Source organism: Gobio gobio (assembly GCF_949357685.1).
Source record: "Gobio gobio genome assembly, chromosome: 22".
Classification (NCBI taxonomy): domain Eukaryota; kingdom Metazoa; phylum Chordata; class Actinopteri; order Cypriniformes; family Gobionidae; genus Gobio; species Gobio gobio.
In genome coordinates, this window is record NC_137118.1 from 4,101,134 (window position 1) to 4,166,469 (window position 65,336).

Here is a 65,336-nt window from a genome sequence, read left to right on the forward strand (position 1 = left end):
AACAAAACAAAAATCAAAAACTCAGATGCAACAGAATATGAACGGAACAAAACATAAGGTCAAAACAATTTTTATAAACAAAACATAACCTGACCTGTATGTGCAACTGCACTACATAAGCAGCACTTTCTCAGAGACTCTCTCACAGTCTCTCAGAGTCTCCAGTTGTAGACTCAGACTATCCATGGTCTGTCTAGACCTCTCCACACCTATCTCTGCACTATCCAACTAACTTTCTGAAGCCATTTTATAGGCCTGACTCCTCCTACTCTGGAACGTACCACATGAAAGGTAACACGTTTCACATACATCACAGGAATACATAATGAAAACAACAAAAACAATAAATACAAATAAACATACATGCAAGACATCATATCTGCAAGTATACATAACATACATATTCAAAGGAAATAAATAACTTGAGAAACCCTTCTCCCTTACAGCTATGCAAATGAACTCCGGTGACATCACCCACATGCACAAGATGGTGGACACAAAGACCTATAAATAGACAGACTGCTTAACAGAACAGATTTGGCAAATGCCTCTTCAAAATGTGGTAAGCATAATCTGTATCTCTTACACTGTATTCAATAAACTATGTAAATCAACTACTTGTGGTGGCGATTTATTTCTGTAAATGAGAAAAGACAATTCTATCATGTTATCATATGCACTCGTGTTATGGTTACTAGTTCTCATAACTCAGGTAACCCTACATACAGGACATCATACCAGTTTACAACAGTGACATTAAAGGTCCATGCATACATAAATATATGTCGGCTAACAGACCTACCTGACGCCGGTGTGTATGCGTAATGTGCATGTGTATGTGTGTGTATAGTCCATGCATAGTCACAGGCTTACCCTGTGACAATGACGCAGATCCGGCGTTCGGACACATGACCCAGAAGCGATTTGTTTACGAGCAGAGGAAGACACGCGTATCTCAGCTGTTGAATTCTACATTGATCGTGCTTTAGGTCTCGGCGTAGTTCTCAAAATGGGGTTAAAGTGTGCATTTCATGGATTCCCGAACCCCGGCGCTACGTCATATTCTTGCGCATGCGTCGTGGAGGCACACACAGAAGACAAGAAGAGGTTGAATAAAGTCGTTATTTAGATTTTTTTTGCGCACAAAAACTATTGTCGTCGCATCGTAAAATTATTGTAGAGTCACTGTGGTGAGATCGACTTTGTAACGACGTTTTAAGTGCCTTTTATGGGTCTTGGGAGTGTGAATGTACTGAATGCCAATGGAGGCCTATCTGAAGCCTTTCTCAGCATCAGCTTTACACTAAAATATCTTCATTTGTGTTCCGAATATGAACGGAGGTCTTACGGGTGTCAAACGACATGAGGGTGAGTAATTAATGACAGAATTTTCATTTTTGGGTGAACTAACCCTTTAAAAGCAGTTACATGAATAAGAGCATGATCATATAATGTAATGCTGGGCAAAAATTTATATAAAAACGGACGCTGCGTTAATTTCGTTAAATATTTTTAATGCGTTAAGCTGAAAAAATTAATCACCCGCGTTAACGCGTTAATTTGCCCAGCCCTAACATATAGATATTATTTGCAAATAGTTTACTTAATTACTACAATAGAACTGGAACTTTTACGGTTCTTATTTCTTTTTTTAAATTTCCTTAAATCCCTTTTAATCCTTTATTAATTTAAATCCTTTCAATAAACCAATACCAATTCCGCAAAACTTTGCCCCCACCCCAACATGACAACACAGGGCTCTAGAGTGCGACCAATTTGGTCGCACATGCGCCCAAAATTTGTAAGGGTGCGACTAAAATTTTCCCCAGGTCGCACCGGTGCACCTAACATCCTGGCTCTCCCTGCCTCTCCACGAACGAAGCGTTTGTTCTCCTTTGACGGAACTCTCCATAGATATATATACGTAGACGCCTCATTAGCGCCTATTTCTATGGGCCGCTATACGTGGAGCGGTCGAATGAGGCATCTATGTATATATTTCTATGGAACTCTCATGGTTGGATCATATCGTGGTCTGAACCACCAATCAGAGACAGAGATGGGACGGGTCTTTACCTCTGATTGGCTGTGGTCCAAATATTCCTGTCAGTTTACACTGCTTCGTCAAGCAAACCACAAAAATAACAGTCGTCGTGTGTAATCATTTGGCGTTCGCCGTTTGTAATCTTCCTTTGAAGAGACTGGCAGATCGTGCTGCCAGCAACATTTCCGTCAGATACAGTAAATGCTTAACCTAGTCAGCGTCACTACTGTGATCGTGCATTGTTATATTATATTCCAAAAATAATCTCTTTGAGAACGATATTTGCTGATATATCTACTGTCCTACCTGAAACGCTAACGTTAGTATCATTGTTAATTTGTTTTGTCTGCTGCAAAGTGACTTTCTGGCTCTTTGAAAAAAACGTTCAACCACTTTTAATCCTGCGGTGAGCTACCCGTAATAATTCATAATTTCATTATAGCATTTGTTTCAGCTGGCACAATTTTATAAAAAAATATAAACATCTATAGGCTACCGTAGCCTACAATAGCAGTAACGTTACCACATAATTATGACAATCATCAAAGCGTGAGATGTATAGCAGGCAGAGGAAATAAAAAATGATGTTGTATTGAAATTGTATTTCATTACAGTTAGGCGCACCAGTGCAAACAAGGCAAAAAGTTAGTCTGGAGCCCAGCAACATGAGTTATAACCATAATTCACCTATTGGTCACCATAATAGTCACCTATTATTAGGGTTGGGTATCGTTTTTTTTTTTTTTTCGATTCCGGTGCCAAACCGATACTTTTAAAACGGTACTGGTGCCTAAACAGTGCCTGAACCAATACTTTTTTTTTAAAAAGGCCACAAAACGAGGTGGATGACATTAAAGCTACACTGTGTAACTTTTTTAGTTTATTCTTAGCTAAAAACACTATGTTCTTTCAAAAATATATGTTCTCATTAATGTATATTTACTTCTCTCAAGTAATAAAGTATTCTCGTAAGTTTATAATATGCCATTGAAAATACATACGGGTGAGGGTTCGAATGCGGGTCGCCATGTTGCCCCTCCATCTTGAAAGTACATTAGCCAAAGAGGGACATACCCGTAAATTCAAGCTTCGCCTTTCGCGTTTTAACACTCGATGGCACCGTGTCGATTGTGGACGAGGTCGAACTGGAAGCCATGTTAATCTTGGACTAAATCGGCCACCGTAGGAGTTAAAACGAAATCGGAATTGAGAGGAACAGAAACAAAAATTCTCTGGATGGTCGTATACCTTTTCACCACTAGATGGGGGAAAATATCACAGTGTAGCTTTAAAGACTTTTTTTTTTATTTAAATTGAACCATTTATTAAAAGTTTAATGTATACTTAAATGTAAATACATAAACACAATTAACTTATTTACAAATTATTATTGACTTATTTACAAATTCACAGTAAAACCTAAGCCACCTAACCCAACTACAACAGGCCTAATATAACTCTAAATAACAGTTACAGTAATAACAGCGGTCGTCTGTATTCTCGGTATGCTACAAACCAGCCTCGAGCTTCAGCTTTATTTTGAAATATGATCATATTCTCTGGCTAAATATTTTAGAACGCATCGCCTTAATGTTTCCATGGCGACGCGTCATGTTTCTCACATGACAAACAGCAGCCGCAATAGCGCTGACAGCTCAGCTTTATCATGTTTATTTCGTTTTTTCTTTTTATTCAAAATATTCACAAAATTCTTAACTGTGTCACAAACTATCTGATGTTCAAATGTGTGAGTGAATGTGTGTTAGTTGATCTATAAAGCGCAATGGGCGGCGCCATGTTAGTTTGCGCCTCAGAATCGGATCTGTCGGATTTACAACACTTGAGTTCATTCTCGTCTCACAGAATACATGAAAGTAAGTGACCAGTGAACTGGAAGAAGAATAGAGTAAACTATATAGTTACTATATAATGTGCATGTATCTGATGTGAATAAAACACGTAACGTTAGTCAAATTATAACCGTCTGAAAGGATTGTCATTGCCGCTTTCATAGACATCAGTGTGTTTTTTGCTAGTAGCCTACTTATGAGCATTTAAATGTCTGAAACCTGAAATAAACATGATGTGGTTGAAACGGTCACCGAAATGAGGAACAGAAATCTGCATTCTGATTCAGTCCGGTACATACCGATTATATAAGTACCGGTGCCAGTTTCGGTACCCAACCCTACCTATTATGCAAAATGTTGGATATAAATGTGTGTTGACAGTGTGTGAACACAACAACCCTACAATGATACAAATCCACACACTCCTTATTTACACACTTAAGCTGTACTATGTAAAACATATTCTGTAAAATATCCAAAAACCATTAGGCCAGTGTTATATATTTTGTTCAGTTGAGTACTTACAAAATTAGATATGTGTGTAATATGATCAACAGAGCTGCGTTACCTCATACTCATGAGAGGAAGTGGCACCGGCGACTGTGGCATAATAAAAGTCCCGCTGCTCGCGAGGCGTGTGTTGCGTTCATCTTATTAACAATCGCTCCAGCGGTTCCTCAGCTCCACAACACTCGCTCCTGCTCTGCTTCACTACAGTAACGTTAATAATCACATCCATCAACATGATTTCTACCCGATTCTTTCCCACCGGCTGTGAGGTGAAGACCACATGTCCCAAGATTCTGCGCTCAAACTACGTCATCAAACTACGACCTCTAGCGGACCTCATGCCAATCAGAAGAGAGGCTCATGAATATTAATTAGACAGGCCAAAATCGACCTGTTCTTATCAGAGCTCTTGAGAAAGGAGCTGTAAAAATAAATTGCGATGGTTTTTGGTACTTATTCCGCAAATATATATTCTTAAGGACATCAACACATAACATAAAACTCAGAAAGGTGTACAATATGGGACCTTTAAGAAAATATGTAATAAGAAAGGTAATCCCGTAATTTATGCCTTTTGTAATTTAATAATTTCTAATGTAATTTAGGCCTTTTTGCCATCCGCCCGAAAAATACAACCAACAGAAATGAAAATAAGTTCAGCAACACAGATAAAACCCAACAGCTAGGCTACAGCATAATCTATCCATGGTGCATTGCATGCTGGGTACCTTCATGGTACAGTAGAAATACAGTATGATGTTGTTTGTTTACAGTAAACATAAAACATATACCAACACAAAACATTACTATGTCTTGAAAGCACTGATAGTGTTACCTATAGCCATTAGTCCATTTCCCGAGTTATACACATATTAATATCAGACACACTTATACACACACTCTCACCCATACTAAACATAGCAATACACACACTCAAACAGATTGCTATATAAACAAAACCCAGATTCGTTATGATTTTTTTCATATTCATACCTTTATGTACAATTATGGCTTCATATTACAGCTGCAAATTTAAAATCAATTCTTCATCGCTGTTTAATTACATTACAATATTATCAGGCACTTCCTCCATGTAGAACTATAGTCTAAAAAAAGCATGTGGTTCTGACAGGGACTGTACGATGAGTGTATGTTTCTAATGTACAATCTCCATTAGCTCACGGCAGACAACATTAGAATCAGCAAATACAAAAAAAACCTCAACACATTTGAGACAAATTCATCCAATAAGAAATTAGAGTCCAAACAAATGACATTTGTGATTATTAAATAAGACAAAGTCAGTGCTATTTACATGTAAAAAGATCCAACGACACACTGTCAGTGATACTTAAAGTCATATACAGATATGATCAGATAAAGACACACACAAAAGCAAACGTTCAATATTTAAAGACTAATAAAATTACTATAAAATGCAGATAGTTGTTTTATATCTGTTAAAAATATATGCATATGTTTAAAATATTCTTTATAATGTACAAACCTTCATGGTACACCTCACTGTTCGGATAGAAAAACGCATTAAATATTTTGTAGATGTGCAGTTACATCGAAAAGTCTTAAATTACATTAAATTATGATAGAATTTCTGTCAAATACATAATGATGGAGAAACATTTTAAGACGGCGACCTTCACTGAGGATTCTCGAATTTTAGATTTGTTCAATTTTGCCAAGTCAATGATAAATATACAAATAAATATCCAAGATGATGTAAGAAATGTCAATTTCAAAGATTTGTTTACAGTAAAAATATCAAAAGAGAGGGATTTTTTTTTTTTTCAAACACGCTAAAAATGTGAATTTCTCAAATCATGAATATCATGAAGTTTTCTTGGGGTTATACTTGAACTAACCTTAGAGTCAATGCTTTTTAAGACTCATCTCAGGGCCATTTTGTTTCATAATCAGAAATTGATGAAAAATCATCACATAACTGTCCCAAATGCTTGTTGGAGGGGAAGGCGCAAAGTACAAATTACTGAAAGAACTCCTCCAGCATTTTGAGAAAATCTATATTATATGTACAGCAACAAAGGCCACATTAAAGAATATTTTTTTAGACATTTAAAGGCTGGGAGGGGTCTTTAAAGAGCCAGTACGAAGCTTAAAAGTGTACAAATATAAACATTTCATTTACCATCCCGCTGGTACAACAAAAATATACATCTCTGTACAAAACACATTTATTCAGCACCCTGAAATGACAATGATAACAGTAATGTACACAACACCACACATTACACCGCACTCCAGTTGACATGACACACACTTCTGCCCTGAATTCATCTTAGTGACCTACATAGTCAAACAGAGAACAACTAGACAAAAATACACAAATAAAGCCATGTCTGAGAGTGTTTGACGTGACTATTGTTGATTAGCCAGCTTCAATATTTACACTCTGACTAACCAAAAGCACAAAGCAGATTATGATGATTCCCGACAATCATGGAGTCTACTGGAACAATGTACTGTAAATCAGTAAATAGTGACCATTCCCTGGCCTCTGCTGATTGGCTGAGGTAAACAGTTCATGAGGTGTACGCACACACTTTGGAGAGAGGATGGAGAAAATGGTGATAGTGACCAATAGTGATTTTATATGATATAAAGTTGCAATTCGGAGAAATAAAGTTCGAATTTTGGTCGCAATTATGAAAAACAAATGAAAGCAAGATATATAGTTGCAGTTATGAGAAATACATTCAGAAAGGGGAGAAATAAAGATGGAATTGTGAGATATATAGTCACTACGAGAAATTAGGTCGCATTTGTGAGAAATAAAAGGGCGTTTCACACTGCACTTAACCCTGGGTTATCGTCGTCCTAAACACCGGTTTTAACCCCGGGGTAAAGAAATGTTTCACACTTGTAATTTAGCTCCGCTTTTGCAGTGTTAACCCCGCATTTCGGTCGAGTTCCCGCCCAATTGGGTGGTTTTGAATTCGATTGTGCGGGTAAAAATGGGTTTGGGCGGGTGGACAAAATTTGGCCTGTTTTGGGGTCAGTTTGGCGGTTTTCAAAAATCTAAATTGTATAGTCTAATTCACCCTTCGCCGCAAGTTTGATTGACAGGCGATCTGACCAATCACATCGCCGAATCTGCCGTTTTGTTAGATAGTAGATGAAAAAACGGTGTGTACTGACGTCTTTCCGCGGTTGAAACAACATTTCTTTTAGTGTTCATGTTTATTTCATGCTTATCAATGAACTAGAAGGAATCGGTTCATGAGCAGCTTTAACTGAGCAATCACGGCACATTAAAGAGCCACAAAACGCTATTTATTGTTTAAATTTCTTTAAAAAAATTACCATTTCAAAGTTGAGACTTTCATATTACTTGCTCTGTCCTGTCTGTCGGCGTGTTGTCAGTGTCCTTTTGGTCCGCGATGTATTTTCTCTACGTGAGAACGTGTGGTGTGAGAGCGCCATGGCTTAGCAACAGTAACTAACAGGGGGCGGGTCTTTGCGAACGGTCAATTGCTTAATAAACAAAACTCAAGTGGGCACGTACTCCATAAAATCAGCCAGGTTTTTAGCGCGATAACTCGTAGCTGTATATTCAAGTGATTGCTATGCTAAAGTGGCATACATATACAGTAAAGAATAGGAGAGTGAACCAACTCTCAAACGTGGATTACACCTGTGACTCGAAGACTCTTTATAAATATAACCACGACTTCTGTCCATCGTCATACACACACTCGGGACATCTGCAACCCCGATATCTACTGAAAGAGGTTTAAATAAAAAATTAATCAGTTTTGACTAAGTGTGCGTTCTGTGTCCTTCACCAAAGACGTACTGTACAAAGCAAAGCGCAACACAAAGGTAAGTGCATTGTTATTTTTTTGTTGGCGTATTACTGTACAGTATCAATGAATGACACATTTTGGCAGTGATGTGTGCATTAAAGTGTGTGAAATGCCTGTTAATTATGTTGCTTTTTCCGATTTCTTAAGGCCTGTTCACACCGGGACAATTTTTGTGCGCGTTTATCGCGACATTTAACACCTCGTGACTAAACGACGGGCGCCAATGTGAGTGTGCGTTTTAAAAAAAAACGCCTCGGGTTTGTTTTTTTATTTTGACATGGCGCGTTAAAAACTGGCCGACCAATGAGATCGGCGCTTTTGTTGACGTGTCTGGAGCTGCTGAAGTTACAGTAAAACACGACTTGGTGGGGCTCAAGCCCAAAACGGTCTTGCCGAGCACACATTAATACGACAGAGGAAGTAAGTAGACAAAGAAGAAGATGAGCTGCTAATGCTACTTGCCAGTTAGCAAAAAGTGTGTGAATGGTTTTGGCAAGCATGTAAATACTCTCTCTTCTTCTTCTGTGTGACAAGCGAGTGTCAGAAGCGTAAAGTGCCGCAGCGCCACCTTGTGTACCGGGAGCGCCATCTACTGAATTTGCACGTTTACTCGGGGCATTGCCAGTGAAAATCGCATGGGTGTCAAGACGCGTCGAAAAGTGTCACGAAAAACGCTGACGATAAGAGCGCACGATATTCGTCCCGGTGTGTACAGGCACTTTTTGCACTTAAAATGGCTTATTTTTACTGTTGAGATTGAAAATGATGCATGTGTTTTTTCAGAGGGATCGCCGTTTTGAAAGTTTCCACCTGGACATTTTAGTCATATTTGATCCGTTTTCCTGGGAAATAGATTTTTTTTTCATCAACATTATGTTTTAAGGAGATAAAATGGTACTTATCAACCTTGATTGGTATGGCAATAAAATTATATCACATTATACTACGGAGCCGTTGAATGCAATTATTTTCTGGGAAACGCACAGCGAAAGTAGTTCCAGGCAGTTCTCTGGACCGCATTATAGTTCCATATCACTTTGCCAAATGATTTCAGTTATTTCAAATGTCTTTACAGCCTACAACAGCAAATAACCAAAACCCACAATGACACTGACCAATCAAATAAATATAGTAAATAAGATAAAAATGTTTTTTTCCACAAAATTACGTTTAATTATGTAAGAAACGCACATTACTCTCGTTCTCCCGCTCAAACGCGCACACACACAGTGCGGACACACTCGCACAGAAACGTGATGTCAGCGCTGATCTGACGATTTTATCAGTAAAATAGTTTAGCAACTTAAAAGCAATGAGACATTTCTCACTAGCGAAGTAACGTTAATAAAGGAGCTGTTCTTACAGTTCCATATTAGTTGACGCTGTTGAAAGAGACGCAGGCTCTCTCTCTCTCTCTCTCTAATAACTCGCTGCATTAATAACTGCATTAATCTGCTATCAGTGGCTCAAGCCTCCACAACTAGCTTTAAAATGACGTTTCGGAATGAGCAAAAGAGCCGTTGGATGAGACACGGAAGAAATAGTCCTACTCACAATAGCGATTTAAGTACAAAAAATGGACGAATCACTTTAAATATATCATCGGATCGAGTCTTGAGGTGTGGTAACTGTAGTATAAGCGGAATAATTGACTCCGCTTCGCGTCGTGACCGCATCACCACCTCGGTGTGCATTATTTTTCGAATAATTCAACGGCCCGTCGTCAATTATTCCTTACTTATTTTGGCAGTTAAAGTTTTGGAGTGGGTGGGTTTTGGTGAGCTTTTGGGCTGGAAATCGTCGACCCAATCTGGCAACACTGATCGCGGTGCCAAACTTGTAGTGTGAAACGATGCGGTGTTAGGAACCGTTCACACAGAACACGTTTTTCCATTTCAATGCGCTACTTTCCCATTGTTTTTCAATGTAAACACATGCAAGGTGGATGTGCGTGACCGTTGCGATCGCGTCTTTTGCAGTGTCTCGCGCATGACATGACGTTGTAAAAATGTGGTGCTCAAGTTTAAATCAGTTCAACTTTTTAAAAAAACGTGTCTCGAGACCATGTGTTTTTTCCCCATTCAACTGCCCGCTTGCCGTGGTTTTCAAAGCCGTGGTTTTGTGTCCACCAAAGCATTTTTTAACATATTTTTCCAAATGTTTTCAATGGGAGTCTATTACCGGCCGCTGAGAGTTAAAGAATGTTCAACTTTGAGTAAAACGCAGCACTCATCACTGTCACTTTTCACCCAGCCGACCAATCACAGTGGAGGAGAGGCGGGACAAATACAACACCGACCGACCTGTTTCATTGTAGGGGGCGTGACTTGAGGTAGGAGGCGTAATTAGTAGGGGCTGGTTTGAAGTACAGCGGGACGCAGTCGGACACACTTGTGAAACATCAGTTTATGAATACTCAGGATTAATTGTTAACACCGGGTAAATTATGAGCAGTGTGAAACCTGAAGCAAGATAACCCAGGATTAGAATGACACAGGGTTAACGATCTCAAGAGTGAAAAGCCCTTTTAAAGTTACAATAGCAAGATAATTGTGGGACAAAAGTCGCAATTGCGAATTATCTCGCACTTCTGACTTTTTTTCTCCCAATTGTGAGTTTATATAACACACAATTACATGATATAAAGTTGCACTTGTGAGATATAAACTCGCAATTCTGAGAAAATGTCAGTCTTTTTCCCCCCTCAGAATTGAAATTTAAATCTCGCAATTATGAGAAAAAAAAAGATTTGAACTCACAATTGTGAGATAAAAAGTCGCAATTATCTTTTCAAATGTTTTATTCTGTGGCGGAAACAAGCTTCCATAGGTTTATGCTTAAAAAAAACGGCCAAATTTTTACTTTCATTTTATTTTCACTTTCAATTATTGAGGAAATGAAAAGTTGAAATGAAATCTCTCTTGCATGTGTAGCCTTTTGGTATGACCGACAGCATGTCCAACTGCCAATTGAGCAACTGTACTGTATGTATATATATATATATCTAAGACATATTTACATATATATTCACACACATTTGCTAGGATTAATTGATATCATAAATCAAAAACAGCCTGCCTCGCCAATGTGTATGTGTTTGACACGTTTATCCAGATACCCAGCTATGCGTGTTGGTCTTGACCCCATGCGGGAAACTCTGTTGACTGCTCATGGGGTCGAAGTTGAAGTCCAGAGCATCGCCGTCCATGAGTGTGTCATGAAGGACGGTTTCTACGTCACACTCCAGCTGCTCGATCGACATGTCGTCCAAGTCACTGGGCAGCCGCTCTGGGTGGCTGTGATGGTGGTGAGGAACCGGTCCATGCCTGTGAAAACCGTTGCCGTTGGTGTAACTCTGCATCCCAGGCTCAGCTCCGCCTCTTCCAAGCTGAGCGTGATGAGGCAGATGTAGTTGTGGCTTCATGTTACCGAGGCGAATGGGATGCCCGTGGGGCAACAGGGCACAGCCGTTCATGCCCAATGTTGGCGAGGGCATCTGATGTAGCGCCCGTGGGTGTGCATGCAGGTGAGGATGTGCAATCATTTTGCCGCCCTGTCCCATTTGTCCCTGACTAGCATAGCCGGGTAGCAACCTTCGCCCTTCCCCAGACCCCACTGACTGCATCAGGTCCCCTCTGGGATCGGCATCTGCGGTCAGCAGCTCTTTGAGCATCCCTGCAGCACAGCTGTACTGACTAACAAACGGTCCATAGCCTCCTGGTTTACTGTCCGATAAAGTCGGTATGGCGATGGGACTCAGTCCGCCCACCCCACCCTGTCCGTACAGGCACTTCCGGTAGTCCTGCTGGACCTGGGGTTGAGGACCCATATTGGGAGAGTTGTAGGACGGATACCCGGGGCTACCCTGCATCATGGGCGAGGACAGCGCAGTCTGGCCATCTTGGCTGCCCTGGGTGTTATTTTTGGGCGAGATGAGGTTGAGGTTGTCTAAGAGATCGTTCATCATCACGTTGTCGGAGCCGTGATGACCCGCTACTTCGGACAGGCTGGGAAGGGGCCCTCCCAGTTTGGTCCCTGGGTACCCGATGTGGACCTCGCCGGCTTCGTCCTCCTCGGGTAGGAAGGTAGGCGAGCGGCGGCCGCTGAGCGTGCTGGCGTCAGAGCTTGCGCGGGTACGAAAGGAGGTCCAGGGTTCAAAGTCGTCATTGCTGTGAGAGTTGGGGCTGCCGAGCCATTTTGGGTACTGAGATCCAGGACTGTTAGAGCCACCGTCCAGACCAGCCTGCAATGACATCTACAGACACAAAACAAGAAACCATGAGAACCAACATTATTGCACAGATCATATATATATATTACTAAAAAGTAGTGGTGGGCCGTTATCGGCGTTAATGTGAGACTCTTATCGGGGCGATAAAAAAAATATCGCCGTTAATCTTGGCTGTGCAAGCTATGATGACTTTCACCTTGATATTTTAGCGCGGATGTACAACTAGCCGAATTGCACTGTAGGGGGCGAGAGAACGAGGCTTCGAACCGGTGTGTATGCCTACTAGTGTTGTCAAAAACATTGATATTTCGCTATGTATCGATACTGAAATATCTGAACCGATACGATACTCATTTTCTATAGTATCGATATCAGCTGCGCTCTCCTCTCCGACCGACAGCGAGTTGACAAGCACGTCTGATTTACGCGCGGGGTTGCACATAACGTTAATTCTACTAATTCCCGCAGATTTCGCGCTCGCATCTGAAGCGCGCACACACATACCGTAATAAAGCCACCTCTAACATACAAGGGCAAAAATGAGCTCCTTTTTCCATCTTATTAATGGTCAAATACACTCAAAAATGTCTCAGTGCTCATCTTGGTGAGTTTTAGCGTAAACACAGTCGTAACCAGCTCACAGGAACAGTGTTTGGGATCCATGCGTGCGTCAGGTCTTAAAGGGACAGAAGTTATTTATTATTCAAACTACAAAAAGACAAAAGATCACTTACGAGCACACATATTCTGAATGCCTTCGGCAGAATTCAAATGAGCCATTTTAATCTAGATTAATCCCAAGATTACAGTGAGATTAATCTAGATTAAAAAAATTCATCTATGCCCTCCACTACTAAAAAGTCACTCTTACGCCGTGTCTACACTGAAAGTGGCACACATAGCCTCTGCTATTAAACAAAAAACATTTATTATTCTCTAGTTCTATTATTCTCACTTATGTTTCATAAAAAATACATTTTGAGCAAAAAGATGAGAAAATCTTGTTTTTGTCCAAGGATCTGGATGGGATTCAGAACGATGATCAAAACACAGAAGGAGTAGATCGAGTCCATCAGTGCTTGCACAGTCCTGTAGCTCGTCCTGGGTCCACATTTCATTCAGTAACATTAGGCATTTTTGATTTATATTCTGTTTAATGTTGATGATCGCGTTATTTTACATATGCATCAGCTTGCATATGCTACCGCTCGTTTCTGCTTTTTTTCCACCTGTGTTTTGATAAGGAGATTCTGTACTCGTTCAGGAGATGTGTAATAGCGTCGCCTACCGTATAACAGTGAAAACACGGATTGCCGTTGTCTCAAATTGGAAATTTTGGAAATTGGAAATTTTCGTCAATGGCGGGGAAAGAGTTAAAGGGATAGTTCACCTGAAAAAGAAAAATTAGCCCATGATTTACTCCCCCCTCAAGTCATCCTAGGTGTATATGACTTTCTTCTTTCAGACAGAAACAGAGTTATATTAATAAATGTCCTGGCTAATCCAAGCTTTATAATGGCAGTGAATGGGAGGCCAAAATTTGAAGCCCAAAAAATTGCATCCATTCATTATAAAAGTGATCCACACACCTCTGAGGGGTTAATAAAGACCTTCTGAAATGATTTGTAAGAGAAATATTAATATGTAAAACGTTATAAAGTGAAATATCTAGCTTTCGCCAGACCGTATTCAACTTACAAAGAAGTTGCATGTCCAACGCCATACGTCGAGTCAGTTACGCTTTTTTTCATAAGTTGAATACGGAAGACGATGTGGCGGAATATATATTTTAGATATATGGATATTTTTCATAAACAAACGCATCACTTTGCTTCAAAAGGCCTTTATTAACCCCCTGGAGCACTTTTATAATGGATGGATTAACTTTTTTGGGCTGCAAATTTTGGGCTCCCATTTACTGCCATTATAAAGCTTGGATTAGCCAGGATATTACTCCGATTTTATTCGTCTGAAAGAAGAATGTCATATACACCTAGGACGGCTTGAGGGTAAGTAAATAATGGGGTAATTTTCATTTTTGGGTGAACTATCCCTTTAAACTGAATACTTAATGAGATAAAATTCGGCATGGATACCCTCATGGGCAGTGCGCCGACAAATAGTGTCATTGCAATTAGGCCGACCCAAGTACGAGTCCCGGCTCGTGGACCTTAAACCCCCCACCTATATACTACCCTGTCACAATAAAGACAAAAATCGCCAAAAATAGGTCTTAAAAATGTTAAGATTGTTTGGGAATAGTTATATTGTAAATATCTAATAAAGGCATGTACCACAATGGACATTTCCAGAGTTGACCGTTTCATTGATTACAATGTGAACAATTTAGTTAAGGCATTGCAAAGTCAGCCTGGCTCCGCCCTCCTACGTACTTCCGCTCAATTTTCATTTTCCTTCAGTGCTCCATCTGGGATTGCGGTATATTCTTAGGTTTTCTCCGGTCAAATTTTAACTGGTCCAATCAGCGAACAGAGGGAGTGGCTGAGAACGATGACGTTGATGTCGTGCGCTAGTTTGAGATGAAACAAGTCACGACTAAACGTTAGCGATTGGTTATGGCAGATCCAATAGTTTTAAACTTCAACAGAGTACCCGGCTTCAAGGAAGGTAACGCTTGTCAATGGAGAGTGGCCAGACTCTCTGAACAAATGAAATGTATGAGAGTCTGGTAGGGCCAGGATATTTCAAAGTCCCACTCACATCCAAAGTCAAGAGTTTAAGAGTAAAAATCAAAAGAAATGACTTTTTTTATTTGAGAATATAAACTGTCCAAATATTCAAACAACCGATTACAGAAATGTCATGTTTAGATATACATCAAGCACATTACTGCAAAAAATGCTTTTCTTACTTAGTATTTTTGTCTTGTTTTCAGTCCAAAATTATCTAAAAAATCTTACATTAAGAAGCATTTACTAGACAAGCAAAAGTTTGTCTTGTTTTGGGGGAAAATAACTCAAAATTAAGGGAGTTTTTGCTTAAAATAAGCAAAATAATCTGCCAATGGGGTAAGCAAAATAATCTTGTTTTCTGTTTGAATTAAGATGATTTTGCTTACCCCACTGGCAGATTATTTTGCTTATTTTAAGCAAAAACTCACTTAATTTTGAGTTATTTTCCCCCAAAACAAGACAAACTTTTGCTTGTCTAGTAAATGCTTCTTAATGTAAGATTTTTTAGATATTTGGACTGAAAACAAGACAAAAATACTAAGTAAGAAAAGTGTTCATAGTTCAGAGAAGTGAGTGAGCAGAGATTGTGCTCTCCTCAACTGACCTTTTTTTTGGCAGCTCGTCCGCGGCTCTTGGTGAACTTGCTGTTGTTGTCCATGGAAGTGGCCCTCCGGCGTGGAGACTTGCCACTCTTTCCCCCCTCAGGGTTCAACATCCACCACGAGCTCTTCCCCGTTCCTTCATTCTGGACGCGCACAAAACGACTGTGCAGGGACAGGTTGTGTCTGATTGAGTTCTGCCAGGGAGAGAGAGAGAGAGAGAATGGGATGGGAACATGAGATGTGGAATAAGTGGAAATGACCTGCAATCATCCAATCAATGTCTTTAAATCTTGCGTTGCATTGTAAGACACAATGAAACACATTCAACCGGTCACATTTTCCAGATAAAAGAAGCGACTTTTGATTGACAAAAGCCAATGTTATGCTGTGAGAATCTTTGTGTGTGTGTGTGTGTGTGTGTGTGTGTGTGTGTGTGTGTGTGTGTGTGTGTGTGTGTGTGTGTGTCAAATGATCAGAGGATTAATGCACTGATAAAACTTGAAGAGTGACAGATTTCAACCCAATCACAAATACAGTACAAACATAAAGTAGAGGTATTGCCATTTAGCTGGCAGAGGAAACATTTTATTAGTCATGTCCTTTTTGGAAACACACACACTAAACTCAGTGTATACACACACACTAAACTCAGTGTATACACACATATCCTGCACTAATGATATTTTGTCTGCTTGGGTTTTTCCATTTACTAGAACGATACTGAACATTTTGACTGTACTGGACCATGTGAATTATCATGTATTAGTGTATTTTACATAAAAGAACTACAAAAAGTGACCAAATCTAGTGGCACATTACTGGATGGATCAACAGTCCATTTCCTGTGTAGCAGGAAGTAAAGCAGAGGCTCAAGCCACAGAGGGAGGTCAGCAGGAGGTCACCTCCAACCTTTGATCCTGAAGGTCATGACCTTCGAGGTCAAGTCAAGGGAAACACGGCTTCCACATCACAGAATCTGAGAAGTGAGTGGATTTGAACAGAGTGAATGCAAAAGATGAAGATCTTCTGTCTGGGTCATGAACACTCAAGTAAGTGCTAGAGGTCAACTGACCCGTTTAACTGGCTCTGCCAGAGGCCAACGAGTGGCGGAAAGGATGCTGAGTGAGAGGAAAAGGAAGAGCTGGAGGAATAGAGATAAAATGAGAAAGAGAGGTACCAGTATGGAAAGTAAAGTGGCTGAGATGGAGGGAGGGAGCAGGGATTGAGTCAGGGAGGTAGAGGCGGGGCAGCGGGAATGTTTTCCTGCTGAGAGGGACGGGGTCGATGAGTTCGCTCGGTGTGTGTAGAGGAGGACAGGCTCTCCAGTAGTGCTGACAGACCCTTGCACACACACACACACACACACACAGAGAGAGAGAGAGAGTAATAACGTATGGGGCTGTCTGGCGTCTGTCTACACTGTAACAGAACCCCTACAGCACAACCTCGCTCCACCCTGACACAGAGAGAGAGAGAGAGAGAGAGAGAGAGAGAGAGAGAGAGAGAGAGAGAGAGAGAGAGAGAGAGAGAGAGAGAGAGAGAGAGAGAGAGAGAGAGAGAGAGAGAGAGAGAGAGAGAGAGAGAGAGAGAGAGAGGGAGGGAAAAACACACAAAAAAACAGGGATGCATGAATATCAAAACTCAGCTTACCGATAAGCTGATAATAATTATGTTTAGGCTGATAATCATTAAAAGGGCTACTCTACTTTGTCTATTAAAATGAATTAAAATAAATAAATAAATAAAAAATAAAACACTGGAAATTAAAATAACTGACAAGTGTTATTCCAACGTTATAATGTACAGTATGAAAAAGGAATATTTCTTTTGAGATTTGCTAAAGATTACATTACACAGTGGTATTAAAGGTGGGGTAGGTAAGAATGATCTAAAACACTTTTGTCCAAATTTGCTTAAACTTTCTTTATATGTCAATACATAATTAAAATGTAAGTACTCTGAAAAAGAAAGTATAAAAATCGAGTGACTCTAGACTTTTTAATCTGCAATAAACACCGCTCATTATTTTCGTCCGGGCCGAAACAAGTGATTGGCTTGGGCGACTGTCACTCTCTCTCGTTACCATGGCAACCGGCGCTTTTGCTCCAGGATCTGCCCACATGCGCCTCAGTGTTGCTGAGTCGGGCTACTTCAGACACTGTTGCCGCGGCTGTTTTTCATGTCCGCGGGTTGAAGCGACCCCAATTATGTGATATTTTGCCCCGGGATTTACGAATTTTAGCAGGCAGCCCTACCAAAAAGACACATATTTTACCCCCCAAATGCGATTTTTACTGGAGAAACACGATTGGGCTTGTTTTGGGCTAGTTTTGAGTAGCAATTGGGCGGATTTTGTTGTGAAAACCTGGCAACCCTGGCGCACCCGTTTGATTTGAGGAGTTCAAGAGGATGTATTTCTGCTGGACAGGTAATCTTTCATTTTTTGTTTATGTTTTCATGAAGCATGTCTCACTAGCACACATAATATAGCTAACATAACATTACTTAGCATAAAGTTACAATGTTATACACTTAGCGAACCATTAGTAGAGATGATAAATACTCAATATGCTTAGCTCAAGTTGATCGCCGTCGTGTTGAATTTCGCAAAATGTAACTTTAGATAACAAAATGCATGTGTAAAAGCTAGTACACCGCATCCAGGAACTTTTTTTAGAACTAAGTTAGCTTTAGCTGCTACCCTCTGTCTAAACTCTTTTACCATGTTCACCGGGAACTTTACCTGCACGTTTATTTCGGCCTTTGGTTTGTTTTTATATTCTCTACCTATGTTTACTGATGTTTTTATTTTGTATCTGTGTGTGTCGTAGACGTGTTGTGTGTGTGTATTTTAAACTTTACCAGTATCTTTATTCTAGCTTGATAGTGAGTACTAAAAGACATCTTATTTGTTTATATTCATAATGATAAAGTTAGATTTTTTATTACATGTGATTCAGACATGATGTCACTACATGCACTTCTCCGCTCGCCTCAGGTTAATAATGCGTCAGCTGAGCTGATCGCGGTGGGCGTGTTCATGTGTTTTGGGGGCGTGGCTTTGGAAAGAGCCCAGAAGGGAGAAGGTGGAGTGAATGGAAATAATGAGCTGTCTTTAAAACAGTCGTGAGAGGTCTACAGACACTCAATTTTTATTCTTTCTTTTTCCAGAGTACTTACATTTTAATTATGTATTGATATATAAAGAAAGTTTAAACAAATTTGGAAAAAAAGTTTAACCAATTCTTACCTACCCTACCTTTAAATGATTCACGTTAAAGGTGCAATATGTATGATTTTTAGATTAAAATGTCCCTAAATAGACTTCGATTTCTGATTGAAGCACCAAAGCCGCTTTAATATCTGATGTGTTTTATAAGACACTGTTTGGATCATTGATGGACAGAAACTAATGATTGTTCTCCAGCTCAACACAGTTAGTCTTATTGTTTAAATCTGGTGTTGTTGATTTACCGCCTAATATGATCTCGTTCACTGCAGTGTGAACAAGTGTCTCATAGTAGCGTCGAATGAATGCTCAGAGTAGCATTATAACATCACTTTAACACACTCAGATGTGTGTAATATGATTAAACAGAGCTGCATTACCACACACACACACACACACACACACACACACGAGCGGAAGAAGCGGAAGCGCTCGTCTGACAGAATAAAAGCTCCGCCAAATCAAGGCATCATCAAGACACACCTTTGTTTTGATCTAGCAGGACGAAAAATGACTATGAATATTGAAAATGAATATTGTGGCTTTAAGTGAGTGTTAGATGACAGCACAGGTAATGCAAATGTAAAATATCAGCAGATAACCAATATAGTACAATTATATCATGCATCCCTAAGAATAACAAACAAGACAGAAAGATAATTGCACCCTAAAACATGAGTTTTTTTCAAAGACTCTCGTTCGAAAATTAGTAACAATTAAAAAAAAAAGATTATAAATAATAAATAAGTACGCATGTTTTACAAATCTAAAAACCCATATCTTAACCATAAAAACATTTGGTTACACTTTATTTTACAGTGTCATTAGCCGCGTTTCCATTACAGATTTACGCAAAACTTTTGCAATATTTTCTAAATGTCAATGAAAAACTATTGCAAAATGATAGCGTTTCCATTAACAGATGTTATGCGACTAAACTTTTTTTTTTCTTTCCTCGCGATAAGTCACTCCAAAACTATGCCACGTATGCTGTAGGTTTATGTACTGTATATCCCAGTCACCGCAAGAGCTATTATATTTAACCGAAGGAGACGTAGGCGTATTATCTAAGTATTAATGGCAAGGAAAGCACCTTATACTTGTGAGCGGCCACATATAGATGTTTGTAGGTGTTTCTTCCTCAAATCTGCTTCAAGGTCTTAAAGGAACACGCTGACTTTATCTTATTCACCGTATCCCCCAGAGTTAGTAAGTCCATACATACCATTCTCATCTCCGTGCCATAACTCTGTCTGACGCACCCACCGCTAGCCTAGCTTAGCACAAAGACTGGAGATAAATGGCTCCAGCTAGCCTAGCTTAGCACAAAGACTGGAGGTAAATGGCTCCAGCTAGCCTAGCTTAGCACAAAGACTGGAGGTAAATGGCTCCAGCTAGCCAAGCTTAGCACAAAGACTGGAGGTAAATGGCTCCAGCTAGCCTAGCTTAGCACAAAGACTGGAGGTAAATGGCTCCAGCTAGCCTAGCTTAGCACAAAGACTGGAGATAAATGGCTCCAGCTAGCCTACTGCTCAATAAGTGACAAAATAACACCAACATTTTCCTATTTACATGTTGTGATGTGTATAGTTACATTGTGTACTAAGACTGACGAAAAATGAAAAGTTGTGATTTTCTAGGGCGATATGGCTAGGAACTATTTCAATCATAATTTCAATTTGCGCCATTTGAAGGGTAATGAAAACGCGGCTAGTGTTACATACGTTACTATAGTAATAACTATAACTTATGCATAATTACATGCAACTAACCCGCAAAACCTAACCCTATAGTAAGTACATGTAGTTAATTATTATTACATAGTACTTAAATGTATAAATACACTGTTACAAAGACACCTTAAAATGAAGTGTAACAATATTTTAAGGTGTCTGAGTTATTATGTATGTATATTAAGTATATTATTACAGTGTAATTATGCATGTATATTAAGTACTGTGTGATAATAATGAACTACATGTACTTACTATATAGTTAGGGTTTACACTTTATTTTATGGTGTCATTGTTACAGTGTTAATATACATTTAAGAACGGAGTAATATTGATTAACATGTACTTACTATAAAGTTAGGGTTTGAGGGTTAGTTGCATGTAATTATGCATAATTTACTGCAATTACTATGGTAAGTACATGTAACGTGAAACATGGACACTGTAAAATAAAGAGTTACCGGGTTAGGATTAGGTTTGATTGAGGGTTAGTTGCATGTAATTATGCATAAGTTATAGTTAATACTACAGTAACTACATATTATGTGTAACAAGGACACTGTAAACTAAAGTGTTACCAGACATACTTTCTCTAAACGCATTATTTATTTACCCCTTTTTTTCCTGGTTCACCAATTTTTGCTGTACCCAAAACACAATTCGACAGACATTTTCTCTTGAAACTCTACACACTCCTTAATAGTATGTTAGAAAGAAAGACAGAAAGGAAGAATGTCGTGCGTGTTCCACTGTACTCATGCATAAATTCATCAAGTCTTATTAGCAGATCACATACAGACACATTCAGAGCACATGTGAACACGCTTAGCACATGCACACCAGGCCGGGCGGCAGGATGTGAGTCACTACAGGAATGCGACGAGGAAGGTGTCACAGTTTTCTAATCAAACTGGAGATCACTTGTTCAAAAAGAACAAAATGATGCTGCTGCCTGAACAGTAAGAGTTCAGATATGGTTGTTTATTTGCTCAATACCCTCAAAATAGCCTGCAGTTAGTCTTTAGACTACTGATCTGAGGTCAGCTTTATATATAGGCAATACAGGAAATGAGCAATATCCAGATCTGCATGAAATCTGCTCCCCCAGAAATCAGAAAAAGGCAAATTATGCACAGAGCTACTGTATAGCTTCAATGATTTGAAAGACAGTGCACAAGTCATATGGATTAATGTTGGAAAGAATCACAATTTTGGTTGAATTTAGCCTTTTTCCATATAATTTCTGGTCTGAGATGAGCACATGTGACTTCTATACGTGGTGTGGGGCCTTCACCGCTCTCCACCACTCTTATCACAGGTATGCAAGGCATTTCAAGGCTACACGATGACCTTTGGACTCAGATCTGGGATATCCCCAACTCATCTGGGACAGTGAAGTGTGCATTAAAATCCCCTTTAGGTAAGATCTGAGTCAACTGAAGTGTGAGATGAAAAAACATGGACCAATGCACCAATTTCTACACAGATGGGTGGGAAGTGTGCTCAGGTTTGTGCAAACTGAAACTTCAGGCTGTTACATAAAGGTTTGTCGGGCAGAATCAATTCCATGATGAATAAATTCAATTAATAAGAAGCATTGCCCTGAAATGCAGCCAAATCTGCACGAGCAAATGCCACTCGAATGATATTGTGTATAATATCAAATATTTATAGATTTAAATCCATGAAACATTTAATATATTTTAATATATTTAAAATAACATTAATTTAATTAAAAACCACAACACATTAATTAAATATAATTAAGATGAAAAATTATTATAATTAACAAATTCATTTAAGTCCAATGTTATGGGCAACTATCACTCAAATTACATTATGTTATAGCCATTTATAGTTCTTTTTAATTAAACAAAAAAAATTACATATACAATAAAATATTTAATAAATGAATTATAATTAATAGTTATATTTATAATTAAATAAAATCTGAATCCTGTTTTCTAACCATCATCAGATTTAAAAAAAGACAAGAAAAGAAATGTTGTTTTTTTGGCACACTCAGTAAATGTCATTTCAAAGAGAGTGAACTGTATATGACAAATTGGTAAACAGTAGTGAATTTTCTTATAGCACAAAGTGCAGCGGCAAATAAGTGTGTGTGATGCTGTAACGTGTGTGTGTGTATGTGTGTGCGCGCATGTGTGAAAAACACATTTCTATTCTAATCATTAGAGCTATTTCTGCAGTAATAGGCCGTGCTCAAGTGGTCACTGTGTTTAAGTGTGTGTGTGTGTGTGTGTGTGTGCACGTGTGTGCACATCAGATCTCCTGAGGGATTTATAAACAAGTCCGAGATACCCCATCTGCATCCTGTCTGACACCCCAGACAGCACACACACACACACACACACACACACACACACACACACACACACACACACACACACACACACACACACACACACACACACACACACACACACACACACACACACACACACACACACACACACACACACACACACACACACACACACACACACACACACACACACACACACACACACACACACACACACACACACACACACACACACACACACACACACACACACACACACACACACACACACACACACACACACACACACACACAAGCAGGCATTATTAACCAGCCATCACCTTCACAACTTACAGCTCATCAACATAACCAACTCAGTCTCACATGTGTTAAAAGAGAGCAAAGATAAACTGGTCACTACATTAGAAAACCAGTTAAGTTATTAAGTAAAACTAATTCATTCCTGCTTTGGAGTAAGAAAAACAGCATTTCTTTCTGGCCTGAACGCGCCGTTTATTGCTTGTTTTAATGAAGCCCCTCCTTCCGAAATACGAAATGTGCTGTGATTGGTTAGCTGGCCCAGTGTGTTGTGATTGGCACGCTTAGCATGTGTGCGGGAAATGTCACGTCCCTTACCATATCCGTGAGTTTCATCCGCTCAGGTGTAAATATTAAGGATGGCATCAATTTCAAACCGATTCAAGCCGGATTCTGACTTAAGGATGTTAACAAACAAGAGGATCGTGCAGAACGCATTTCATGCACGGACTTCGCAAGCACGGATTTCACAGGATGTTTCAGAGCGGTGTGTTTATATAATTCTATTTAAATGAGTAACATTGTGACTTCACAAAAATCCGGAAAAAAAGCATTGTAGTCCAAACGAGCCGTTCGTTGTAGTTCTTGGAAAGTGGATTCGGTTAAAGAAAATATCTCCCTTCGGAGTGACTTTGAGCTTTGTAAACTTGCAGACCTTTTTCATGCTCAAACAGCAACATAACACTCTAAATACAGTTGAACAAGAGAAAAAGCATACACTCTAAAAAATTCTGGGTTAAAAATAACCCAAGTTGGCTTGAAAATGGACTAACCCAGCAATTGGGTTGTTTTAACCCAGCGGTTGGGTTAAATGTTTGCTTAAAACAACCCAATTGCTGGGTTAGTCCATTTTCAACCCAACCCAGCATTTTTTAGTGTGTAATAGGACCTATCTAAGTCACTGTGAGATATTAAATAGCACTGTGAGACTTAAAGGGGTGATTGATTATGATTTGACTTTTGTAACTGTAGTGAGTGTGTAATGTTGCTGTTGAGAATAAACATCTGCAAAGTTACAACGCTCAAAGTTCAAAGCAAAGGGGGATATTTTCTTTGACAGAAATCACTTTTTAAGGACTACAAAAATGTCAGGTAGGGACTACAACAAGCTTCTTCACGGGTTAGTGACATCACTAACCCTAAAATTTACATAAACCCGCCCCCTGGAACACACAACAAAGGCCATGTTGAGAAGAGGAAGAGTTGTAGTCGAGCACAGTCGTCCGTCTTTCACATTTACTGCAATACAGAACCAACACAAATGCAATAGCATGTCATAAAGCAAGATGACAACATAAGTTATAACCGTAATTAAACTAAACTACACCTGTTCTATCTTCAGATATTCTCTGGCTCATCTCACATCAGTTCCCACACCAGCGGTTTATAGATTATCATGATAGAATATGCTAATCAATGAAGATGGTTAACTCATAAATTCATCAAGTAAGCATTCAGAAGCGTCCTGTCTCATTCTACATGTTGTCTCTTCTTCTTGAGTCTCTCCATCATTGTCCGACTCCGGTTTGAACATAAAAGGCTGAATAGTTTCTGACATTTTCAGTGTGTGTGTGTGTGTGTGTGTGTGTGAGGTAATCAGAGCTGCTAACATGCTCTTGAAGCTCTTCTTGAAAGGGGTCGGGAGCAGCAGCTCATTTGCATTTAAAGGGACACACAAAAACAGCATGTTTTTGCTCAATTTTAACATTTTAAAATGATCTGTGTGGTATTTTGAGCTAAAACTTCACATACACACTCTGGGGATCTTGTATTATAGGACCAAATGTAAGACATGAAGTCGCCAGTGTGAGATATAAAGACTTTCTTGATTTTGAGATCTAGATATGAACACTTTTCCATCAGTATTTGGGTCTGAAGAGAGCGGTTGTGACACTGTCTGTATGTATTTGCTTTGTTATGGTAATAACGGGAAGGCTCTAGCTCGGGCAACGCACTTGCAGTGTCGACATGGTGTAAAATGCTCTACTGAGAACACATTCAAACAGTGGCGCCAGTGGATAGGATAACTCCTGCACAGCTGTTTGACTGCAGCCAGTCAGCCGTGACATCTTGACAACGAACGCCAGTCCAAGTAAACAAGCAGCGCTTCCAAAGACCAGGTGCGATCTGACAGACGAGTGCCTGATGTTCACACAAACATAATACTACACCTCCCTCTATGCCATATGCACACAAAAGCGGTAAACCAACAGTGAGAAAGGAAGAGATGAGGACTGGGATGCAAGCCGGACTCAAACCTGCAGGTGTCCATCAAGGCTCATTATGCCTGCTATCTTAGTCAAAAACACATCTAGATAAAATACTCACATCCAACAACTAATAAGGCCTACTAGTTTATCTAGATCTCTCTTTACGACTCCCTCTAATGACTAAAATATCTGACAAAGCGCTTTTCCCAAGTTCTGATCTAGACAAGAGTGTCAGTGGGTGAGATTTCAGTGGGATGAGATAAACACAAGAGGAATGCACAAGTTCAACAGAGAATGGCGAGAGGTCCTTAGAGATAAGCCGTGACAAGAGACTTCAATGGGCTAACCACTTCCTCCTGCGCACATCCGCTTTATCTCTCTCTCCCTCATTGTAAATATTTAGCACAGAAGTGAAAAAGAAGAGAATAAATACATTTGTGTGTCAGTGAACTTGTTATGAATGAAAAACTCAAGGTTGGTTCTTTTACTCTGCTATTTACGCAAATACACACAGACATAACTGTACATGTTGCTCTCATATTTTCCTTTTTAATCAGCGGAATAGGAATAAAATGATCTTGGTGAACTATTAAACTATGGTATGGTTTATGCTAAAGACATAATACCTCAGCTTTTTGAGGTGAGGTGACTTACAGTACATTGAAGGTGTAGGAAGTGATCTTTTTGATTACTTTTTGAACACCCTAGAAACCGTACAGTAAGTAAACTACTAAAAACCAATTGGAGCAACCACAGGGCATGGGTGAATACCACTCAAATGTACCACAAATATGTAGTTACATTGTGTTTTAGTTCTAGTTATGTTTTAAAGTACCCCTATTATGCTCTTTTAAAGGCTTTTAATTGTGTTTTGCCGTCTCCTATAACAGGTTTACATGCATCAAAGCTCAAAAACACTAATTTTCTCATTATACACATTGCACATCATCACATTCACGGATGAATCAGTCTCTCTAAATCCCTCCTTTCTGTGAGCTACTCTGCTCTGATTGGCCAGACGGCCCAGTCTGTTGTGATTGGTCTACCGCGTACAGCTCATTACCATAACTGAACTTCAGTTCCGGAGGCTTCCTAAAGCTCAGTGATTGCACACACACTGTAAAGACAGTAACGATGACGTCGATTTGACCACATCAATCCGAGCGCGAGTCCGATGATGAAACATTGAAGAACTAGTTATTCAACCCCAACCTCCATCACAAGCACGACTCGAGCAGGAGTTTCTCATACGCTTCTCATCTTGAGCTTCATTATGAGATGTTGCAGCTGTAATTCCTCACCATCCGCATTAACAAGTGTGTGTCCATCAACAAACCCGTGTGTGTGTTTCTGATTTATTGCGGTGCACATGTGGGAACTGTCTCAATAACAGCGCATACGTTAGCCCAGCGCTAGCGTCAATGACTGATGAAACATAAACGCTTGTCAAACTAATCTCGCTCCATCCTTTATCTTTACTCACAGTAGTAAGAACGACAGACGATCTGCATTAATACACACATTTTAAGGTAATAGTGGCCCACAGCTGATGAGCAGAAGTATTTCAGTAAGACAGTCATAACGTGAGTTAGCCGGAAACTTACACAATATAAAACACAAAATTATGTATTTTGAACATCTGGTAGAAAATATACACATCAATAATTATTCATATGTACAGGTTGTGATTCTGAGGAGCTGGTCCACATAAACTGGTACGGACTCATCTTTGAAGAGCAAGCGTTTTGTGAATCTGAGATTTGAGTCGTCAGTAAGATGGTGTTTGACGGCCGGTCGAGTTGTTTGCGGGCGGATGACGTATAACATAGGCGGACATTATGCAAATGTATTTTCTAGTGATGTAGAACCGCAACGCAGTGAGATTTGAAACAAAAACGACTCGTTTAGGCAGTTCAGTCGATTTTTTCTTTGGGAGACAATAACTTTTTATCGTGCAACTTTCAACTTTGTTTACGTTCACAAACAGTGATATTACACACTACATGAGAGGGAATATAATAATTAAAATTAATTTTAATTTAAAAACTATATTTTAAAACGAAAATGTTATTATAAAATCAAAAAAAAAGAAAAGTTTTTAAAAAAAATTTTTTTTAGATACAATTTTCGTTTTTAATATCTATCTCTCTCTCTATATATATATATTAGTGGTGGGCCGTTATCGGCGTTAACGAGACTCTTATCAGGCGATAAAAAAAATATTGCCGTTAATCTATTCTCAGAATTGACCTATCGGTAAGCCCCTCCCCTGGAACGCAGATGAGCCAATAGCAGTTGAGTATCAGTTGCGCTGGGACCGGAACTCGGACATCTTTAGGTTTCAGCGCCATAGAGAAACATTGGAAAATCCGAAGCTCTCATCGGTTTGATGGTGTTTATGATACAAAAATGCTCAAATGTCGTGCCTGAGGTGTAACACTGACTCCAGGGATCCTGAGAGGATTTTCTGTTTGTCAAACTCTCGTTAAGTTACGATTAAAGTCCCTGCTAACATACAAACCGAAATAACTAACATTTCTCACGTCATGTAACACTGTAGGTCAAAAACACGAAGGTCTACATTTCAGTGCCTCTCCATATTAAACTGTTATATGTAAATTAATTTAATTTTAGATATGTTTAAGGTCTACATTATCTGACTCCTATTTTGATGGGTATTACAGTCTACGGCTAGCGAAAGGAAGAGCTCGCACGCAGTTTATCGGAGTTGTTTTGCAGATACAAAGTTTAGCAGTTATTAACTGCACCCCCGAAAAGTCATAAGCTGTGTGTATATGTTTGTTTACTGTGAGTGTTTTTGTGTAATTTGCTGTGTATGTTAATGGTAATGCAACGGATAGAGATAGTTTCTGAATGAGACGTTAATGCGCACTTCTTATGCTTTGTTTGTTCAGCTCTTACAATGATTTTTTGGAGTGAAAAAGGACATAATAAACTTGATAAACCATCAGTAAAGTTTGGCCATCATTCGGACGGGGTACACGTTACATTCTGTGTCCAAAAACATCTTGGGATAATGTTTTCACACTGACAGCTGTACATTGTAAAATATAGCAACTCCGTTTGTTTGTCCGAGTTAGCAACAGTAACTAAGGGGGCTTACCGATAGGTCAACTGGGTTGGGAGCAGGGTCTATACTACGCAAGCTATGATGACCTTCACCTTGATATTTTAGAGCGGATGTAGAACTAGCCGAATTGCACTGTAGGGAGTGAGAGAACGAGTCTTCGAACCTGTATGCCTACTAGTGTTGTCAAAAATATTGATATTTCGCTATGTATCGATACTGAAATATCTGAGACAATACGATACTCATTTTCTACAGTATCGATATCAGCTGCGCTCTCCTCTCTGACTGACAGTGAGTTGACACGAACCCGCCTCCTCTCATTCAGTCCGGTTATTCCTCTGAACACAGCGAACGGATGTTCTGCTGGATTTTTCCTCATGACAGCGTGTTAGTGTTGGTGTGACTGGTCTGAATTTCGCGCAGGGTTGCACATAACGTTAATTCTACTAATTCCCGCAGATTTCGCGCTCGCATCTGAAGCGCGCACACACATACCGTAATAAAGCCGCATCTGACAAACAAGAACAAAATGAGCTCCTTTTTCCATCTTATTAATGGTCAAATACACTCAAAAATGTCTCAATGCCCATTTTGGTGAGTTTTAACGCAAACAGTCGTAACCAGCTCACAGGAACAGTGTTTGGGATCCATGCGTGCGTCAGGTCTTAAAGGGACAGAAGTTATTTATTATTCAAACTACAAAAAGACAAACGATCACTTACGAGCACACATATTCTGAATGACTTCGGCAGAATTCAAGTGAACCATTTTAATCTAGATTAATTCCAAGATTACAGTGAGATTAATCTAGATAAAAAATTGTATCTATGCCCACCACTAATAATATATATATATATTTAAATACTACAACAGATTGATTATAATAAAGAATATAAAATACTAATTATAATTAAATTATAAACACACTAAATCCAATATCAGACCTGAAACAGACGTCTGACCTTTCAGTGAGTGACGTTTGGGTATTTTATGAGTAGGCCTACTACCGAAAAACAGTAGCACTGAGTGTACGGTTTTCTCACTGGAGTAACAAAAGCACCTGCACTTCTGAAGAAACACGCAGGCTGCACTTTACCTTCATTTCATGTGGCCGCAGAGAGGAGGGACAGGAAAAGACGACGACGTACGCGATGAGATACACGCAAACACATGGTTCCTCTGCGTGCTGAGAACTGTAATCTGCCCCACACTGTAAAGAATAGCACAATCCTGCTCATGCCTAACGTTAGGGATAAACACATAAACTGCAAAGAGCTCTAATCTTGCTTGCTCAAAGTCTCTATTCTTTGGTTAGTAGTTAGAAAAGTTATTTTGAGTGAGTGAAACGGAGACGGAGTGGGAGAAGGGGACAAAGAGAAAAACAAGCCCCACGTGTGCAGTTAGAGAGAGGGCCGGTCGCCCTCCTTGGCTCATCCGTTCAGGAAAAGCTGCGTGAAGCTGATAGGAGCCCCGTCTGCCCTCTCGCTCCGCCAGACCACAGGGCTCCGCGCGGGCACACACCAGACCCAAACAGGGCCCGCCAACGGGAGTCAAATGCCCTCAGACACAAACACCTGCCCTATGATGAGATTCAGCGCCAAACAGGAAGTCACCTTCGATTTCTGACATGTGAAGAGAGTCCCTGATTGCAGTGCTGTTTATCAATCAGTCACTGTAATGAGCAAATGTGAAAAATTAACTGTAGTTTCAAAGACGTTTAGCACTTTGAACCCTTTAATCTCGCCTAAAGACATTTTTATTACTCAGATGTTGCTCTTTTACAGACTTCTTGGAGTTATGACCGTATCACCAAGGCTGCGTTTATTTGGTTAAATCAGCAATAGCAATTTAAAATAACTGGTTTCTATTTTAATATATTTTAAAATATAATTGATTTCTGCGATGGCAAAGCTGAATTTTCAGCATCATTCCTCCAGTTATGAGTGTCACATGATCCTTTATGAATGATGATTTGCTGCTCATGAGTTATCGATGTTTTTTTTCAGGATCATTTGGTGAATTTACAGAACAGTTTTATTGGAAATGGAGATCTTTTGTAACATTATAAATGCCTCTGTCACTTTTAATTGAATACATCTTTGCAGAAAGTATACATTTCTGAAGAGATGGCAATAAACATCAGTTAACATTTTTAGAGAAATCTCAAAATAAAATCATATGACATGATCTTGAAAAACATTTAATAAAATTCAGAGTTTGAGAGTTATCATCTTCAGATTTGAAATATAACATGGTCAGACATGTGGCTTCAGCTGTAGTGCACTTCTAGATTGCTAAATTTTCAATTTTATTTTCATAAAGATATTTCATACAAATATATTTCTAATAACTTTACAAAACTTTGAAGCTTATTATAGCTATTTTTGATTATGAAAATAATTATAATTTTGAATTTACAGTAAACTGCCAAGTGTCTGCTTTCAAATGACGCCATACTTATGATTTTAGTGCAAAGGAATCATTAACTGTAACAGTTTTAGTCTGATTATGCCATTTCTTAGGATTTTTTCAAAAGCGGGGGTGCAGGCTAACAGGTAAACAAAACAAAAAAAGGTTTGGTACACCAAACAAATCTGTAAAGATAGGGTACAATGTACTATATTAATGTATCCATTTTTACAACGTTTTACCTGTATTTTTGCACTTCATTGTGTGTTTTAGGGTTAAAGGAAATTACTGGATACTGTCCGGATAATGAGCTGCCAGTATTTTTCTGTTATTTTACGGATTTGTACAGTAAAAGTTGAGCAATGAAACTCAATTGGACGGTCTGTTTTGGATTCTGGTTATCCAACCAGTGAAACTAGCAAGACTTCCTCACATCAACCACCAGATTTAGCAGCTAATTGACCGACTTTTGATTGCAGATGTTGGTATAGTAAATCTGAGAGGACATTTTGAAAGTTTGAAGAGTCAAAAGCCTCCCTTCGCTCTCCAGGAGAATCAACTGAGAGATCTCATTTGTGATTTTTCTGGCCTGTGAGGTGTTTTGTGCGGTTACACACATCTATTTCCCACCAACATGTTCGCACACATGTATACAGGGACAAAGAGGGCAGGAGGTCACAGTCATCTCGACACACACTGAGGTTTATCGTGCTTTTCTAACTGCTTTCCAAACCCCACCCAACCAATCCAGTCCCACCTTTACGGACTAAACCTCACACACAAGCGCAAAACACCTTGAACTCAGATCTGTCGTTTTATCATTTCATGTGGTCGCTCCAGGGAGGGGCAGGAAAGGCAGAGACAACTAAAAAGCATGTAAGAGAAAAGACTGAAATGAAACACACACACACACACACACACACACACACACACACACACACACACACACACACACACACACACACACACACACACACACACACACACACACACACACACACACACACACACACACACACACACACACACACACACACACACACACACACACACACACACACACACACACACACACACACACACACACACACACACACACACACACACACACACACACACACACACACCACCCATTTAGAAGGTGATTCAGCTCCTCTCTTGAGTGAAATGATTGGCTGATTGGTTTTTCATGTTCTATTATAGACCACAATGTGACATTTCAAATGATTTATATGTGCCTTTGAAAGAATGTGTGTGTGTGTGTGTGTGTGTGTGTGTGTGTGTGTGTGTGTGTGTGTGTTTTGGGGGCTGTGAAACCAGAGCAACCTGCTGCGGCCTCTTTTTTCATTCCGCTCTAATAACACAGTGACCCGACATGAACTCTGTCACTCTCTAAAGGAGTTTGACTGTTCATTTCGCCCTTTTAAGCCTTTTCAATTTCTTTCACTTTCTCTCATCTTTGGCTCTGGGTCAGATGGAAAGACTGAGAGGTTCGGCATATTGTCCATGCACAGAAACAAAGCTGGTTTGTACTGGTAATCTGGACAGTTTGACAATGTTCATGCGGCTCTTTTTTGAGATGCATCGGTCGAACGGCCATCAATTTTGCTCGTTTTATTTTGGCTGATCTCTATTCCGCACTTGCGCACAAACTGCATTGCAATCATTTCCCAAAATGCCATTTGTGTGGAAATATTACAAAGTCTGTAAACTGGCCAGAGACTGAACATGCTCTGGGAACTGACAAGGATAACTCCTTAGCTCCACTGAAGAAAGAAACTAAAATAACATCATACGAATCTTCATTTTTGGGTAAATAATCCATCTAAATGTCTCATTCGCTAGTCCTAATATAGCTTTCAGGCTTGCAAGCGTACACTGGGGCCCATGCAGGAGTCATTACCGTAAACCATACTTAACGTAATACAATGAGCCAGCATGCTTCACATACCAGTGTCAAACACACACAGAGAACCCCTGCACTGTACCACACACACACACACACACACACACACACACACACACACACACACACACACACACACACACACACACACACACACACACACACACACACACACACACACACACACACACACACACACACACACACACACACACACACACACACACACACACACACACACACACACACACACACACACACACACACACACACACACACACACACAATGCTTAATTACTGTAGTCTCTCAGCTGATTAAAAAAAAAAAGTACATTTAAAGGGACAGTTTAGCCTAAAGTGAACCTTCTGTCATCATGTACTTGCCCTCATGGCGTTCTTAACCTGTATGACTTTTGTTCTTTTGTGGAACATTAAAGAAGAGATTTTTAAAGAATGCTTCAAATGTTTTGTTTGACAGTTTTGGGCTGTACTGTCACTTTACATTCTCTTCGCTTATGCATATTTGGGGTTTACTCTGGTTTTTTAAAGGGTTAGTTCACCCAAAAATGAAAATTCTGTCATTAATTACTCACCCTCATGTCGTTCGACATGAGATATTTTAGTGTAAAGCTGATGCTGATAAAGGCTTCAGATAGGCCTCCATTGGCATTCAGTACATTTACACTCCCAAGACCGATAAAAGGCACTTAAAACGTCGTTACAGAGTCCATCTCACAACAGTGGCTCTACAATAATTTTACGATGCGACGACAATAGTTTTTGTGCGCAAAAAAAAATCTAAATAACACCTTTATCCAACTTGTTCTTGTCTTCCGCGTGTGCCTCCACGACGCATGCGCGAGAATATGACGCAGATCCGGCGTTCGGACACATGACCCAGAAGAGATTTGTTTACGAGCAGAAGAAGACGCGCGTGTCTCAGCTGTTGAATTCTACATTGATCGTGCTTTAGGTCTCGCCGTAGTTCTCAAAATGGGGCTTAAGTGTGTATTTGATTGAATCAAACAATAATCTCACTTGCTCATAAACTACACTCAAAAGTTTGGGGACAGTAAGAGTTTCTCTTATGCTCACCAAGGCTGCATTCATTTGACTTTATTCAGGACTTTATTCTCGAAGTTTAATGAGTTAAATCTAAATAAAATGTTGAGAATAAACTCATTAAATTTCGAGAAAAAAGTCGTGTTTCAAGAAAAAAAAATTTAAATTTCGAGAAAAGTCTACATAAAATGTTGAGAATATTCTTGAAATTTAACTATTTTTTTCTTGAAACACGTTTTTCTCAAAATTTTTAAACACGACTTTCTCTAAATTTTAAGAGTTTTTTTTTAAACAATTTTTTTCTCGAAATTTAATGAGTTTTTTTTTTTAAAACAACTTTTTTCTCGAAATTTACTGATTTTATTCTCAACATTTAATGACTTATTCTCAACATTTTATTTAGACTTTTCTCGAAGTGTAATGAATTTTTTTCTTGAAACAACTTTTTCTCTAAATTTTATGATTTTTTTTCTTGAAACAACTTTTTTATCTAAATTTAATGATTTTTTTGTCTAAATTTTATGAGTTTATTCTCTACATTTTATTTAGACTTTTCTCTGAATTTAATCCATTTTTTCGCAACATTAAAAAGGGGTACTTCAGCGCTGGGAAGATGAATGTGTATTTGAACTGGGTCATTTATGTAGTAGAAATGTGAAATTATTACTTTGAATTTGGTGCCTTCTAGACTGAGAAAAGACAGAAAATTTATTTTTGTCTCATGTGGATGAAAGACAACAACTCCCAGAATGCACTTGCTTCGCTGCCCTACGAGGCCACTCCCAAAGCCACGGCCACTGGTTACATCTCTTGCCCACCGCGGCTCCGCCCCACCGTCGTTTTGATCTTCATAGTAATAAAATCATTTCGTTCAGTTAGAGAACAGACACTACAATTAAAAACTGAACGTGTCATTTCAATAATGTGTGAGTGAGCCGAACGAAAGTCACGTCACAGATGCAGCAGGAGTCAGATTTCATTCATCACGAGAGAAGAGCTGAGCAGAGCTGAGGTAAGCTCGGCTGTCATTCTCGGCGTGTGTCCAGTCTGGCGAGTTATTAGATCATGCCTATGGAAGCTTAACTTTCATAGGAATTCATTGAAAAGTTGAAACACTCACTTTGCTCTGCAGCGCTCCGTTATTAATGCCCAGCGGCCGTGCTCATTTACATCCAGTGACTGAGATCTCTCCCCTGTGGGCGGGTTAAGACATGCAGAACAGCTCCTGTAGTCTTTAGCCTCTGGCCAAAACATCCTCAGATGACGCAAAATGATGATATTTGAGTCATCTGAGGATTTTTTCCAGAAATAAAATGCATAATTCTCTCGTCTCAGGGGGATTTGAGGGGGGAAAGTACCATAATTTGAATATACAACGGGGTTCTACTGATACAAAACTTAATACTAAATCACTGAAGTGACCCTTTAATGAGTTTATTCTCAACATTTTATTTAGACTTTTCTCGAAATTCAATTAGTTTTTTCTTGAAACACGACTTTATTCTCAACACTGTAAGTTTAATCTAGCATTATAATGACTTCAATCTCGAGGTGGTTTTTTATTTTATTTTATTATTGCCTGGCTCTAATCCTCTTCCATAATTTCACATTTCACATATTGATCAAATAAAAGCCGCCTTGGTGAGCATAACGACTTCTTTCGAAGAATCTTCCCGACTCCAAACGTAGCGTGTGTGTGTGTGCGTAGGTTCAACAGTTCAATGAAAAAATCTTTAAGCCAAGGATACTTACAGGAAGTGACATCACATCTTTGTAGAGGAAGAGGAATGGACATACACAGTCAGGCCAAGGTCATGTGAGAAAGCCTTATCTACACTCTTTTCATCTCTGGCTTTTTTCCCGCAAACAGAAAAAAGAAAGAGTGCTCAAACACACACTCTCTCACACACATTCATCTCTTTATCACGGCTTTCCCACATCAACAAATGTCCACTTACTTCCTTTAACCCTCACAGTGAATGAAAAATGCTTTGGAGAAATTCGGATGTAGGCTTTTTCAGCCGCTCGTATCTTTAGAGAAGAGAGGCGTACGTTAAACCTGTTGACATGCTGCACGTGTGGTAACGCTTCATGTCACAAGCCACTGAGAAAAACACAGACTTCCAGTAAGGCGGCGGGCATCATTTATTTTTATTGTCTCTCTGCCCACGGCCTCCACTCCACGGCCCCTGAGGGACAAGCGGAGCCCAGGGACGCCCATCTGAGGGAACACCCTCTGAAGACAAGCACCTGGCCTTTGTCTGCATGTATGGGAGCAAACGTGCCTCTGTGGGTGTGTGTGTTTGCGCGTGTACGTGTGTGTTACAGGATGCGGAGCCCCCCCATCGAACGGCCCCCAGAGGCCTGCAGGGGCGTGTGTGTTATTGAGAGATGGTGTAAAGAATAACACTCCTCCTGTTCCCTCCCCTGTTATTTCTTGCTCCGTCTCTCGTTCTCCTCCCCAGCACCAAAAACATTTTATGGAATGATAACTATAAATAAAAGACACCCGTTTTTAAAGAGCTTCAACACTCTGAAAAATGCTGGGTTAAAAATAACCCAAGTTGGGTTGAAAATGGACTAACCCAGCAATTGGGTTGTTTTAACCCAGTGGTTGGGTTAAATGTTTGCTTAAAACAACCCAATTGCTGGGTTAAAACAACCCAATTGCTGGGTTAAAACAACCCAATCGCTGGGTTAATCCATTTTCAACCCAACATGGGTTATTTTTAACACAGAATTTTTTAGAGTGTATGATTTTCGGGTAGGGCTGTGCAATTAATCGGAATTGATTGATTTTGGCTTCCAACGATTATGAAAATGAGACAAATTGATGTGAAACGATTATTGTATACACTCTAAAAAATGCTGGGTTAAAAATAACCCAAGTTGGGTTGAAAATGGACTAACCCAGCAATTGGGTTGTTTTAACCCAGTGGTTGGGTTAAATGTTTGCTTAAAACAACCTAATTGCTGGATTAAAACAACTCAATTGCTGGGTTAAAACAACCCAATCGCTGGGTCAAAACAACCTAATCGCTGGGTTAATCCATTTTCAAACCAACTTGGGTTATTTTTAAACCAGCATTTTTTAGAGTGTATGATTTCCGGGTAGGGCTGTGCAATTAATCGGAATTGATTGATTTTGGCTTCCAACGATTATGAAAACGAGACAAATCGACGTGAAACGATTATTGTATACACTCTAAAAAATGCTGAGTTAAAAATAACCCAAGTTGGGTTGAAAATGGACTAACCTTAGACAAGCTGAAATGTTAATACTACTTTTTCCTTTCTCTTTTTCTTTTATATATGTGCATACGTATGTTTATGTATAATTTCTTATGCTTATTTATTTAGTTTAGTTTATTTATTCATATTATTATTATTTTATAAAATTTTCACTGTGGACATTACTCATAGCATCTGTCTGTATATAGTTCACGGGAACTTGGATATGTTCCTGGTATGTGAATACATTTAAATAAAAATGTTGATCACAAAAGAAAATGGACTAACCCAGCAATTGGGTTGTTTTAAGCAAACATTTAACCCAAACCGCTGGGTTAAAACAACCCAAATGCTGGGTTAACACAACCCAATTGCTGGGTTAGTCCATTTTCAACCCAACGTGGGTTATTTTTAACCCAGCATTTTTTAGAGTGTATATATTGAGCAAAATAATCATGATAATGATTTTTGCCATAATTGAGCAGCTCTATGAAGTAAGGATTTTTACAGAAACAATTGGCAATCTTGGTTTTTCCATTTCCCATTTTTGGCGAGATTTCACATAAAAAATTTTCACTTAAGAGAAGTTTGACAGTCTTTCACATTTTTTTGCATCATCACTGGTCAAGTTAATATTATAATAGCATATAAATAATACTAAAATAGCACAAACTGATTATCGTCCGATTCTGATCAATCTCAGCGTCCATACTAATACATTTTCCCGGCCACTAAAACAACTTCTCTTTTCTGCTGATGTAACCAAGGCCGAGTGGGTGGGACAAAGAAATAATAACCAATCATATCACAGCCCTAACATTCATGATTTAATGGATAAATCAAGTCTGGTCCTTCATTACACGACTCTCCGCTCTGTATTTACATCCATTCGACGTTTCCTGCACAATCAGAAGAAAGAAAGCACACAAAAAAGATCTGTGCAGGCCTACGCATTGATCATTAGAAACATGATGTACAAAATCTTTTCATATTTGAGTTATCAAATTGGATTCAGTTAGCATCATCATTCATTTCCATGTCCTTCATACTGTACATCAGAGTCAAGTCTGTATTGTGGAATGAACCAGACAGGCTGACGACGAGTTCTGATGTCAAACTCTGGTGCCCCTCGTCTCCCAGGCCAGGGCGAGTGTGTGTGTGTGTGTGTGTGTGTGTGTGTGTGTGTGTCTTTTTCAGGGGAGGGAATGTCGCTATTTTCCAGCCACTCAGCAGGAAACGCATCATCACTCATTGTGGTAGACGTGTGCACTGTTTTTACAGGAAAGTGCAAAAATAACCTCAAGCCAAAGGTTCCAGCAGAGCCACTGGACTCAACATGACAAAGCTCCAGAAGCGGCAGAAGATTCTCATTAAAGGAAGAGGATATCACTGCTCTCGCAGAGGCCAGAGAAAGGGCTCATGTTGGATTCAGCCATGGGTTTCATGAGATATGATTATGATAGTAGGCGGGATACAAAATGTATCTTTTGCCAATCACGTACAGAGAAAATGTACATAACATTATATTTAATATTATTATTTTTATTTATTTATTTATTTTTATTTTCCTTGTGGTGACATACAGTTATACAGGACATACATTTTTTTTTTAAATAATAATAAATATTTTTTAAAAAATGTATGCATAATGTATAGTAACACAAACAAAGAAATAAAAACTTTAGGTACAAACTTCTAATGATAATTGTATATATTTTCTTTTCCTTGTGGCGACACACAGTTATGTGAATATACAGTATATTATATATCTAATTATTATATATATATTTTTATTACATACATACACACACAAATACATACATATATACACATATATACATACGCACACACACACACACACACACATATATATATATATATATATATATATATATATATATATATATATATATATATATATATATATATATATATATATATATATATATATATATATATATATATATATATATATATATATATATATATATATATATATATATATATATATATATATATATATATATATATATATATATATTTTTTTTTTTTTTCAAATGTTTTACCACCCATTAAATTGTATTTTGCATTATTTCTTTTTAAATATAATACTATTTTAAATATAAAATATAAATAATTTTTAAATATATGTTTTAGATATTTTTTCTTTTTCTTGTGGTGATATACAGTTATGTGAATATACAGTATATTATATATCTAAACATTATATCTCTTTTTTAAATAAAATGATTGGCAAAATGCAGTTTCATGGTTAATTGTTGTAATTGTTCAATTGGTATAATTGTTGTATTATATATATATATTTTTTTCAATTATTTTTACTGCCCATTATTTTTTTTACTGCCCATTATTTATTTATTTGCCCATAAAAACTGTATTTTGCATTATTTCTTTAAATATAATACTATTTTAAAAATATAATATAAATAATTTTAAAATAATGTATATTCACATACTGTACCTGTATGTCGCCACAAGGAAAAGAAATACAAACTTCCGACGATTAAAAAAAGAAAGCGCTCAATGCTCAATTCACAACAGATATTTCTACTAATAATGCACTATTTATGAAAATGCAAACCAGAGGAAAAGGAGAAGAGTGTGTGCAGGCATTCTCTGAACATGAATTACACACACACAGGAAGGACATGGACTCAGAAGTCTAATCAATGCGGAGAATGATTAGTGGTAGAAAATAAAACAGGGGAAGTCATTCATCAGTGTTTTCTCAGAGAGACACGGACACAGCAGCACTGCACAATTATTAAGAGGAAGGTTTACATTCACAGAAAATGATGCTTTTAACATGTTTTTAGGTTAAAAAAAAATCATGGACATATTAAAGGGGTCATAGAATGACATTTTTGTACAAGTTAATATGATTCTTTAGTGTCTAAATGAAAAGTTTGTAATATACTTTAATTAAAAATTCTCATTAGTATTGTAAGAAAACACTCATTTTACCTGGTCAAAACCAGCTCAGTTTTCAGCAACTCATTTCAGTGTATGTGACTTTAAATGATAATGAGCTTTGCTCACCCCGCCCCCTCTGCTCTGTGGGGCGTTCGGTTCGACACAACACCACAACACACGTGGAGTTTTGCCTTGACAACATTTGAGGGTATATTTTCGAGAAATAATGGCAACGGGAGTCTCTGAGGACACATCTGAGCAACCTTATCATTTTGAACCGGAGTCGGACCAGGAACAGATGACGAACGTTTCTGAATGGTTGGTTAACGTCATGTCACTTTGATCTATCTTTGTACTGGCAGAGTAGTGTAGTTGCTATGTGTTTACTGATGTGTTAGTTCATTGACAGATTGATGTTATGTTATAAGATTTTTTTTTTTTACATTACTTCTTAATCAGTAACAGACACCGTTATAAACCATGTACAAAAGTAAGCTTAGTGTAGTGTTACCACGTTAACTTTATCACCCGAGTACACAGTTTGTAATAACAAACATAACGCGTTGTTCATTATAAACGTGGGATTATGAATTATATTGAGAACATCATACACAGAAAGCATGCCGTAATGTAATTTACCCTGTAAACTTTAGCCTCATTCATCGTGAAGCGTGCAAGCGATTTGCAAAGATTAATATAAAGGTTAATAAAACGTTACACTCACATCTCCCTGAGGTGCAGCAGGAACACGATCCTTTTTCAAGAGCAGCTTATTAGCAAAACCTGCTTTATACTGACGCTCGTTTATAAAGCAGTCTGCTGAGAAATGATTGCGCAAACATTGACGTTGATCGGGGGGAATATTCCCTTCTAAAACAAAACTCAGCAGCCACTGGGTCTTCAGCAGTTCGGATTTAGGAACATCAAAATGACTGCTGTGTTCGTTATTACACCCAACAACACAACACCACAATCGCTTAGACGCCATTCTGCTCCAGCGTATCAACAATGGCGGACTGATGACAGCTCGCTCAGGGCGGGTCTGTGTTGAAACGCTGCTGTCAATCAACAATCTTAGGAGGGGCGTACACCGTGTAACGTCACACGGTCAGACGGCTCGATTTGAGACAGGGGAAAATATATAAGGAGATTAAAAAAAAACACTGGATGTATTTTTATCATTATAGGATGGTTGTGTACAGGCACTGCCAACACACATTTCCGTATAATCAACTTGTAAAAGTGCATGTACCATTCTATGACCCCTTTAAGAAAATCTGACTTTTTCCATGTTGAAGTCAAGCGGCTCCTCCCGCAGTTTCTCTTGAAGTCGATACGGAAGTGACTTAAACTGCAGTTCATGGACTGGCCACTAGAGACAGACTCCAGAAGGAGCAGAATCTCATTGAGCTCATGTTAAAATGCCCAACTTTACAGCAGAAGAACACATGTTTACAGTCTGGGACAAACTGTGCTTTGGTCTGTACGACTAATTTTGCTCTTCATGACGACTGTGAGGAGGGTAAATGTTTTTATAACTCATTCGTTTACATTATATAAAGCCTTAAAGTTCTGCATAATTAAGGGCGTGGCCACTTTGAGTGACAGGTGGATTGTCGTTTGTCTGCTGTCTGTTAGTCATCACGTCACCTCAGCTCCGCCCACGTCCCGCCTCTTTGCCCATTTTCTGTTCTCCGGGAGTGACACGCTGACAAGAGGGCGACGGCCAGCTCGACCCGACTTTACACTTCAAAACTGCTCTTCAGAATCCTGTGGGAGACGTCACGGACACTACGTCCATATTTTAGGGCTGTGCAATTTTGAAGAAAAATGTGATATGCGATATCCTTGTTCAATAATGCGATATGCGATACGATATTGCTTTACGTGTGTAAAATCTATTTATTTTCCCAACTGATATCTTTCACTTGAAGCATAACCGACTGTGTTTACATGAATACTCATCAAGACAGTCATTTTGACACAACTGTGTGTGTATTTGACAGTTCGAGTGTGTAACAAGACACAAAAAAAGAACAGCTTGTGCGCACGTTTCGGTGTGTGTGTGTCAGACAGCACGAGACTGCAAAGGAGTTGTTTTTCGCAAGTTATTACATTTAATAACTAATTTTAACATCAAGCAAGTCACATAAGTAACAGTCATGTGCTCAGTCTATTCTCTGCTATATGCGTCAACCTAAAACATACACTTTTCACAATGTTGAAGTAGCCTATTAAAATAATTCAGATATTGCGTGCCCTTGCGATATGCATATTGTGATATGTACATTTGCGATATTCCGATAATTTCGATATATTGCGCAGCCCTAGTCTATGGTTGAAGTGCTATAATCGGGTCCCCGGTGCATCTACCAACCCAGAATACGTGAAAAAGGACAACCCAGTAACTTTGATTTCTCTAGGAATGGGATCTATTATAATATTACCACCCCTTAATCCGCACATTTCCACCCACTGCGCTGACAGATTCTTCCGTATTAGCATAGTTTTCATCCTAGTTGTACAATGTCCGCCATTTTCTCTGCACTCGAGCAGCTTTAGCGACAACGATGTCTTGTAAGCAACGCAGGTGCATCGCCTGAAGGTTTTGCGGTTAAAGCTCAAGGATGAATCAGCACCAACTATTCGTGATTCAGCTTCTTGTGCTGTGTGTTATTCAGCTCTTACAGTGATTTTCTGGAGTGAAAACAGACGCTTCATCTTTTGTGTGATGAACAATAAACTTCATAAAACTCATCAGTAAAGTGTTGGCCATCATTCGGACGGGATCCGCTACAACACACTTGTACTAATAGTGGATAAAAGCAAGATGGCAGCATAAGTTATAACCGTAATTAAACTAAACTATACCTAGAAGATATTCTCTGGCTCTGTAGGCATTATTGTCTGACTCCGGTTCGACTTGAACACCGTTTCTGACATGTTCTGTTGTTGTTGCATGAGCTCTTGAAGCTCCGCCCTCTTCTTGAAAGAAAAGGCTGAGAGCACCTGCTCATTTGCATTTAAAGGGACAGACACAAAAAGAGTGGGTTTTTGCTCACCCCAAAAAAGTGGCTATGTTAAAGGGTTAGTTCACCCAAAAATGTCAATTCTGTCATTAATTACTTACCCTCATGTCGTCGGACACCCGTAAGACCTCCGTTCATCTTCAGAACACAAATGAAGATATTTGAGTTGAAATCCGATTGCTCAGAAAGGCCTCCATTGGCACAATGCACTTTACACTCTCAAGACCCATCAAAGGAACTAAAGACGTCGTTACAAAGTCCATCTCACTACAGTGGGTCTACAATAACTTTATAAAGCGACAAGAATAGTTTTTGTGCGCAAAAAAACCCTAAATAACGACTTATATAGTGATGACCGATTTCAAAACATGGCATCAAGAAGCTTCGAAGCGTTATGAATCAGTGAGTCGATTCAGCGGTTCAGAGCGTTATGAATCAGTGAGTCGATTCAGCGGTTTGGATCGCCAAAGTCACGTGATTTCATCAGTTTGGCGGTTTGACACGTGATCCCAATCATGATTTGACTCGCTGATTCATAACACTTCGAAGCTTCATGATGCCGTGTTTTGAAATCGGTCATCACTATATAAGTCGTTATTTAGGGGGTTTTTTTGCACAAAAACTATTCTCGTCGCTTCATAAAGTTATTGTAGAACCACTGTAGTGAGATGGACTTTGTAACGACGTCTTTAGTGCCTTGAGAGTGTAAAGTGCATTGTGCCAATGGAGGCCTTTCAGAGCTATCAGATTTCAACTAAAATATCTTCATTTGTGTCTGAAGATGAACGGAGGTCTTACGGGTGTCGAACGACATGAGGGTAAGTAATTAATGACAGAATTTTCATTTTTGGGTGAACTAACCCTTTAACATGCTATAAAACATGACCTGTGGGGTATTTTGAGCTAAAACTTCAAATACACACTCTTGGGACATCAGATGCCCCTTTTTACATGATGTGAAATAAGTCTAATACGCCCCCTTTAAGTCATTTTCATAGATTTTCTTCTATGAAACAAGAGATCCAATCAAATCTGGCTGAACACTGATTCAACACTGAATTAATGTTGTCAGCAATCAATGTGGAATCGACAATCTCACATTCTTCCTGATGTTGTCTTAGTGCTTTTTAAAGTGAAACACACAGGGACCGAGAGGGGGGAAAAATAATGAAAATATGGATGTTTGGTATCGGAAACATGGCACAATGTTGACGTTACAAATACAAACAAGGCTCGAGCCAACTTCACTGACGTCCCTCTGTAAACACAAGCCACTGTTCCTGATGGAACGCAGAGGAAATGTTTTAAGGAACAAGCGAAGATGGAAATGAGCGCAGTGCTCAGGAATGGAGGATGTTTGACGCTTTTCCCTAGTAACCCCCTTTCCCTTCCATTCCTCCTCCTCTCCTCTCCCTCTCTCTCTCTCTCTCTCTCTCTCTCTCCACAATGCTGGAGAGTTGTTGTCACCTCCTGTGATTGTGCGGTAAAGCCGGAGTACAGTCGAGCCTACAAAATACCCTCCGCTGCCCTTTAGTGACCCGAGATGCCTCTGAACTCTTTAGCGAGAGGAATCGCATGCCAGAGGATTTTTAGATAGAAATGGGATCAGAGAGAATGTATACGCTCTGGAGGGTGAGCTTGAACAACAATGCAGACCTCCCACCACTATAGACATGGCGTCAACAAGGTGCGTTATGACTGACAGGAGATGACAACAAGATGTGGAGGTTTACCACCGTCTGGATGTTGATGACCTTTTGAAGACACACTTTGAATGACTACACAGCTGTCAATCTAAACCTGGTGCACTCTCACAGTGTTTTTATATATTTGTCTGTAATACATATAAAAATATAAATAAATAAAACTACACACACAGTACATATTATATAGCTATACATAATCTATATACATACATTATAACCATCTAATATAACAGTTTTTATTTGAATGTAATTTATTCCTGTGATCAAAGCTGAATTTATCATCATTACTCCAGTCTTCAGTATCACATGATCCTTCAGAAATCATTCTAATATGATGATTTGATGCTCAAGAAACATTATGATTATTATCAATGTTGAAAACAGTTTTTGCTGCTTAATATTTGTGGAAACTGTGATGCTTTACCATTGGGGCAAGATAAAAAAACAAACAAATACTATATATACTTTTATTCAGCATTTAAACAGATCAAACACGACAGTAAAGACCTTTATAATGTTACAAAAGATTTCAATTTCCCATAAATGCTGTTGTTTTGAACTTTTTGAGTCACAAATCATCCTATTAGAATGATTTCTGAAGGATCATGTGACACTGAAGACTGGAGTAATGATGCTGAAAATTCAGCTTTTGATCAGAGGAATAAATTACATTTTACAATATATTCAAATAGAAAATGGTTATATTAAATTGTAATAATATTTCACAATTTTACTGATTTTTCTGTATTTTTGATCAAATAAATGCAACCTTGGTTCTCTTAAAGGTGCGGTGTGTACATTTTAGTGGCATCTAGTGGTGAGGTTGTGAATTGCAGCCGTCCACCGCTCACCCCTCCCTTTCGAAGCACATAGAGAAGCTACGGTGGCCGACACAGGACAAAAATGAGAGCAGAGAGTGACTAGCGCTCTGTAGAGCAGTTTGTCCCTTTAAGGCTACTGTAGAAACATGGCGGCGCAAAATGGCGACTTCACTGTAAGGGGACCTGTGGGATATGGTGATTGAAATGGCTCATTCTAAGGTAATAAAAACATAACGGTTCATTATGCAAGTAGTTATATATATATTATATTGCATTTCTGTCAATAGATCCTCATAAATACAACACACTACACCTTTAAGAGACTTCTTTGAAAAACACAAAAAAATCTAAATTATTTTGCAAACTTTAGTTTTTTCACATAAATAAATAAAACAAAAGAATAAAATAAATAAGTATGTGTCAAGACAAAATGGAAATATAAACAAACTATTTATCTCTGAACTCAATGAACTGCCATCCAAAAAAAAAAAAAAGACCTTCTATATATATATATATATATATATATATATAGCTGAGAGATGTTTGGTCTGGGTTATGATTTCTTGTGGTGTGGCTTTGACAAATAACACAAATGTCTTATTGTCTTGCCTTCTAGAATCATCATCTAAAGTTGGCATGACTTCAGCTCAGATGAGTCCAGGGAATGCTTCCAGCTAAAATGCATATGTCGGTCCGTAACAAGCGCAAACACGTTTTTTTTTAGGAATGTCTCTGGCAAGCTAAAGGGTAAATTCCGGCCTATCTCAAACCTATTTCTGTGTCTTCATCACAAAGGACGCTCTAGGCTTCCATGCTTCTTTCTTCTTACCTGCAGGAATGCTTCACCTCAATTCAATGAAAATCATTTCAATTCAAATTCAGTTTTCTGCTGCCAATGCTCATTTAATTTCACCTAAAAATCACTTTAATTTCAACTTTAATTCAATCCAAATCAACAAATTACCAATCAAATTTGTCCAATGCTACTCCAATACAACTATTCCCCCATTATTCATTATTATTTTTGGTGGCACCAATGAAAGAGCAGAATTAACGGATTCATGAATATGCAAATGAGCCCCGCCTCCACTCACTCTCACAGCTCAGAGATCCACTCGCTCAACTTTCCTCAAGTTACTGTAGTAAACGCTGCTCAATGGTGTCGCTCTTTACCACATCAGACACATAACGCTCATTAATATGATTAGCCTTTGGCTTGACTACGCTATCAAACAGCTAATAATGTGTTGCTAATGTTACACAAACCATGTTCCCGTTCGCCATCTCAGTCTCAGCATCCTTAGAAACGTTTTGAACATCACAGACCGTCAGTGGAGAAATCATCATAAGAGCGTAATATACATCATATACATAAGTCACCTGCTATATTGATAAATGTACACAGTTTTTCATATCAACAGAAGAATATAGCGGGATAACCTGCTTAACTTGAGACTCCCTGCATCAGAGTTAATGATATGCTAAAGCTCCGCCCACATGTGACGTGATTGGTTACAAGGTAGTTTGTGATGTCAGAAACACAGCGATTTCAAACTGTGTCAAACTATCTTTGGTTCGCTGCAGTTTTAAGGAAAAAAAGTCATCAATGGTGTTGACTTATGAATTTGCACATGGTTTGTCTGAAAGCATATTAAAAACACCACAGACACACAAACAACTACTGTATATAAAAAGTTGATTTTCACCACGGGTTCTTCAAAATAAATCATGCAAGGTGATTTACTAAAGTTTTCGCAGGTCAATTTGTATGGAAGCTTGTTTCCTCCACAGAATAAAATATAAAAAAAGGTAATTGCGACATTTTGCGATGTTAACTCGCAATTGCATGTTATAAAGTCAGAATTGCGAGATATAAACTTGCAATTCTGAATTGCTCGAAAAAAAGTCACAATTACCTTTTTTCTCTTTTATTCTGTGGAGAAAACAAACTTCTATATATTTGCGCCATTATTTATCGGCCAAAAAAAGCAGACACTAATTTGCGCTGCTCTTTTTTAGGTTGTATTGGTCATTATGGAAATGATCCGGCTGCATTTGTGTTCTTTAATGTGTGTGTCGTCAGTAGATCATGCGCTGAACTTTACACTCTGCTTTTTTTTTATGGAATTGCGATCTGACACTAATTTGCCCTGTTTAGTAATTCTTTGTAAATCTTTTTCTGCATTACACCTTTGGGTGCACACATCCGGTTGTCGTCATTTGATTTGACATTTCAGTTTGGGGACTTTTTTCCTGATATCTGATGAATTCAGAGGGTTTTCACATGTAACTTTTTTGTCACGCTACTGTCCCATGCATGCACACTGATGTAGCTCTAGATTAAAAGCCACAGGTACCCACAGAGCCAAAATGTGCTCTGCACCCAGCCACCGTGATGAAGTCTTTCATGTGTCTGTGGTACGTGGAGCATCGCTGCAAGTGCTTTCATTTCATCTTGAACCCTTTCCTCCCTCTCTTTCACTTTGAGTGTGTGTAAGAAAGAGCAAAATGTCCCTCAAATTTTGCTGCACCTTGCACAATGCTAATTACGCACTACTCATGTTATGTAGAGCAGGTATCATCTACAAACCACAAACTTCAACCTCTTCACCTGTATGCACTGGCATTTAGCTATCAGATCAATTCTAAGAATCTGTCCAAGGGTTCACAAACTGCAGAACTCAACTGTAAAATTCTTGAATACTAGCTTCTTCGAATCCACAAAAAGAGTCAAAAGGTGAGGCTAAAGAGTCAAAAAGTGAGACTAAAGTGTCAAAAAAAATTAGACTAAAGAGTCAAAAAGGGTCAGAAAATGAGGCAAAAAGTAAAAAAATTAGGCCAAAGTCAAAGAGTCCAAAAGTAAGGATAAAGAGTACAAAAAAAAAGAGTCAAAATGTGAGACTAAAGAGTCAAAAATAGTCAAAATGTGAGGCCAAAGTGTCAAAGTGAGGTTAAAGAGTCACAAAGAGTCAAAAACCGAGGCAAATTTTTCAAAAAGTGAGGCTAAAGTATTAAAAAGAGTCAAAAAGTGAGGCTAAAGTGTCAAATAGTGAGGCCAAAGAGTCAAAAAGAGTCAAAAAGTTAGGCTAAAGAGTCAAAAAGAGTCAAAAAGTTAGGCTAAAGAGTCAAAAAGAGTCAAAAAGTGTGGCTAAAGCTAAAAAGTAAACAAGTTTCAAAAAGTGAGGCTAAAAAGTCAAAATGTGAGGCTTAAGTGTCAAAAAGTGAGGCTAAAGGGTCAAAGAGAGTCAAAATGTGAGGCTAAAGTTTCAAAAAGTGAAGCTAAAGTTTCAAAAAGTGAGGCTAAAGTTTCAAAAAGAGTCAAAAAATGAAGCTAAAGTTTCAAAAAGTGAGGCTAAAGTTTCAAAAAGTGAAGCTAAAGTTTCAAAAAGTGAGGCTAAAGTTTCAAAAAGAGTCAAAAAATGAAGCTAAAGTTTCAAAAAGTGAGGCTAAAGTTTCAAAAAGTGAGGCTAAAGTTTCAAAAAGTGAAGCTAAAGTTTCAAAAAGAGTCAAAAAATGAAGCTAAAGTTTCAAAAAGTGAGGCTAAAGTTTCAAAAAATGAAGCTAAAGTTTCAAAAAGTGAGGCTAAAGTTTCAAAAAGTGAGGCTAAAGTTTCAAAAAGAGTCAAAAAGTGAGGCTAAAGTTTCAAAAATTGAGGCTAAAGTTTAAAAAAGTGAGGCTAAATAGTCACAAAGTGAGGCTAAAGTTTCAAAAAGTGAGGCTAAAGAGTCAAAGGTTTTGGAGAATCTGTACGCCTACAGTCGAAACTTACAGACCGACAAACGAGAATTAGTATCTGCTCAAGATAAGCTTGAACAAATATTGTGTATGCCTTGAAATGGCCTGAAAACACTCAAATGCAAAATGTATAGCTTGCATGTTTGTGCATGTGTGTGTGCATGTGTGTGTGTGTGTGTGTGTCAGTGGGAGAGGTGAAAGACCTATGGTGAACTTCAAAGCATGCTAGAGGTAACCGGGTTTGTGTGCTGTAAATAGGGCTCCGAGTTAAACATTTTTAAAAGCCTGAGAAAGTGGGGGAAGTGAGAAAGCATGCTTTTTTCTAAAAGAACTGAATGAAAACCCCATGAGTTCATTTATTAATGCGGGTGAGTAACTCTCAGAGCTGTTAATGACATTATCAATGGCATTAAAATGATGAAAATGGTGAAGTATGTGTTCGATTACAGAAGACGAGTTACAGTAAGTCTGCACACAAGATAGCATCAGCGTACCACAGACACAGAAATACTTCTCTGACTGCTGGGGCTGCCAAACTGAAAGTGGATGCCGCTTTTAAAGCAATGGTACTTATGAGGACACATGGGAGCTGCAAAACTGACACACACTGAATTCTACCTGTGTGTGTGTGTGCATTTGAGTGCTTAAGGCGTATAAAACAATGCTTACTTAAAAGACACACGAGAGTTCAGAAGCATAGTGTGTGCCAAAACCTCATAAAATGAGTCTAAACACTAATTCTCATTTTTTCACTTTGACCTTAAGCGTATGAACATGGACTCCCATGACATGCTCTACAAACTTGGTGGCATGACCTTTACATTTTAACCTTTGAACCCCCAGGGACATTTGAACTGCGGGGAGCATTTTCACTTCAATCTCCTTGATCCTTGAGATCAGATCAGTTTGCACACAGTGCTTTGATTTAGTAATGACAGTGAATCTAAAACAATAGCAGTCAATCAGAACATATCTGATGTGGAGCGGGATTTTAGACCAATTAGATTCCAGAGTGGGCGGGGCAATTCAAGCATCAGTTAAAAAATAATTTTCATATCCAGGTTTGAATTTATGGAGTTACATCATAGATATATCATTTCCAGCTATAATTGCAAATTTAAAAAAAACTAAGTTATTTGTTGCTGTTTGTTAATTGTCTTTAAATATAAGTGCTGTCAAAAATTAATGAATTAATCACATTTTTTCTGTAATTAATCGTGATTTTTGATATTTTTAAACTCTCCAAATTAATGTAGAAACAACTTAAATACAGTATTATTTTAAATATTTGGTATCTTTTTATGAATGAAGGCCAGAATCACTAACACTGATGTCTCTATGAGACATTAATGATAGACATTCAACATCACAGGATCATTCTGTGTGTTATTGTTCGTTGAAGCACGAAAGAAAACTCGATACTGGTGTGCGTCTTTCTGAGCGTTGTGTGTGTGTGTGTGTGTGTGTGTCATAGTCAGGACATTCACAGTCAGTGTGTTCTCTTCTGTCTTTCTGAGCGTTGTGTGTGTGTGTGTGTGTGTGTCATAGTCAGGACATTCACAGTCAGCGCATTCTCTTCTGTCTTTCTGAGCGTTGTGTGTGTGTGTGTGTGTGTGTGTGTGTGTGTCATAGTCAGGACATTCACAGTCAGCGCATTCTCTTCTGTCTTTCTGAGCGTTGTGTGTGTGTGTGTGTGTGTGTGTGTGTGTGTGTGTGTGTGTGTGTGTGTGTGTGTGTGTGTGTGTGTGTGTGTGTGTCATAGTCAGGACATTCACAGTCAGTGTGTTCTCTTCTGTATTTCTGAGCGTTGTGTGTGTGTGTGTGTGTGTGTGTGTGTGTGTGTGTGTGTATGTCATAGTCAGGACATTCACAGTCAGTGTGTTCTCTTCTGTATTTCTGAGCGTCGTGTGTGTGTGTGTGTGTGTGTGTGTGTCATAGTCAGGACATTCACAGTCAGTGTGTTCTCTTCTGTATTTCTGAGCGTTGTGTGTGTGTGTGTGTGTGTGTGTGTGTGTATGCGTGTGTGTGTGTGTGTCATAGTCAGGACATTCACAGTCAGTGTGTTCTCTTCTGTCTTTCTGAGCGTTGTGTGTGTGTGTGTGTGTGTGTGTGTGTGTATGTCATAGTCAGGACATTCACAGTCAGTGTGTTCTCTTCTGTATTTCTGAGCGTTGTGTGTGTGTGTGTGTGTGTGTGTGTGTGTGTGTGTGCATGTCATTGTCAGGACATTCACAGTCAGCGCGTTCTCTTCTGTCTTTCTGAGCGTTGTGTGTGTGTGTGTGTGTGTGTGTGTGTCATAGTCAGGACATTCACAGTCAGCGCGTTCTCTTCTGTCTTTCTGAGCGTTGTGTGTGTGTGTGTGTGTGTGTGTGTCATAGTCAGGACATTCACAGTCAGCGCGTTCTCTTCTGTCTTTCTGAGCGTTGTGTGTGTGTGTGTGTGTGTGTCATAGTCAGGACATTCACAGTCAGCGCGTTCTCTTCTGTCTTTCTGAGCGTTGTGTGTGTGTGTGTGTGTGTGTGTGTGTGTGTATGTCATAGTCAGGACATTCACAGTCAGCGCGTTCTCTTCTGTCTTTCTGATCGTTGTGTGTGTGTGTGTGTGTGTGTGTATGTCATAGTCAGGACATTCACAGTCAGCGCGTTCTCTTCTGTCTTTCTGAGCGTTGTGTGTGTGTGTGTGTCATAGTCAGGACATTCACAGTCAGCGCGTTCTCTTCTGTCTTTCTGAGCGTTGTGTGTGTGTGTGTGTTTGTGTGTCATAGTCAGGACATTCACAGAGAGCGCGTTCTCTTCTGTCTTTCTGAGCGTTGTGTGTGTGTGTGTGTGTGTGTGTGTGTGTGTGTGTGTGTGTGTGTGTCATAGTCAGGACATTCACAGTCAGCGCGTTCTCTTCTGTCTTTCTGAGAGTTGTGTGTGTGTGTGTGTGTGTGTGTGTGTCATAGTCAGGACATTCACAGAGAGCGCGTTCTCTTCTGTCTTTCTGAGCGTTGTGTGTGTGTGTGTGTGTGTGTGTGTGTGTGTGTTTGTGTGTGTCATAGTCAGGTCATTCACAGTCAGTGCGTTCTCTTCTGTCTTTCTGAGCGTTGTGTGTGTGTGTGTGTGTGTGTATGTGTGTGTGTGTTTGTGTGTGTCATAGTCAGGACATTCACAGAGAGCGCGTTCTCTTCTGTCTTTCTGAGAGTTGTGTGTGTGTGTGTGTGTGTGTGGGTGTCATAGTCAGGACATTCACAGAGAGCGCGTTCTCTTCTGTCTTGTCGCCCTTGAATGGTTTAAAAGCATTTGCATGAATAAGAGCGTGATCATATAATGTAACGCTTTAAAAATAAAAAATTATAGGCAGAGTAAGTACAAATCTAAACTAATGTCCTGACTGGAGCAGCCCTGAAAAAAAAAAGAAAGTATAAATCTTATGACAATGACTCAATAGCACCACGGCAAACCCCTTATTTTGGTGTTCAGGTTTTACTATGTTAATGGGACAGTCATAGATGGGAATCTACTGGGAAAGGAAATCGAATACGTTTCCAGTCTCTCAGGTATGCAGACAGTACGATGACAAAGAACAGTCCAACAGTGCAAACATCCAATGAGTGGCTGGAATGCTGAAACTATGATGTCACAGGGGGAGGAGCCCAGACGATGTTTTGTGGTGGCGGTGAGGAGGGGGCGGACCACACCTTTCAGGTAAATGTGTCTCCCTGTAATGACAGGTAATCCTGCCGGTATTTTTAGCTCAGTGATGGGAGGAGGCCCTGACATGTGTGACGGTAAGGATTTGTATTTCCATTTACGCACAGAACAAGCAACCAAACAAAAGCGGCTTGTATGGAGGGGTGAATCACAGACAGGAACAAGTGCTCTAGAGATAAATGACAGGTTGACAAAGACCCTTTCAACACTGAAACCACTCTCTGTTTGCTCCACCTCACTCTTGGACTCATAATAGTCGGTTTTAGTCATCAGGCACCTTAAAGAGCTTTCACAATGTATCGTTGCATCACGAGACTTACTACATACCTCTGCATGAGTCCGATAGGTCACATGATGACAATAACCAATGAAAATGACCACAGTTTGACTACATTTGATTTGATTACATTATTATTACTGGTCACTTTTTCTCATGTTTATGATACTTTTGAATGGTGGTTTTGCATGATTTTTTAAGCTTGTAAGCTTCAGTGCCAACATGACAATCTAATTTTATATATTTGTATTTCACAGAAACATGAGGGTGAGTAGAAATGGTTTTGTTTTGTACAATCCATCATTTAACTATGGAAACTTGTTTCCGCCACAAAAAAAAACGTTTTAAAAGATAATTGCGACTTTATCTTGCAATTCTGATTTTTTTCTTTTTTTTCTTTATAGAGATATTAAGTCAGAATTGTGTGAAAAAAAGTCAGAATTGTGGGATATAAAGTCAGAATTGTGAGATATAAAGTCAGAATTGAGAGATATAAAGTCAGAATTGAGAGATATAAAGTCAGAATTGAGAGATATAAAGTCAGAATTGAGAGATATAAAGTCAGAATTGAGAGATTTAAAGTCAGAATTGTGTGATAAAAAGTCGGAATTGTGGGATATAAAGTCAGAATTGAGAGAAATAAAGTCAGAATTGAGAGAAATAAAGTCAGAATTGAGAGATTTAAAGTCAGAATTGTGGGATATAAAGTCGGAATTGTGGGATATAAAGTCAGAATTGAGAGATATAAAGTCAGAATTGTGTGAAAAAAAGTCAGAATTGTGGGATATAAAGTCAGAATTGAGAGATATAAAGTCAGAATTGTGTGATAAAAAGTCGGAATTGTGGGATATAAAGTCAAGATTGAGAGAAATAAAGTCAGAATTGTGAGATATAAAGTCAGAATTGTGAGATATAAAGTCAGAATTGTGAGATATAAAGTCAGAATTGTGGGATATAAAGTCAGAATTGAGAGAAATAAAGTCAGAATTGTGAGATATAAAGTCAGAATTGTGGGATATAAAGTCAGAATTGTGAGATATAAAGTCAGAATTGAGAGAAATAAAGTCAGAATTGTGAGATATAAAGTTAGAATTGAGAGATATAAAGTCAGAATTGAGAGATATAAAGTCAGAATTGAGAGATATAAAGTCAGAATTGAGAGAAATAAAGTCAGAATTGTGAGATATAAAGTTAGAATTGTGGGATATAAAGTCAGAATTGTGAGATATAAAGTCAGAATTGTGATATATAAAGTTAGAATTGAGAGATATAAAGTCAGAATTGTGAGATATAAAGTTAGAATTGAGAGATATAAAGTCAGAATTGTGAGATATAAAGTCAGAATTGTGGGATATAAAGTCAGAATTGAGAGATATAAAGTCAGAATTGAGAGATATAAAGTCAGAATTGAGAGAAATAAAGTCAGAATTGTGAGATATAAAGTTAGAATTGTGGGATATAAAGTCAGAATTGTGAGATATAAAGTCAGAATTGTGATATATAAAGTTAGAATTGAGAGATATAAAGTCAGAATTGTGAGATATAAAGTTAGAATTGAGAGATATAAAGTCAGAATTGTGAGATATAAAGTCAGAATTGTGGGATATAAAGTCAGAATTGTGAGATATAAAGTTAGAATTGAGAGATATAAAGTCAGAATTGTGAGATATAAAGTCAGAATTGAGAGATATAAAGTCAGAATTGAGAGATATAAAGTCAGAATTGTGAGATATAAAGTCAGAATTGTGAGATATAAAGTCAGAATTGTGAGATATAAAGTCAGAATTGTGGGATATAAAGTCAGAATTGTGGGATATAAAGTCAGAATTGTGGGATATAAAGTCAGAATTGTGAGATATAAAGTCAGAATTGTGGGATATAAAGTCAGAATTGTGGGATATAAAGTCAGAATTGTGGGATATAAAGTCAGAATTGTGAGATATAAAGTCAGAATTGTGAGATATAAAGTCAGAATTGTGGGATATAAAGTCAGAATTGTGAGATATAAAGTCAGAATTGTGATATATAAAGTCAGAATTGTGAGATATAAAGTCAGAATTGTGAGATATAAAGTCAGAATTGTGAGATATAAAGTCAGAATTGAGGGATATAAAGTCAGAATTGTGGGATATAAAGTCAGAATTGTGAGATATAAAGTCAGAATTGTGATATATAAAGTCAGAATTGTGGGATATAAAGTCAGAATTGTGGGATATAAAGTCAGAATTGAGAGAAATAAAGTCAGAATTGTGAGATATAAAGTCGGAATTGTGGGATATAAAGTCGGAATTGTGGGATATAAAGTCAGAATTGTGAGATATAAAGTCAGAATTGTGAGATATTAAGTCAGAATTGTGGGATATAAAGTCAGAATTGTGGGATATAAAGTCAGAATTGTGGGATATAAAGTCAGAATTGTGAGATATTAAGTCAGAATTGTGGGATATAAAGTCAGAATTGTGGGATGTAAAGTCAGAATTGTGGGATATAAAGTCAGAATTGTGGGATATAAAGTCAGAATTGTGGGATATAAAGTCAGAATTGTGGGATATAAAGTCAGAATTGTGAGATATAAATTCAGAATTGTGGGATATAAAGTCAGAATTGTGGGATATAAAGTCAGAATTGTGAGATATAAAGTCAGAATTGTGAGATATAAAGTCAGAATTGTGGGATATAAAGTCAGAATTGTGAGATATAAATTCAGAATTGTGGGATATAAAGTCAGAATTGTGGGATATAAAGTCAGAATTGTGGGATATAAAGTCAGAATTGTGGGATATAAAGTCAGAATTGTGAGATATAAAGTCAGAATTGTGGGATATAAAGTCAGAATTGTGGGATATAAAGTCAGAATTGTGAGATATAAAGTCAGAATTGTGGGATATAAAGTCAGAATTGTGTATTAAAAAATGAAGTGCAGAACTCGCAATTCTGACTTTATTTCTATGAATTGCGTGGTATAAACTCAAAATTGTGAGAAAAACGTCAGAATTGTGAGTTAAAAAGTTGCAATTACCTTTTTTATTTTTTTTTATTCTGTGGTGGAAACAAGCCTCCATATTTAACCCTCTGTACGTCAGGCTGACGTCAGAAACACAAACCACAAGCTTTTCTGTCAAGGAAATTAAACAACGATTAAACTGAACGGGCATCAAGTGCAGCTGATACTGGCATGTTATGCATTCTTCTGAACACTGTGAGCCTCAGATTCCACAACAAACCACATGCCATTTATTTGCTCTGAGAGAGAATCCACAATCTGCATTTGAGGGCTAACTCTTACCGTCATATACTACGCTAAACATTTTGGGGGAAAAATGTTACCTAAGCATGTGTTTCATGTGGTAACACCTAAATTAGCTAGTCAAGTCAAAAAGATTTAACTGGATTAAATTCACCAATTTAGGCTCAAAGATGAAACCCTAACACTCAAAATACTTCATTGGTTTCAGTAGGACAAACTTAAATTAACCAAACATTTAGAACCTTCTTTTTCTTTTGAGTTCACAGCACTGACATATTTCAAGTAAACTGAGCTGATTGATTGTTTTGAGTTGTATGAACTCATTTCCTTTCATTTTAGACTAACTTGAGTTTAAATGAAATTGGGCTAGGATTTTTTATTTCCCAGCATGCTTTGCCCATGGCACTCAAAAGGGAGAGTAAATGCTAAAATTAAGTGTTATATAATGTTTTTTGTGCAAGATTAATGGTAAGGGAGATTTAGTAGCGATTCATGTTTTGTTATGCAAATTTTAGAAGAGTTTATGTTAATGTAGAGAGTTACCATGGTGACGAGTGGCATTACTGTTACATGTTTTAAGTTGCTGTACTCAGAAAGTTGCTATTGTTAACATGTTAGCAAGTTTGCATTTTCTGAATTGGTTTGTTATAGCTAGCAAATAGAGATAACCTGATCATTTTAAGTTAAATTTATAAAGTATAGTGTCCTCAAATATTTCACATTAAAAACAATAAATGAGTGTGTTACTTAAACTTTGAGTTTCTTAACTTAAAAATTCGGACAACTTATTAGGGTTTACGGTTCATTTGATTTGCAAGAACTCAACATAAATAGTTAATTAACTAAATATTTTAGGTTAATTGCTATCAAAATGTTTAAATTAGCCAACTCAGTACTTCAAGTTAGGAGTGATTAACATGCATGAGTACCACAAACTCAAAACTTAATAGTTCTGCTTACTTAAAATTGGGAACATCATAACTCTCAAGAATTTGATGTAACTAATTACCTCAATTTTCTTTTGAGTTAGCCCAACTTATTCGGGTTTACAGTGTGTGGGTGGGCCAGCACATGGTTATTTTGGGCAGGACCTCCTGTAAAGCTGGGTCTGAACATGAATACATTAGGTGTACCAACAAAAATTATTCAAATTAAGGTAGTAATAACAAATGCATAAGTAGGTTGTAATAGCCTACACTGTAAACCCCAATAAGTTGGCAAAACTCCAAAAAATTGAGACAATCGGTTGCATCAATATTTTTAAGTTAAGAAATGTAAAGTTTAAGCAAGCAGAACTTGCAGATTTTAATGTTGTACTCATACCTTTTAATTGCTCTGAACTTGAAATATTTGAGTAAGCCAATTCATACATTTAACTTAAAAATATCATGTAATCTCACATTTTTAGTAGTGGAAACTTGACTAGCTAATTCAATAAATATCACCTTACTAGTTGGTTACACAATGCTTTGGTAGCATTAGTTGCTGAACGAGGACAGCAATATAATACATTTAACATATATCTGTTCTCAAACTAAGCTCATGCTCCACTCATCACCAAAAAACCCAACATAACAGAAACTCTTCTAAACTAGCATAACAAAACATTAAACGCTACTAAATATCCCACTTAATGTTAATCTTGCACCAAAGAAAACATTATATAACACTTAATTTTGGCATTTTACTGTCACTTTTGAGTGTCATGGCAAAGCATGCTGGGAAGTCGAAATCCCAGCCCAGTTTTGGTTAAATTTAAGTTAGTCTAAATTAAAAGAAGCAAGGTCATAAAACTCAAAACATCACTAAAAAGTGCTGGGTTAAAAACAACCCAAGTTGGGTTGAAAATGGACAAACCCAGTGACTGGGTTGTTTTAACCTAATGTTTGCACAATGTGCTTGGCAGTTTTATTTAACACAACTATTGTTTAAAAATGACTATATGGCTAACTTAAAATGAACCAAAAATAGGTTGGAAATTAAAAATCCGACACATAATAATGAAAAGGTGAACATTTATTAATAAACAATTTAATAAATGTTTATTGTTTAATTATTATTCATTACACTTTTTTACATATTCATGTATTAAACATATTAATAAATACTAATCCCCAAAATATTTTGGGTTCATTTTAAGCAAGCAATATAGTATTTTTTAGACAATAGTCAAGTTAAATAAAACTACCCAGCACGTTGGGCAAACATTTAACCCAACCGCTGGGTTAAAACAACCCAGTCACTGGGTTTGTCCATTTTCAACTTGGGTTGTTTTTCCCAAAGAGTGACTTAAAAAGTGTCAGTTTTGAGAACTCGAAAGAAAAAGAAAGTTCTAAATACTCATAAAAGTGAATTTGTTTGAACTCATTTGAGTTGGCTCTACTCAAACAAATCAATTATTTTGTTACATTTATACTTGAAACGATACTCTAATCTCTTCAATCACATTTCCAACGTGCTTTAAATAGTTCGGGTTTAAAAAAAAACTTTTTTGTATGCTTCCAATGTACAAAATGCACTGCAAAAATAAATGTGAGTGTGTTTAAATCGTATGCTTTTAATCACACTTCAGTGCCATTACCTTTGGCTTTCCTGTAGCTCAAACAGTAAAGCATGGTGCTAGCAACGCCAAGGTCATGGGTTCGATTCCCAGGGAAAGCAAGAACTGATTAAATGTAAAATGTGTACCTTGAATGCAATGTAAGTCGCTTTGGATAAAAGCGTCTGCCAAATGCATAAATGTAAATGTACCTTCCATCCGGCTGAGCTGTTGCTGTCACCCTTATCTTTGAAGTAAGGCACGCTCTTCACCATCCACTCGTAGATCTGAGACAGGGTGAGCCGCTTCTCCGGGGAGCTCTCGATCGCCTTGGTGATGAGATCCGCGTATGACATATTCCCCCATGCGTTCCTGCGAGACGAGCTGCTCTTCCTCTGGGCCGCCGCCGGGCTGGAGCCGCTGGCAGGGGCGGGGAGCGGCGGCACCTGTTGCGGGTGCGTCAGCTGGGGATTCGGCTGCTGGGGATGCTGTTGCTGGGGATGAACGCAGTTGTCCTGGCAGTGGAAGTCGTTCAGAAGCACGGGTTTCTCCTCCGGGTAGTCCTCGGTCTCCTCTAGTAAACTTAGGCTGTTGATAAAGTCCACGATGCCTTGCTCCGGCTTGCCGGACGGCGCCGGGGAGGACGTGTTCGAGCTCCCCGGCTCGCTGAACTCCGGTCGGTGCAGCGGCCAGGTGCATGAGCGCGGCCGGGAGAGAGGCTCGAAATCCGGGTCGATGTCAACCAGCTGTTGCTGCGCTTCTGCCATCACAAAATCAAAGCCAAGTCAGCTGACTGTCCTCAAACAGATGATAAGTGCAGTGAAGATTCCGTCTAGTTTGCCAACACTAATAATCGCACATGATCAGATCTGACTGACAATGAAGCCCTGCGTCTGATAGCACTCAGCGATGTGTTGCTCGTACCATAGCGCGGTTTTAAATGACTCTTATGAAGCGCTTTCGTGCAGCAGCGTGTTTTAGAGTAGAGTGCGCTGGCCACGCCCACATTGGGAGTGAGAGCCGCGTCAGCCAATCACAAGCGCGCATTCAAAAGGTAAACAGAGATTACGTTTGCATAACCCACGCTACTCCAGTTTATCCTTATGGCAGGCTGTTTTTACAAAGTAGTGTCTATTTTGTGTTAATTGAGTGATTCAGTAGTGTCCATTTTCAATTTCACTAGGCTAACTTCATTAGATGTACTTATCCATTCAAGATAGATCCACTAGTAGTTGTTAAAGGCACAATGTGTAAGATTTTATATAATGTTATATATTTAGTTGACTTGTGTACTTACATTATCCCAAACGTTTCCAAGAACACAAAAAAATGCTGGGTTGAAAATGGACAAACCCGGGGCACGTTCAAAGCTCAAACGTTTTGCTACGGTTTCCGGTTGAACGTCATGTTTTCTGGAAACGGTGCAACAGTTTTGAGATGCGTTTTATCTCGTTTGGTGGGTGTGTCAAAAATGTCAGCCCAATCAGCAGCAACATGTATATAAAACACGCGCGCGGTATTAAAGAGAGCTCACACATATGGGTCCAAGTAAAGTTGTTTACAAATGTGTCCGCTGCAGCTCAGTTTGTATACACAACAATTGAAGATATTAGAAGACATGATTGTCGTAAAAAAAAAATTATACAGTATATATATCAACATGATGATGTATATATTTATATTTTTAGCTTCATTGCAAGGCAAATTTCATATATGGTAATTAAGTGCTTTACATAAAAATGAGAAAGAAAATACAAGCTATTAAAAAAGTAAGAACTAGAAATAAAATAAAATAAAATTAGAATTGATTACCAGGAGATAAAAAAGGTTCATTAAATGGGATTGGGATATGTTGTCTTTTTTTCTGGACGGCAAGGGCAGTGATTGCATGTATTTTGCAGTATTAAACACGTATTTATATCAATTTCATCAGGCTCCGAAAAATTCCTCAAAAAGAACACAAAAATGGCCTTCTCAGCTGCCATAGTTGCAACTCTTGCGTCATCAGAACAGGGTGTTCAACACAGCACCGTTTCCGTTTAAAAAACGTTTTGCAACGTTTTGTTGGGGCTGAATGCAGCCCCAGTGAATGGGTTGTTTTAACCCCGCGGTTGGGTTAAATGTTTGCTTAAAACAACCCAATCGCTGGATTTAACCCAGCATTTTCTAGAGTGAATGTTTAAATCCAGATAAATAAGCAATTTTAACCAGGACACGGACCGCGCGTCACCTATCAATCACATCACACCCACATTACTTTGGGTTTTATTTTGTAGAAACTATGGAAACACTAAATACACTTTATATTCTTGCTGCGTCCCAATTCGCATGCTATCTGTATTAAATAGTATTTGAAAATAGAATTAGTATGTCCCAAATCTTAGTATGTTGAAAAGAGTATTTCCAAGATTACCGGATGGTCTACTATTTCCGGATTCGATTAGAACTACAAACGCGGATAAAAAGTGTTAAAAAAAACTACAAACATGACGGTTATGCGAGTCTGACGGTTAAGTAGAGAGGGTTAGATAAAGTGGTTTGAGTGAGCAATTATCAGAATTTAACCTGACGAAAATATATTTATTCAATATTATCCAGCTTATATTTCACCTGCAGCTGCATTGAGAACTTTTGTAATGATACGTTTGGCCATTAACTTTGCGAACACATGAGAGGAGTCTCTGCATTAAAGACTCGCGAATGGCAGATCGACGTGCGACTACTTTTCTCGCCGATACGGTAGGAAATTAAATTGAATGTGGAGGATTTGAACTGTGGCGATGATTGACCGGGTAGTTTAAACGGGATGCACGTAACTAATTCTGCCTTCACGTGCTATAGGAAATGTCTTTAAAAACTTTAAAAGTTAAGTATGTCCCAAAGCTTTATAAAAACGGGGGTGTGATGTTATGATTGACAGCTGAGATTGACTAGCCTGGCTCCGCCTACGTACTTCCGCTCAATTTTCATTTTCCTTCATTACTCCGTCTGGGATTGTGGTATATTCTCTGGTTTTCTTCGAACAAATTTTAACCGGTCCAATCAGCGAACAGAGGGAGTGGCTGAGAACGTTAGCGATTGGTTATGGCAGATCCAGAGTGGCTCTGGGCAGATCCAATAGTTTTAAACTTCAACAGAGGACCCGCCTTCAAGGAAGTAAACGCTTGTCAATGGAGAGTGGCCAGAGTAGGACCAGGCTAGAGATTGACAGCTTCTCTGAGAGAAGTCGTCACTGAGGCACTAACAGACATTTTTCGGGAACTTCGGGAGGAGCTTTAACTTTAATCTTTACATTTCCATAACTGTTTATTACACAAAAAGTTGTTGATTAGCCGGGAGTGTGGACGGGACCTTGATATATCGCGGCTCAACTTCGCGCTCATGACTGCGCAGACTCAAGACCCAAAATATCAGCACCATATACCATTCATACGTCGACGGAAGAAAGTGAAGGTGCATCTTCTTTTATAGTCTATGGTTTTATTAGACAGGTGAGCATCTGTTTGGATCATTCATGGACATAAACTAATGATTGTTCTCCAGCTCAACACAATTTAGTCTAAGGGCGTTTTCACACCTGAAAGTCCGCACCAAGGTCCGAACCGAAGTTCATGTTTTGATACATTTTATACATTCGGTTAGTTTTGGTTTGGTTTCACATTGCAATTATGCGAGCGGACTACAGAACTTTACACGACACACTTGCGTCCACTCGTCATCATATATGTGGGCGGCATCTGGACATTGATTGGTTTGTAAACGGACGTGTGTCTGACGTCAAGAGTGAATGAACGGACGCATATTGTTGCCACTATTGAACAGTGCGCATTGGCATTGCTTGACTATTTTCTTTTCTTTACGTTTAAAAGTGGACATTTCAAGCTTTATATACACATATTTCTCATGTTTGTGAGACAAGTAGCTGCTGAGTTTTGGTTTATTTGAGACTTGCTCCCGCAATTATTGTCTGCTATAGACTATTTGCTTCTTATTTATTAAAGGTCCTGTTCTTCGTGATCCCATTTTTCAAACTTTAGTTAGAGTGTAATGTTGCTGTTAGAGCATATATAATACCGGTAAAATTATAAAGCTCAAAGTTCAATGCCAAGCGAGATATTTTATTTGACAGAAGTTCCCTTTCAAAGCCTACAGCGAACGGCCGGTTTGTTCTACATCCCTGTACTTCCTGCTTTAATGACGTCAGTAGAACAGTTTGTTGACTAAACTCCGCCCACAAGAATCCGCGGAAAAGGGGGCGTGGTCTTGTTGCTCCCTCGTGGAGAAGAGGAAGTGTTGCGTTCGGTTCGGTTGCGTTTGTCGCCATGTCGTTCAGACGCTGTTATTTTCATCCCGGAGTCAAATCACCTTTGTTTGGCCTTCAGGGGCTGTAGTTTGAGCGCGTTCATCTCCCCGTTATGGTAAGAGGCGCGACCTTTCCGGGCAACGTGCGCTAAACTGCTGTCCAATCACAACACGGGAACCGCTGGCACAATCAGAACTCGTTACGTATTTCTGAAGGAGGGACTTCATAGAACGAGGAAATCTTTCAAGCCGTTTTGAGGACAGTGAAAAAACAGCAGTATACAGATAAGTAAATTGTGTTAAAAATATAGTTTTTTTTTACACGCGAAACATGAACACATGTTATATTGCACACTGTAAACACAATCAAAGCTTCAAAAAAACACTAAAAACGGGACCTTTAAATCCAGGCAATTATCTGATTTAACGTTGATTAAAATTAAGATACAATTTATACAAAACGAAATTCACATAAAAAAAAAGGCTTTCTAAGCAAAATCATACAACATTTCTTTCAAAATCATTTGTGACCTTCTGTCTTCTGACATATTGCGCATCTTTTCATTTTTCATAATACAACGTAGCCGAGATTAAATTTAAAAATAACATTATAATATTTAAACATAAACAGGAACTTCCTGTAAATGGTCTGAAAGTACGAACTATACAGAAAATGCTTTCACACTAGAAACGAACCGAACCTTTGTTCAGTTTGATCCGGACAGAGACGACCTCTTTTCGTCAGACCAAATTTCGTCTGTTTGGTCCGGACCGTGGTACGGGGAAGGTTTCACACCTGTAATTTTGATTCAGACCAAACTGAAAAGTCAGAAAATCCGGACCAAACAAGGTAGGTGTGAAAGCGCCCTTTTTGTTTAAATCTGGCGTTCTTGATTTACCGCGAGTGCCATGTTTTACCACCTAATATGATCTCGCTCACTGCAGTGTGAACAAGTGTTTCATAGTAGCGCAGAGTGAACGCACAGAGTAGCATTATAACATCACTTTAACACACTCAGATGTGTGTGATATGATAAAACAGAGCTGCGTTACCCCACACACACACAAGCGGAAGAAGCGGAAGCGCTCATCTGCGACAGAATAAAAGCTCCGCCAAATCAAGGGTCATCATGCTATGCCTTTGTTTTGAATAAGCGACCTCTAGTGGCGAAAAATTACATATTGTGCCTTTAATAGAAACATTTCTCACTAGTTAAGAAGTGAATAGTTAATATCTGAGCAACAGATCCCCATATGATTCAGTGGCAAAAATGTGCAATTCATTACCAGTAATAGTGGGGTAGTTACTTATCATTATCGTACTGGTAGCAAGTCAAATTAACGGGTTGTGGCCAGTGTTAATTTTGACAGCAAATTTGGATTTAGTTTTAGTCATAGTCTTTTGACTAAAATGCCATTTAGTTTTAGTCATATTTTAGTCACCTGAATTGTTTTTAGTTTTAGTCGACTAAATATCATAAGATTTTAGTCGACTAAATCTACAGTAGATTTAGTCTCCTAAAATCTAATGAATTTAGTTCAATTGTAATACATTAAGCATTTAAGCATTACATAACCGACTGTCACTTGAACTGACATTTTGACATTTTGTTTTTGACATTAAACATACACGAAAGAGCTCAATTCACTTTTTTGTCTTTTTTTTAAAAACAGCTATATAGTTTTTATAACTTTGTATTTCTGTTTTAGTCAGTAACCCATATCTGGTTAAGCTAAAGCTTCAAATAAGTTTGTTTATTTATTTTTTTAAATTTCAGTTAACATTTA

At 38.5% G+C, this 65,336-nt stretch overlaps 1 protein-coding gene across 1 annotated transcript; it reads right to left on the bottom strand.

Moving 5' to 3' along the window:
- Positions 1-8,520: 8,520 nt before the first annotated feature.
- foxo1b (forkhead box O1 b) lies at positions 8,521-60,106 on the bottom strand. Its single transcript, XM_079803957.1, has 3 exons — positions 59,459-60,106; positions 15,775-15,966; positions 8,521-12,501 (listed from the first exon to the last, which is right to left on the bottom strand). Exons 1-3 carry the CDS (start codon positions 60,011-60,013, stop codon positions 11,353-11,355), a joined length of 1,896 nt encoding a protein of 631 aa, XP_079660083.1. The 5' UTR covers positions 60,014-60,106; the 3' UTR covers positions 8,521-11,352.
- Between the last annotated feature and the right edge of the window lie 5,230 nt (positions 60,107-65,336).

Excerpts from the sequence above, each read along its gene's own strand:
- foxo1b (XM_079803957.1), bottom strand. The coding sequence starts at position 60,013 with ATGGCAGAAGCGCAGCAACAGCTGGTTGACATCGACCCGGATTTCGAG. Across the intron at positions 15,967-59,458 it reads ACAGCTCAGCCGGATGGAAG|AACTCAATCAGACACAACCT; the intron begins GTACATTTACAT and ends TCTCCCTGGCAG. Across the intron at positions 12,502-15,774 it reads GACGAGCTGCCAAAAAAAAG|ATGTCATTGCAGGCTGGTCT; the intron begins GTCAGTTGAGGA and ends TTGTGTCTGTAG.